We start from the raw sequence: 70333 nt of genomic DNA, 5'->3' as shown, positions 1-70333 counted from the left end.
ACCCTAACCCTAACCCTAACCCTAACCCTAACCCTAACCCTAACCCTAACCCTAACCCTAACCCTAACCCTAACCCTAACCCTAACCCTAACCCTAACCCTAACCCTAACCCTAACCCTAACCCTAACCCTAACCCTAACCCTAACCCTAACCCTAACCCTAACCCTAACCCTAACCCTAACCCTAACCCTAACCCTAACCCTAACCCTAACCCTAACCCTAACCCTAACCCTAACCCTAACCCTAACCCTAACCCTAACCCTAACCCTAACCCTAACCCTAACCCTAACCCTAACCCTAACCCTAACCCTAACCCTAACCCTAACCCTAACCCTAACCCTAACCCTAACCCTAACCCTAACCCTAACCCTAACCCTAACCCTAACCCTAACCCTAACCCTAACCCTAACCCTAACCCTAACCCTAACCCTAACCCTAACCCTAACCCTAACCCTAACCCTAACCCTAACCCTAACCCTAACCCTAACCCTAACCCTAACCCTAACCCTAACCCTAACCCTAACCCTAACCCTAACCCTAACCCTAACCCTAACCCTAACCCTAACCCTAACCCTAACCCTAACCCTAACCCTAACCCTAACCCTAACCCTAACCCTAACCCTAACCCTAACCCTAACCCTAACCCTAACCCTAACCCTAACCCTAACCCTAACCCTAACCCTAACCCTAACCCTAACCCTAACCCTAACCCTAACCCTAACCCTAACCCTAACCCTAACCCTAACCCTAACCCTAACCCTAACCCTAACCCTAACCCTAACCCTAACCCTAACCCTAACCCTAACCCTAACCCTAACCCTAACCCTAACCCTAACCCTAACCCTAACCCTAACCCTAACCCTAACCCTAACCCTAACCCTAACCCTAACCCTAACCCTAACCCTAACCCTAACCCTAACCCTAACCCTAACCCTAACCCTAACCCTAACCCTAACCCTAACCCTAACCCTAACCCTAACCCTAACCCTAACCCTAACCCTAACCCTAACCCTAACCCTAACCCTAACCCTAACCCTAACCCTAACCCTAACCCTAACCCTAACCCTAACCCTAACCCTAACCCTAACCCTAACCCTAACCCTAACCCTAACCCTAACCCTAACCCTAACCCTAACCCTAACCCTAACCCTAACCCTAACCCTAACCCTAACCCTAACCCTAACCCTAACCCTAACCCTAACCCTAACCCTAACCCTAACCCTAACCCTAACCCTAACCCTAACCCTAACCCTAACCCTAACCCTAACCCTAACCCTAACCCTAACCCTAACCCTAACCCTAACCCTAACCCTAACCCTAACCCTAACCCTAACCCTAACCCTAACCCTAACCCTAACCCTAACCCTAACCCTAACCCTAACCCTAACCCTAACCCTAACCCTAACCCTAACCCTAACCCTAACCCTAACCCTAACCCTAACCCTAACCCTAACCCTAACCCTAACCCTAACCCTAACCCTAACCCTAACCCTAACCCTAACCCTAACCCTAACCCTAACCCTAACCCTAACCCTAACCCTAACCCTAACCCTAACCCTAACCCTAACCCTAACCCTAACCCTAACCCTAACCCTAACCCTAACCCTAACCCTAACCCTAACCCTAACCCTAACCCTAACCCTAACCCTAACCCTAACCCTAACCCTAACCCTAACCCTAACCCTAACCCTAACCCTAACCCTAACCCTAACCCTAACCCTAACCCTAACCCTAACCCTAACCCTAACCCTAACCCTAACCCTAACCCTAACCCTAACCCTAACCCTAACCCTAACCCTAACCCTAACCCTAACCCTAACCCTAACCCTAACCCTAACCCTAACCCTAACCCTACCCTACCCTAACCCTAACCCTAACCCTAACCCTAACCCTACCCTAACCCTAACCCTAACCCTAACCCTAACCCTAACCCTAACCCTAACCCTAACCCTAACCCTAACCCTAACCCTAACCCTAACCCTAACCCTACCCTAACCCTAACCCTAACCCTAACCCTAACCCTAACCCTAACCCTAACCCTAACCCTAACCCTAACCCTAACCCTAACCCTAACCCTACCCTAACCCTAACCCTAACCCTAACCCTAACCCTAACCCTAACCCTAACCCTAACCCTAACCCTAACCCTAACCCTAACCCTAACCCTAACCCTAACCCTAACCCTAACCCTAACCCTAACCCTAACCCTAACCCTAACCCTAACCCTAACCCTAACCCTAACCCTAACCCTAACCCTAACCCTAACCCTAACCCTAACCCTAACCCTAACCCTAACCCTAACCCTAACCCTAACCCTAACCCTAACCCTAACCCTAACCCTAACCCTAACCCTAACCCTAACCCTAACCCTAACCCTAACCCTAACCCTAACCCTAACCCTAACCCTAACCCTAACCCTAACCCTAACCCTAACCCTAACCCTAACCCTAACCCTAACCCTAACCCTAACCCTAACCCTAACCCTAACCCTAACCCTAACCCTAACCCTAACCCTAACCCTAACCCTAACCCTAACCCTAACCCTAACCCTAACCCTAACCCTAACCCTAACCCTAACCCTAACCCTAACCCTAACCCTAACCCTAACCCTAACCCTAACCCTAACCCTAACCCTAACCCTAACCCTAACCCTAACCCTAACCCTAACCCTAACCCTAACCCTAACCCTAACCCTAACCCTAACCCTAACCCTAACCCTAACCCTAACCCTAACCCTAACCCTAACCCTAACCCTAACCCTAACCCTAACCCTAACCCTAACCCTAACCCTAACCCTAACCCTAACCCTAACCCTAACCCTAACCCTAACCCTAACCCTAACCCTAACCCTAACCCTAACCCTAACCCTAACCCTAACCCTAACCCTAACCCTAACCCTAACCCTAACCCTAACCCTAACCCTAACCCTAACCCTAACCCTAACCCTAACCCTAACCCTAACCCTAACCCTAACCCTAACCCTAACCCTAACCCTAACCCTAACCCTAACCCTAACCCTAACCCTAACCCTAACCCTAACCCTAACCCTAACCCTAACCCTAACCCTAACCCTAACCCTACCCTAACCCTAACCCTAACCCTAACCCTAACCCTAACCCTAACCCTAACCCTAACCCTAACCCTAACCCTAACCCTAACCCTAACCCTAACCCTAACCCTAACCCTAACCCTAACCCTAACCCTAACCCTAACCCTAACCCTAACCCTAACCCTAACCCTAACCCTAACCCTAACCCTAACCCTAACCCTAACCCTAACCCTAACCCTAACCCTAACCCTAACCCTAACCCTAACCCTAACCCTAACCCTAACCCTAACCCTAACCCTAACCCTAACCCTAACCCTAACCCTAACCCTAACCCTAACCCTAACCCTAACCCTAACCCTAACCCTAACCCTAACCCTAACCCTAACCCTAACCCTAACCCTAACCCTAACCCTAACCCTAACCCTAACCCTAACCCTAACCCTAACCCTAACCCTAACCCTAACCCTAACCCTAACCCTAACCCTAACCCTAACCCTAACCCTAACCCTAACCCTAACCCTAACCCTAACCCTAACCCTAACCCTAACCCTAACCCTAACCCTAACCCTAACCCTAACCCTAACCCTAACCCTAACCCTAACCCTAACCCTAACCCTAACCCTAACCCTAACCCTAACCCTAACCCTAACCCTAACCCTAACCCTAACCCTAACCCTAACCCTAACCCTAACCCTAACCCTAACCCTAACCCTAACCCTAACCCTAACCCTAACCCTAACCCTAACCCTAACCCTAACCCTAACCCTAACCCTAACCCTAACCCTAACCCTAACCCTAACCCTAACCCTAACCCTAACCCTAACCCTAACCCTAACCCTAACCCTAACCCTAACCCTAACCCTAACCCTAACCCTAACCCTAACCCTAACCCTAACCCTAACCCTAACCCTAACCCTAACCCTAACCCTAACCCTAACCCTAACCCTAACCCTAACCCTAACCCTAACCCTAACCCTAACCCTAACCCTAACCCTAACCCTAACCCTAACCCTAACCCTAACCCTAACCCTAACCCTAACCCTAACCCTAACCCTAACCCTAACCCTAACCCTAACCCTAACCCTAACCCTAACCCTAACCCTAACCCTAACCCTAACCCTAACCCTAACCCTAACCCTAACCCTAACCCTAACCCTAACCCTAACCCTAACCCTAACCCTAACCCTAACCCTAACCCTAACCCTAACCCTAACCCTAACCCTAACCCTAACCCTAACCCTAACCCTAACCCTAACCCTAACCCTAACCCTAACCCTAACCCTAACCCTAACCCTAACCCTAACCCTAACCCTAACCCTAACCCTAACCCTAACCCTAACCCTAACCCTAACCCTAACCCTAACCCTAACCCTAACCCTAACCCTAACCCTAACCCTAACCCTAACCCTAACCCTAACCCTAACCCTAACCCTAACCCTAACCCTACCCTACCCTAACCCTAACCCTAACCCTAACCCTAACCCTACCCTAACCCTAACCCTAACCCTAACCCTAACCCTAACCCTAACCCTAACCCTAACCCTAACCCTAACCCTAACCCTAACCCTAACCCTAACCCTACCCTAACCCTAACCCTAACCCTAACCCTAACCCTAACCCTAACCCTAACCCTAACCCTAACCCTAACCCTAACCCTAACCCTAACCCTACCCTAACCCTAACCCTAACCCTAACCCTAACCCTAACCCTAACCCTAACCCTAACCCTAACCCTAACCCTAACCCTAACCCTAACCCTAACCCTAACCCTAACCCTAACCCTAACCCTAACCCTAACCCTAACCCTACCCTAACCCTAACCCTAACCCTAACCCTAACCCTAACCCTAACCCTAACCCTAACCCTAACCCTAACCCTAACCCTAACCCTAACCCTAACCCTAACCCTAACCCTAACCCTAACCCTAACCCTAACCCTAACCCTAACCCTAACCCTAACCCTAACCCTAACCCTAACCCTAACCCTAACCCTAACCCTAACCCTAACCCTAACCCTAACCCTAACCCTAACCCTAACCCTAACCCTAACCCTAACCCTAACCCTAACCCTAACCCTAACCCTAACCCTAACCCTAACCCTAACCCTAACCCTAACCCTAACCCTACCCTAACCCTAACCCTAACCCTAACCCTAACCCTAACCCTACCCTAACCCTAACCCTAACCCTAACCCTAACCCTAACCCTAACCCTAACCCTAACCCTAACCCTAACCCTAACCCTAACCCTAACCCTAACCCTAACCCTAACCCTAACCCTAACCCTAACCCTAACCCTAACCCTAACCCTAACCCTAACCCTAACCCTAACCCTAACCCTAACCCTAACCCTAACCCTAACCCTAACCCTAACCCTAACCCTAACCCTAACCCTAACCCTAACCCTAACCCTAACCCTAACCCTAACCCTAACCCTAACCCTAACCCTAACCCTAACCCTAACCCTAACCCTAACCCTAACCCTAACCCTAACCCTAACCCTAACCCTAACCCTAACCCTAACCCTAACCCTAACCCTAACCCTAACCCTAACCCTAACCCTAACCCTAACCCTAACCCTAACCCTAACCCTAACCCTAACCCTAACCCTAACCCTAACCCTAACCCTAACCCTAACCCTAACCCTAACCCTAACCCTAACCCTACCCTACCCTAACCCTAACCCTAACCCTAACCCTAACCCTAACCCTAACCCTAACCCTAACCCTAACCCTAACCCTAACCCTAACCCTAACCCTAACCCTAACCCTAACCCTAACCCTAACCCTAACCCTAACCCTAACCCTAACCCTAACCCTAACCCTAACCCTAACCCTAACCCTAACCCTAACCCTAACCCTAACCCTAACCCTAACCCTAACCCTAACCCTAACCCTAACCCTAACCCTAACCCTAACCCTAACCCTAACCCTAACCCTAACCCTAACCCTAACCCTAACCCTAACCCTAACCCTAACCCTAACCCTAACCCTAACCCTAACCCTAACCCTAACCCTAACCCTAACCCTAACCCTAACCCTAACCCTAACCCTAACCCTAACCCTAACCCTAACCCTAACCCTAACCCTAACCCTAACCCTAACCCTAACCCTAACCCTAACCCTAACCCTAACCCTAACCCTAACCCTAACCCTAACCCTAACCCTAACCCTAACCCTAACCCTAACCCTAACCCTAACCCTAACCCTAACCCTAACCCTAACCCTAACCCTAACCCTAACCCTAACCCTAACCCTAACCCTAACCCTAACCCTAACCCTAACCCTAACCCTAACCCTAACCCTAACCCTAACCCTAACCCTAACCCTAACCCTAACCCTAACCCTACCCTAACCCTAACCCTAACCCTAACCCTAACCCTAACCCTAACCCTAACCCTAACCCTAACCCTAACCCTAACCCTAACCCTAACCCTAACCCTAACCCTAACCCTAACCCTAACCCTAACCCTAACCCTAACCCTAACCCTAACCCTAACCCTAACCCTAACCCTAACCCTAACCCTAACCCTAACCCTAACCCTAACCCTAACCCTAACCCTAACCCTAACCCTAACCCTAACCCTAACCCTAACCCTAACCCTAACCCTAACCCTAACCCTAACCCTAACCCTAACCCTAACCCTAACCCTAACCCTAACCCTAACCCTAACCCTAACCCTAACCCTAACCCTAACCCTAACCCTAACCCTAACCCTAACCCTAACCCTAACCCTAACCCTAACCCTAACCCTAACCCTAACCCTAACCCTAACCCTAACCCTAACCCTAACCCTAACCCTACCCTAACCCTAACCCTAACCCTAACCCTAACCCTAACCCTAACCCTAACCCTAACCCTAACCCTAACCCTAACCCTAACCCTAACCCTAACCCTAACCCTAACCCTAACCTAACCCTAACCCTAACCCTAACCCTAACCCTAACCCTAACCCTAACCCTAACCCTAACCCTAACCCTAACCCTAACCCTAACCCTAACCCTAACCCTAACCCTAACCCTAACCCTAACCCTAACCCTAACCCTAACCCTAACCCTAACCCTAACCCTAACCCTAACCCTAACCCTAACCCTAACCCTAACCCTAACCCTAACCCTAACCCTAACCCTAACCCTAACCCTAACCCTACCCTAACCCTAACCCTAACCCTAACCCTAACCCTAACCCTAACCCTAACCCTAACCCTAACCCTAACCCTAACCCTAACCCTAACCCTAACCCTAACCCTAACCCTAACCCTAACCCTAACCCTAACCCTAACCCTAACCCTAACCCTAACCCTAACCCTAACCCTAACCCTAACCCTAACCCTAACCCTAACCCTAACCCTAACCCTAACCCTAACCCTAACCCTAACCCTAACCCTAACCCTAACCCTAACCCTAACCCTAACCCTAACCCTAACCCTAACCCTAACCCTAACCCTAACCCTAACCCTAACCCTAACCCTAACCCTAACCCTAACCCTAACCCTAACCCTAACCCTAACCCTAACCCTAACCCTAACCCTAACCCTAACCCTAACCCTAACCCTAACCCTAACCCTAACCCTAACCCTAACCCTAACCCTAACCCTAACCCTAACCCTACCCTAACCCTAACCCTAACCCTAACCCTAACCCTAACCCTAACCCTAACCCTAACCCTAACCCTAACCCTAACCCTAACCCTAACCCTAACCCTAACCCTAACCCTACCCTAACCCTAACCCTAACCCTAACCCTAACCCTAACCCTAACCCTAACCCTAACCCTAACCCTAACCCTAACCCTAACCCTAACCCTAACCCTAACCCTAACCCTAACCCTAACCCTAACCCTAACCCTAACCCTAACCCTAACCCTAACCCTAACCCTAACCCTAACCCTAACCCTAACCCTAACCCTAACCCTAACCCTAACCCTAACCCTAACCCTAACCCTACCCTAACCCTAACCCTAACCCTAACCCTAACCCTAACCCTAACCCTAACCCTAACCCTAACCCTAACCCTAACCCTAACCCTAACCCTACCCTAACCCTAACCCTAACCCTAACCCTAACCCTAACCCTAACCCTAACCCTAACCCTAACCCTACCCTCACCCTCACCCACCCTCACCCTCACCCTCGCCCTCGCCCTCACCCTCACCCTCGCCCTCGCCCTCGCCCTCACCCTGCCCTCACCCTAACCCTAACCTCACCCTACCCTCACCCTCCCCTCACCCTAACCCTAACCTCACCCTCCCCTCACCCTCACCCTGCCCTAACCCTACCCTCACCCAACCCCAACCCCAACCCCCGCCTCCATACCTACCTCTCAGACCTACCTCCAAGTGTGATCCAATTCGTGATTGTGACAAAGCAAGACACTCCACAGCATTAAATGACTCAGCAATAATACTTGTTAAAGCACTATTTTCACAGAATCATATGCACAGAAAGTATACCAGCAATTATACCTTGGGAAGTACATCAGGGTTACCCATATTCATTACAATTCCCAAACTTAGTTTATAGCCACAGCATTCATATATTCTGTACATGGCACAATACAGTTTACAGGTGCAGCATGACACAGATTGAATATGTGGCACAATGCAGTTTAGAATTGCAATACACACTTCCTCCATACAGCTTAACACACGTGGTTTACATACGCCAGATTAACCAGAGAAAGGTCTCAGAGCCTCCATACCCCATTAGTGACATTACATTTTCAAAAACATTATGTATTGCAATCCACCTCAAAAGCAGTTTAGATCTCAGCCCATCCAAAACAGAATGCAAGTCGCAGACTGGCCGGAAAGGAAGGCAAATGACCTCCAACGGCCCTTGGGTGTTGCTTAAGGGGTTGGGTTAGCCCTGCGGTACAAACAAACAAAGCAAAGCTAACCCAACCCCATAAGCAAAGCAAAGCTAAAGCCAATTTGGTTGATGCAAAATGACTGCAAAGCTACAGCCAGTTTGATTGAGATTAATTGACTGTACATGCTGAAATCAGCACAACTCTCAAAATGGCCACAATGGGGCACGAGTCTCAGACTGGCCGGGAAGGAACACGGATTGCCTCCAACAGGCCTTGAGCATTGGTTATGGGGTTGGGTTAGCCCTGCGCTAGAAACGAACAAAGCAAAGCTAACCCAACCCCATAAGCAAGGCAAAGCTGAAGCCAATTTGGTTTACATTAATTGAATGCAAAACTAAAGCCAATTTCGTTGATGCAAAATGACTGCAAAGCTAACACCAATTTGGTTGAGATAAATTGATTGCACACGCTCAAGTCAGCGCAACTCTCAAAATGGCCACAAAGGGGCACGAGTCTCAGACTGGCCGGGAAGGAACACGGATTGCCTCCAACAGGCCTTGAGCGTTGCTTATGGGGTTGGGTTAGCCCTGCGCTAGAAACGAACAAAGCAAAGCTAACCCAACCCCATAAGCAAGGCAAAGCTGAAGCCAATTTGGTTTACATTAATTGAATGCAAAACTAAAGCCAATTTCGTTGATGCAAAATGACTGCAAAGCTAACACCAATTTGGTTGAGATAAATTGATTGCACACGCTCAAGTCAGCGCAACTCTCAAAATGGCCACAAAGGGGCACGAGTCTCAGACTGGCCGGGAAGGAACACGGATTGCCTCCAACAGGCCTTGAGCATTGGTTATGGGGTTGGGTTAGCCCTGCGCTAGAAACGAACAAAGCAAAGCTAACCCAACCCCATAAGCAAGGCAAAGCTGAAGCCAATTTGGTTTACATTAATTGAATGCAAAACTAAAGCCAATTTGGTTGAATTAAATTGAATGCAAAGCCAATTTTTGGTTGATGCAAAATGACTGCAAAGCTAACACCAATTTGGTTGAGATAAATTGATTGCACACGCTCAAGTCAGCGCAACTCTCAAAATGGCCACAAAGGGGCACGAGTCTCACAGTGGCTGGGAAGGAACACAAATCGCATCGGAAGGAAGCGTTGGTTGGCCTGGGAGTAGAAGGGGGCTAAGGAAGGGTGTGTTGGATCGCTGTGCTGAGGCCAATGGGATGAACTATAATGAGACTGAGTGCCACGTCCCCACATTGCCTGCGATGATCTTGGGCGGTGGTAGGGGCTTGTGGCAGAGCGAAAGGAAGACTATGGAAAGGGAACGGACCGGGGGATGTGGGTAATGGCTCGACCGAACCGAGCTGGCGGTCAGTGTGGAAAGCCTGGAAAGTGCGGCAAGTCATCGACTGGGAGTACCGAAGGATCTTCACCTGTAATACAGAGAGACACGCTTTAGAAAGAGGAAGGCCGAGACGCAAACGACGCTCACCGTAAGCCCGCCCCCACAAAACATGGGAGCCAAACACTACTCTGACAAATTGAGTAATATTAGGGTTAGGAGTGTTTAACAGGGAAGCTGTAAGTGTTTTTGTTAGTATTACACAGAAGGTTACAGATGGGTTTAGTGCCCAATTCAAGGGTAGGTTCAGGGTTAGTTTGGACAGTTACTGCAGTTATCTACACAGTCATGGTTACAATTAGCACTGCATTTGGGGTTCAGAGCTCATTAGGATCAGGGTGAAGGTATTAGGGTTAGGTATATTGGGATTATGCTCAGAGTGACCGTTAGGGAAGGCTAAGGCAAAACCGAAAGGCAAGGAGAACACCCGAGAGAACACCAAAACAGAGGAGAAAGGCAAAGATGAAACACAATGGAAGGCAACAGCAAAGGCAAAGGGACGGCAAAGGCGTGGTAACGCCAAAGAGAAGGCCTCGGCAGAGGTCAGGCCCGAAGAGAAGGCTGCAGAGAACGCCAAAACAGAGAGCAAAGAGAACAACGCAGAGAAGGCCAAAATGGAGGGCGAGGTCCATGAGAACATTGCATGGAAGGCCAATGCAGAAGGTCAAGGGCGATGGCCAAAGAGAACACGGCAAGAAGGCCAAAACTGAAGGCCAAAGAGAACGCCGTAAGGGATGCCAAAACAAGAGGCCAAAGGGAACGTGGCAAAGAAGGCCAGGAGCAACGGCCAAAGAGAACGCAGCCAGGAACGCCAAAAATGAAGCCAATGAGAACGTCGCACGGAATGCCAGAGCAAGGGGCCAAAGAGGACGCTGTAGGGAATGCAAAAACAAGAGGCCAAAGAGAACGTGGCAAAGAAGGCCAAGGGCAATGGCCAAAGAGAACGCAGACGGGAACGCCAAAACTGAAGACCGAAGAGAACGTCGCAGGGAACGCCAGAACAGGAGGCCAAAGGGAACGTGGCAAAGAAGGCCGAGGACAATGGCCAAGAGAATGCCAGGGGGAACAACAAAATGGAAGGGCAAGAGAACACAACGGGGAAAGCCAGGACAAAGGGAAGGAGAACACCGCAGTGAAAGGCCAGAGGCAAGGAGAATGCGGGAAGAATAAGACAGGCAGCATTCGGGGCACCGTGAAATGTAGAAATGAGCTCTGGAAACCCTACCTTGGTCTCGCTAAGTAATGGGTGAACGCTGGTGGGCGTGCATTGCCCTTACCTGCTGGGCAGACGATTACCAGACGGCAAAGTAAAGTTCCGGGGCATCCCAGGAAATGCAGATTCTGGTCCCTTGCTGTTCCCATGAAGACCCGCTCATCTCTCCGTGCAGTTGTTACGGCACTCGGGAGGACCGCGGCTCTGCTGCCACCTGCTGAACACAATACAGTAATGAAGGCGCTGCCCCACATATATAGGGCTGCACCCGCCGCATGTTGCTCTAATGATGACACAAGGGAGCGTTAGGGATATAATTAATGCTATTTATACGTTTGAAGTTACAGTTAGTTTAACAACAGTATTCTGCTCTACAATTACAATTAAGGTTACTTTGACAGAAAATATGGGGCATTATTTTTATGTCAGCATTTAGGGTAAGGGACGTTTTTAACTTTGGGTTAAGGGTTTGGTTTACAGATACACTGCAGGTTAACATAATTATTGTGAGAACTCCCATTCAGCTGTGGGTTCGGGTCAAGGTTAACATGAACGCTGCCTCCCAGCCATTCCCAGAGTGCCAAAGGCAAAGGGAAGCAGAACTCCCATGGAAAGCCAAGGTAAATGCAAAGCAAACAGCCAAGGTTAAGGCAAGGGCAAAAAGCCAAGAGAGCACCCAATGGAATGCCAAGGTGAGGGCAAGGAGAACGCAACAGGAATGGCCAAAATATACAGCCAAAGAGACCACAGCAGGAAAGGCCAAGGGCAAAGGACAAGAGAACAAAGCAAGAAATACCGAAACGGAAGGCCAAGGGAACATGGCATGGAATGCCCAGGCGAGGGCTAAGAGAAAATGTGGCAGAAAGTGCCAAAATTGGAGGCCAAAGAGAACACGACAAAGAAGGCCAATGCAGAATGCGGCTGGAACGCCAAAACAGGAGGTCAAAGAGAATGCCGCAGGGAATGCCCAGGCGAGGGCCAAGAGAACATGGCAGGAAATGCCAAAACAGGAGGGCAAGAGAATGCTGTTGGGAACGCCAAAACCAAATGCTGAAGAGAATGTGGCATGGAACACAAAAACAGAAGGGCGAGGAAATGCCGAGGATGATGGCCACGAGAACACGGAAGGAAATGCCAAAACAGGAGGGCGAGAGAATGTGGCAGGGAATGCCAAAACTGAATGCTGAAGTGAATGCAGCAAAGAAAGCCAAGGGCAATAGCCAAGAGAATGTGGCATGGAACACAAAAACAGGAGGGCAAGAGAATGTAATAGGAACAGCCAAGGCAAAGGGAAGGAGAACAACGCAGTGAAAGGCCAGAGACAAGGAGAACACAGAAAGAAAAGGACAGGCAGCCTTTTGAGCACCATTAAGTGCAATAAGAGCTCTGGGAGCACCATGTTGTGCCATGCTATGGAATGGGTGAACACTGGTGGGTGTGCATTGCCCTTACCTGTTCAGCAGACAATTACCAGTCAGCAAAGTGAGGTCCCGAGGCATCCCAGGAAACGCAGACTTCAGTTCCTGGCTGTTCTCATGAAGACCCACGCACCTCCATGCAGTCGTTACAGCGCTCTGGAGCAGCTGCCACTCAGCTCTCCGCTGCCACTGTTGGATGCAACACAGTAATGAAGGCACTGCCCTGCATATGCGCCTCTTTCACAAACATGCGCTGTAGTGCTCCTTTCTCAGAGCAACGTGGCTACGCTCTCTGCACAGTGCTGCTTACCAGCAGCACTGCAGCTGGGAACAACAGACAAGGAGAAGGCTCAGGTACCCAACGTTTTTGCATTCGTCTTCACAGCCCTCACCTTTGGTTTTGTAGGTGGAGATTGAGGAAGCAATTCCAGTCCCACCAACCCCCCTCCCCATTCCACACTGTGATGGAAGATCAGGCTCTAAATCACCTGAGGACCCAAACATCCAGGAGTCCCTGCGTCCCGACGAGGTGGGTCCCAGAGTTCTGAGGGAATTTACCCCTGCAGTCACCGAGCCACTCTCAATGGTATTTGAGAAGTCATGGCAGTCAGGTGAAGTCCTTGGTGAGTAGAAAAAAGGCAACAGCGCACCTGTTATTACGGGTGTAATAGACAGATAGAAAGGATGACCCTAGGAACTACTAATATGTCAGTCTTGCCTCTTGCTGGGAACAAATCGCAGAACAGATCCTCCTGGAAGTCACTCTAAAGCACATGTTCCAGTGCATCACCACCTTCTGTGTGAAAAGCTTCCTCTTCATATCCAACCTAAACCTCCCCGTCTCAGTTTAAAACCATTTCCCCTTGTCCTATCACTATCCACCCTCACAAACAGCCGTTCCCCGTCCTGCTTATGCCCTCCCTTTCAGTATTGGAAGGTTGTGATGAGGTCTCTCTGGAGCTCTCTCCTCCAACCTAAACAATCCCGGTTCCCTCAACTTTTCTTCATAGGAGAGGTGCTCCAGCCTTCTGATCATCTCAGTGCCCTCCTCTGGACCCCCTCCAAAAGCTCCACGTCCTTCCTGCACCGGGGGGCCCCAGGCCTGGACGCAGTGCTGTAGATGGGGCCTCACAAGAGCTGAGCAGAGGCGGACGATCACCTCCCTCTCCCTGCTGGCCACCCCTCTTTTAATGCATCCCAGGATACAGTTGGTCTTCTGAGCTGCAAGCATGCTCTGCTGGCTCATGTCCAGCTTCTCATCTACCAGGATCTCCATGTCCTCCACAGGGCTGCTCTCAAGGGGTTCTATGCCCGGTTTGTACAAACATCTGGGATTGCCCCTTCATCAGTGACATAAACAGTGGGGTTAAGTGCACCCTAATGATGCTGAGCTATGGGGTGCAGTGACACACCAGAGGGACAGGATGCCATCCAGAGGGACCTCAACAGGCTGAGTAGTGAGCACAAATCCAAGTGCAGGGTCAGCATCTGGAATGAAGGAACACCCACCACCAAAATGTGCTGGGGGATGAAAGGACTGAGCGTAGTCCTGCCCCATAAGGCCTGGGGTACTGGTGGGTGGGAGCTGGACACAAACCAGCAATGGGCCCTTCCAGCCCAGAAAGCCAACCGCATCCTGGGCTGCATCCAAAGATGTGCGGCCAGCGGGTGAAGGGAGGTGATCCCTGTTCCTCTGCTCTGCGCTGGTGAGGCCTCACCTGGAGAGCTGCGTCCAGATGCAGAGTCCTCAGTGCAGGGAGACATGGAGCTGTGGGAGCACATCCAGAGCACAGCCACAAATATGAACCGAGGGATGGAACAGCTCTCCTATAAGGAGAGAGAGCTGGGGCTGTTCAACCTGGAGAAGTGAAGGCTCCAAGGTAACCTGGTAACAGCCTTTCAATACCTAAAGGAAAGAAAAGGAAAATTGAGGTTAGATATAAGGAAAATGTCTTCCACAGTGAGGGTGGTGAGGCAGTGGAACAGGTTGCCAGAGACATGGTGGATGCACTGTCCCTTTCAAGGCAAGGCTGGGTCAGGCTCTGAGCAACCTGCTCCAGCTGTGGACATTCATTGTGGGGGAGTTAGACCACATGGCAAACCTACCTGCACACAAGCAGTGCACCAACATGGGGCTCATGATTTTCCATTACCTGCTGCACAGATCTCACACCACTGATAAGAAAAGCCCAGGAAATCCTTAAACTCCACCGAGCTGAGAAATGAAATCAGAAGAGACGCAGACCGTAATTTAATACACCATAATGATGCATAGAATGCCCTTAAACTCTGCATGGGTGAAATTAACACATAGCACTGTGAATTACAGCCATAAAGTGGGACGATGTGGGAGCAGGCAAACTACGTTTGGAGCCTCAGATTAGAGATTACAAGGTGAGAAGCGTTGAAGAGAAAGCAACGCACATAGCAGATACAGCTGCTCTAATCCAGTTTGAGATTCCCCCAGAACAGCAGAGCTCACAGCTCTGAAATAAAGCAGGAATCCCACACCCCAAAGGAAGCAGTCTCCAGGTTCAGATGCTGTCCTTACAGCTACCACCCTTAAATGACATTAGGATCCCCCAAAGAGGGGATCACAGCCCTGAAATAAAAACAGAGCCACTCACCCCATTCCAAGGACCAACACTCACCCACACACTAAAGGAAGCAGTTTCCATGTACAGATGGCTGCCAGCCCTCCAACGTAGTCAGGAGACCCTAGAAAAGGGAGAGATCACAGCCCTAAAATAGGGAAGGGATCACCCACCCCATTGAGTAAGACTCACCCCACACTCTAAAGGAAGCACTCCCCAGGTTCAGATGCTGCCCCTGTGCTTCCCAGCCCTTAAATGGAGTCAGGGAGGGGTGGAGACTGGTTCTGCCCCACCCCACAGCCAAACTGCCCCCAGCTGTGCTTGCAGGGCTGCACCCCTCCCCAGGCGCTCTATCACAGCTTCAGGCTGTGCTCTTAAAGTGCTGATACAGCCACAGAGCAAAGGAAATGAATAACGTGAATGTCTACCAAGGGAGGCTGATGGATGACCTGTGATAGTCCTCACACTTTGATCCCAGGCTGTCCTCGGTGCTGGTTGGTGACTCTTCTAACAGACTGGGGAGCACGGATCTCAGTGCTGACACAGCAGATGCTGAGATCTGTGTGAGCAGCCCAGACAGCGAAGGCTGAAATCACAGCTGGGTATGCAGAGTGCTGTTTGCACACCTACAACTCCCAGTGACACACATCTGTCATTTAATGGCCCTGTGAATGGGAACTGTTGAGTCATAGCTTGAACTGTTTATGCCACTTCTTCATATCTTCTCCATGGTCATGTAGGTAATGCCACAAGGCAAAATGTGACATAGTCTTACTGTTGTCACTTGCTCAAGCAGGAGGACGTCTTCTTTTGATAGAAGAGACATTGGATGACACCAGCTGGGAGGAAACCAAGTTGATCAGGCCCTCCAGTAGGCTGTTTTGGGAATTCTGGTTCCCATTCGATGCATCTGTTACCACCTTGGATCCATCAGCATTAGGCACAGTTGACAGTTTGTCTATTATATCTTCTTGTTTGCTTTCCATTCTGTTCAGCTTTTCAGCTACTTCTGCAATGGCTGAAACACAAACTTGTAGAGGGTGTAAATGTAACTCAAAGTCTTGAAGTTTATTAATCAGTTCACTTATAAGGGGTCTTCTTTCTCCTCTGCCATACATTGCTGCAAATGTACTGGCATACCTTTCTGGTGCAGTCTTTGTGAATGTACACCACATCTGGTGTACACCTGACTCTCTCAGGATCATGCTCTTGGTCTGGCTCATCAGGAATGAAATCGGGACTATGTAGCATTTCCACCACAGCATATTCTCTCAAATAACGGACGCCTTTTTCTATATCAGCCCATTTCTTTTTCTCAGGCATCAGATCGTCTTTGAAGGGGTATCTTTCTTTTACAGCTAACAGCATCCTCTTCCAGAGGGTGAAGGCCTGGTTCTGGCATGTACTAATGCCTCTATCAATGGCTGATTCCCTAGCAATGCCACCCAGTTGGCGAGCTTCTCTCTATCTTATCTAGCCACACACTGTTGGCCCCACTGTCCCAGCATTGAAGTAACCAGGTGGCAATAGGCTCATTTGGGTGACATGAAAAGTCTTTTCTCAGACTTCGAATTTCATTCATTTTCAGAGATCGATCAACAATGGTAACAATATCTTGCTACCTCTTACTCTTTCAGGACTTCTTGTTGCCCTCATAGGCGTTGATGACCGTGGTCTTACTGAGGGCCCCTCCCCTGGACTCAGGGGTGCTTCCCCTGGATCTCAGAGCCACTCCTCTGGACCTCTTTGCTCCTCTTTCTTCTCTTCTAACTGAGTTGAGATTCATCTTGTTTTCCGTCCTCTCACAGGGGCAACTGACATCAGTTGTGGTGCCTCCTGTGGTTGATCAGGTTGGTCAGTTCCAATGCTCTCACCCTCCAGCTCGGCTCGGAGTCTGTCTTGTTTAATTATGAGAGCATTTAGTTCAGATTGGAGGGTGTCTCGGTTAGGATTGGATGGTGTCCCGTTCAGACGGGAGGGTGTTGAGTTTGGATTGCAGGGAGTCTCTTTCGATTCGGAGGGCATCTCATTGAGATTGGAGACTCCTTCTCTCAGCTTGGAGATCTTCCCCTTCGGCTTGGAGACTTTCTTTCTCAGTGTGGAGACACTCTTGCCAGGTTTTGAGATTCTCTCTCCTGGCTAGGAGACTCTCTTTCTCAACCTGGAGATTCTCTCTTTGAGATTGCAGGGAGTCTCTCTCGATTCAGAGGGCATCCTGTTCAGACTTGAGAATATCCCTCTCAGACCGGAGGGCATCTCTCTCAGATTGGAGATTCTCCCTCTCTGCTCAGAGTGTCTCCTGGAAACTCTCCATTTCAGTTTGGAGACTCTCTTGCTCATTTTCTACTGTCTCCCTGAGACTGTCCCTTTCAGCTCTCAGACACTCATGCTGAGCTATCAGAAATAGAAGTAAACATCACAAGAAGCTAGTAGTAGAGACAATGGCAAGACTGAAATGTTCACCATTGCATGGAACTTCTGATAGCAACAGAAAACCAAGCCTTACAAATGTGCAGTTCCTGTGCCACTCTTAAATGGTGATATTTGAAAAGTTCTACCTTACTTTAAGATGTTCTGGGTATCATTAAGTGTATGGGAACTGCTGAATCATGGCCTGAACCTCTGATTGACCACCTGAGACAAGCAATGTGTCAGCCACGGGAGCACAGGTGAAGGTAATTCACCTGTACTACTGGAAGGGGTGGAGTCTGTCTGCACCTCTCCTAGATCCCATTTAAGTGCTGACTGCCACTGAGGAAGGATCTTTTCCTGGAGATCGTTCCTTGTGGAAAATAGTGTGAGCCTACAACATTGGTAAGCATTTTCCATTTATTATCCTCTTGTAGCAATGATCTTACTTAGCCTAACTTTCCTGGATATTTCTTAATTATAACATCTGTATATTCATTGATAGTCTTTCCTAATGCTGGAAGTGAGGCACAGATCTTATGTTTCTCAGGGAGAATAAGGAGTTACAGCTGTATCCAAACCTACAATTGACTTTGGCTAATATAGGAAATATCCAAATAATTTTCTAGGACAGAATCTCTGATAAAGCAGGTTTTATTTGCAATTGCAATGGCAGGCCTCCTGCAAGCAGGAGAGCACATAGAAAACAGAGTTACATCTTTAATTCCCTATTCCCTGGCTTATCTCCTTCTCCCTAGTTCCTTATTGGCTGAGGTCTTTAGGTTCGCAATCTTCTTGATGCTTCACTAAACATTGGAAATACTAAACAAACATAAATTTTTGCTGCGTGAGTGTGAATCTGTAGTTAATTATTTCACACCTGATCATTATTCTGCAGATATCTGCTTGTCCTTCTTTCTACAAAGATAAGCTTGAAAGAAAGACAGGGGAGTATCTTGATGCCTGCCTGTCACATCCCAACTTCTCACAGAGTGAGACAGTCCGGCCTTGTGTAGAGGCCCTGGCTTCTTTGGTGTTTGCTAAATCTGTTTTTCTCTTGCTGGGAGTTTCTTATCCTAACAAAACAACTCTACAATATGTTTTCTAATCTCTAACACGCTCTAAGTCTCATTGTTTAGAACATTTAACAACTATTCCAGTTTTGCAAGAAAGAATTAATCACATAATTCAGTAAAAAATGTTTCTAAAACGTGCTGCTAACATACATAATATTTTACTTCTAATTTTACTTCTTCTTATTTCTAAGGATAAGTTACAGAATACAACATTCCATTCCCACAGCTAGTAAAATTCCTCCTACAATGTATGTATGAATTAATTCATTTCAGAGAGAGATTTCAAAGAAAAACAGTATATTTTATGGAATGATATTACTTCAAAGCTACATCAGTTACTTTAGTCACCTGTTGTGTAACACCGTAAATAAAAACAATACCCCATCTGCAGGGCAAAATTGGGATTAGGTGAAAATTGGACAGGTTTTGGAGCCGTTTCAACATTTTTTCCTTGATTTTTTCCAGCTCCGGGAATGAGAAGAAGCTCTAAAGGAGCTAGAAGCCTCTCTGGATAAACTAAAAGAGGTGCAGTAATTTAAGGATGCTTATTTCCTTAAGTGCCATTTAACTTCGTGTTTGTTAACTGAAGCCATCATATGTTTGCCAGCTTTAATGCTTTTTTCTTTGAAGTACTTGAAATATGGAATTGGAAGTTTATCAGATTGCTTTAATACTGAAGCTGACAGGAGCTGTCAGTGCTTCTGGAGCCCAGTTCTATGTAGCTGTCTGTGATGGGTGCACCGAGCAGCTGTTCAGACAGACACACAGCCATAACCTAGCCTTCTGCCTTGCTTCCTCAGGTTTTCTGTGTTATTTCATCTAGAATCCTGCTAGTTTTCTTTTGTTGTTTTTCTTTCATCTATTGCTTTGCTTTGCTATGCTGTATAAGAAGTGTTGAATCCCAGCCTGAACCACTGATTGAGCACCTGAGGAAAGGACCCGGTCAGCCCTGGGAGCACAGGTGAACGCAATGCAGCTCCGTGGCTGGAAGGGGTGGAGCCTGGCTGCCCCTCTCAGAGCTCGTTTAAGGGCTGATTGCCACGGGGGAAGGGTTTCTTTCTGGAAGTTTCTCCACTCCGGAGTCAGTTCTGTGGGTGTAAATCCTTGGAGATGGTGAGCAGTCCTTTTCTTACCTTTGTAATATACTCCCATTCCACTGGTGTTTCTGCCGTTACTTATGTTATGGCTTTCTTTCTTATTTGCTTTTTTTTTGTGTGTGTGTTCTGTCACACACGGCCGGACCGGGCCGTGCTGCGCCGCTCCGGGGGGGGTGGGGGGGGCGCCGCGGCCGGGCGGCTCCGGGGGGGTGGGGGGGGCGCCGCGGCCGGGCTGGGCTTCTTTATGTACATTTCTTTATGTACTGATACGTTGCTGCAGCTGCCCTTCCGTATTGTCGTTGCTTTTTTTGTTAAAGAATATTAACACGTTATGGAGACGATAAGGGTCTGGAGCAGCTCCCCTACAAAGACAGGCTGAGGGAGTTGGGCTTGTTCAGCCTGGAGAAAAGAAGGCTGCGGGGTGAGCTCATTGCAGCCTTTCAGTACCTAAAGGGAGCCTACAAACAGGAGGGGAATCAACTCTTTGAAAGGGTAGATAACAGCAGCACAAGGGGAAATGGTTTGAAGTTGAGGGAGAGAAGATTCAGGTTGGATGTCAGGGGGAAGTTCTTTACAGAGAGAGCAGTGAGGTGCTGGAACAGCTGCCCAGAGAGGCTGTGGATGGCTGTCCATCCCTGGAAGTGTTGAAGGTCAGGTTGGATAGGGCCCTTGGCAACCTGGTCTGGTATTAAATGTGGAGGTTGGTGGCTCTGTATGTGACAGGGGGGTTGGAGCTCCATGATCCTTGAGGTCCCTTTCAACCCTGGCCATTCTGTGATTCTGTTATCTCTGTGTTTGTTGCCATCCCGTTTTCTTTTCTCTGTTTTGCAGGTCAGCTTGTGCTAGAAGTTGATGGTGTCACTGTATGAATGAAGGTCAATTTAGGAGTAGCTGCTGATGGAAAGAATGAAGTCCACGTTAGTAAACTGAAGCATCTCATGGTAAGGTGTCAGAGCCAGCAGTAGTGATGTCTGTCACTGAAAAAACCAGAGGGCTGGCTCCTCCAAGTGCTTGCTGGTTGATGTGTGAGAGCATCTGCCCTCTCCAACTGAATGATAAGAAAGCTAAATATGCTGAATCATTACAGCTTATGCAGAAGTTGTGAATATGCTCTCAAATGTTTCCTTTAGTGATAAATTGTGTTTTGGCACTGTGGTGGTCCTATCTCTGGCATGATCTGGAACACTTGCAGGCCTTGTGTGCCTGTTTCCATGAGCCTTCCTTTCTTTCTCTCTTCAGAATAAGTGCAGGGTGCTTTTGGGAGAATCATCCAGGAGACTGTCAGAAAGCCAACTGTGATTTTCATAACATGAAAGGACACATCAGCTTTCTACCTCACTCAGCAGTTTCTACCTGAGCAGAGGTTTGGTCACTTTCCAGTTCCTCTGTAGCACCCCCCTATGCCGTTAGTTCTCTTTTTCTATGTTGGTATCCTGTCTAATTGTCAGTTTGCCCCAGGATGCCAGGCCAGTTGAAAAGACTGTCATTACCATCAAGCAGAATTGAGCTTCTTATGTCATGAAAGATATAATTTTGATTGTTAATTATGAGCAGTTGCAGTGCAATAGGGCATCTCAAGTAACCATTTATTTGGGAGTTCAGGGAAGACTCATGAGAAGTGAAATGCTGGTTTCTGTTTTGGCTGTCAAAATGGTGGAGCTTTATTGGAAGTGAAAGGTGTGGGCTTTCTGTAGGTAGGCCCCAGGTTTACTTCTGTAAGCAGGCCCCCTCTCAGAGATTGGTCTTTGCTGCTTTGCTGTGCCTACCTGCCTGCTCCCTGTGCTTGCTGCATCTGATACCAGTGGTTGTGGAGCAGGCTCCCCAGGGCTGTGGGCCTGGTCCTGAGCTGCTGCAGCTTAAAGACCGTTTGTGTTTGGGTGGTCCTTCCTGGAGCACGAGGTTGGACTTGATGATCCTTGTGGATGCCGTACAACTTGGGACATTCTGTGATTCTATGATCTTGGTGTTTGCCTGGAAAATACCAGATTTTTTTTTTTTCCCTCATTTTTTCCTGGCATTTAAAGTTGTAGTTTCACTTCTAAATGTGAGAGAGGAGTTGGATAAGGGGAGGGTAAATTGCTTCTTTATTTTCTATTCTCCCAGGTGGGTCTGTATATTTTCTGCCCAAGTTGTGGTAGCTCTGTAACTGGGAATGTTCCTAATGGTCATAAGAAAAGTCTGCTGCCAGCACAAAATTTGGTCACAGGACTGCCTGCTGGATTAAATTCTGTAGATTGATTATATGTTATTTGAGATGGCGTGTTCTGTTTATTTTTTCCAAGACAATCAGGTTTTGAGGTTGCTGAGATTTATTGATTAATCAGTCACTTGCAGCTTGTTTGAGCTTGAAGCAGTTGAATCGTCCCACACAACAGCATTGTTAAATAAAACCTTATAATCACTTTGGAATTGTAGCTCTGTGTTAGGCTATGCCACGTTGTGAATGTCTGTGCTGCAGATATCATCCATCCTCATCCTCCCACTGTGCTCCTCATTGGCAGAAGGTATCACCATCAGCTTTCTGCCTTACACAGCAGTTTCTATCTGAGCAAAGATTTGGTCACTTTCCGGTTTCTCTGTGGCACCCCCCTATGCTGTTGGTTCTCTTTCTCTGTACTGGTGTCCTGTCTAGTCTTCAGTTTGTCCCAGGATGCCAGGTCAGTTGAAAAGAATTTTCAAATTATATCCATCCTGATTTTTTTAATGTATTATCTTTTTTCTTGATGAGGAACACACTAGAGTCTTCAGAAGAAATCACCATTTCAGGCGTGCGTACTGTTTATCTGTGTAACCAACTAGTCCTCTCAAGGCTCTTGTTGTCTAATGTGTTTGGTTCAGGATCAGTCCATGTCCTTCGTCCTCCTTGCTTTGCTGTCCTCTATGGATTTACCTGAGGTTTTTTCTTCAGCCTGCTTTGCTTTCAGTGCTGACAGTCATGAGGAACTCTATGTTGTATGCTGCTGTGTTCATTTTCCTCAGCACGTTCCTTCTTGATGTATAGCAGGTACTGGTGATAGCAGAGCCACTGTTCTGTGTGAGTGACTTGTGCCAAGCCAATGTTTATTGAGCTCTGATCTGCAAGATTAAACATAGCTTCAGGCTACCTGTGTGGAATTGTGGTTTGCGCTGCTTTGAATTTAGTCCTGCTGGCCAGAGATGGACAAGGCAGGGATGTTGGGATACTGAGGAAAGTGTTGGCACTTGATATTCTCGCTGGATTTTATTTTTTTAAGCAAGCATTGGGAACCACTGAAGTTTAGCAAAGGAGCCTTAGTGGTGTGGTTGTATCAGGTGTACCTGATTTCATGATGATATGTGGCCTTTTAGTAGAGTTTAGGCTCTGACCCCTCAAAGCAGTGAATGGAATGAGTTCCGGGTGATACCAAGGCTAATACAATAAGGTTCCGATGAAAGTCACAGAAGAGTTACCTATCTTTACCAGCCTGGCTGGTGTGTGATGTATGTTACTGAGATGCTCCTTCCTCTGTGTTTGATGAAGTAGATGCTGTTGCATAAGGGCATTAAGGCATTGGATCTTAGCTTCAAAGCACAGTGAAGGCAGTTGGAAAGCAGGAAGGTGACAAGTTGGAATCATATTGTGAGCCCAAATTCAGCAAGCCATTACTGCTAAACAGGGGCCTCAGGCATACGTTTTAAGTCGTTCTGATTCCTATAAGATTTAAACATCTGTTTATAGGTTTGCAGTGTAGATGCCTAGGAGCCATGTTTTTCCTAGGGAGAACGGTGTGCTTGCGTATCTTGTGTGCTCTTCAGCAAGGACATGGTAAAAACCAGTCCTGGATGTTTGGTGAGGGAGCAGAGTGAGAGAGGTGAGCCCAGTTAGTGATGGGAGTCCTGATCCAACGGGTTTCTGTGCCTCTCTCTAGAGCGAAGACGTTTGGAAATTTTCAGATTAGCTTTGGATAAGCCTCTGAGTTTCGGGATGCTTTTCATGACCAGTTCAGACCTCTCAAAAGCTTGAGGTTTGTCCATTACTAATTTCCAAAGGAATTGCATGGAAAAAATATATATGTTTCTTATTTTAAAAATAGAAGCAATAATGAATATGCTAGTAGTGTCACAGTCATGGAGGAGCACAAAGTAGTAGTGAAGTGATAGGAGAAAGGAGGAAGAACGTCCTTTGTTTTTTTTCTCTAGGATCTCCAAGAAATCTTGATAAATGTGAAAATATGTAATGTGCACATAAAAAAAAAAAAGGTAGTTCTAACAATTGGGTACCTCACATTTTTTTTTCCTAGTTTTACTCTGGGTCAGAAAGCTTTGGAACGCTCCCAGAGTAGAGAACAGTTTCTCTGATTTTTTTTTTTTTTAATTTTGCTGAGCAGTTGAAAGCATCTGTCATGGTTTTATGATTTTTGGTTATCTGTATTCCACATCATAACATCATGTAATGCACTGGAGGTTTGACTGTGGATGCTCAAGTTCCGGGTGCCTGTCTGGAGGAGAACAACAACTACATTCCCCAGGGGGCTTTGCGGTCAGTAAGGAGATGTAACTCCCGGCAAGGTCACTTGATGTTCTCTTCTTCGCCTGCACTTCTCCGTCTGCTCTTCTGTCTGCTTTTCTTCATCAGCTCAACTGGACTGCACTTCTCACCTCAGTGTTGTGGTGAGACCAATCCACCTTTCACACACACTCCCTCTCTCTCATTATATTTTGCTGATACTGTATTTAGTACATTAGTTTGTTTCTCCTGAGATCGTTGCTGCTGTTTTCAATTATTTTGGGTCCCCTGTTTCCCTTTTCCAAAGGTGCAGATCTGTGGATCCCTCCGCCCCGCTAGTCACAGAACCAGGCTGAACCAGCCCATAAACCGTTGACAGCATCCAAGAGGACTTGCTGGCCTCTGGATGAAGAGAGAGTATTGAGAGGAAGTGGAAACCAAGTTGTTAAGATCTGTGAAGAAGGAAGAAATTTATTACTGTTTGCATTGATATTTCATAGAATCATAGAATCGCAAGATTGGAAACGACCTACAAGATCATCTAGTCCAACCATCCTCCCATCACCATTGTCACCACAAGCACTAAATCTCATCTTGTAGCTCCTCATGCAGATGCCCCTTGAACACTGCCAGGGACGGCGACTCTACCACCTCCTTGGGCAGCCATTCCAGTGCCTGACCACTCTGAGAGAAAAACCTCAGAGAGGTCTAACCTAAACCTCCTCCAGTACAACTTGTGGCTGTTTCCTTGGGTCCTGTTTGTCACCTGGGAGAAGAGGCCAAACCCCTCCTCTTCATTACAACCTCCCTTCAGGAAATTGTAGAGTGCAGTAAGGTCTCCTCTGAGCTGCCTCTTCTCCAGACTAAACAATCCCAGCTCCCTGAGCCGCTCCACATAAGATTTGTGCTTCAGACCCCTCATCAGTTCTGTTGCCCTTCTTTGGACATTGGGGCCTCAGTGCCTTTTTTGTAGTGAAGAGCCCAAACCTGGACACAGTACTTGAGGTGTGGCCAGAGCTGAGTACAGGGGGATGATTCCCTCCCTGCTGCTGCTGGCCACACTATTTCTAATGCAGGCCAGGATGCTGTTGGCCCTCTTGGCCACCTGGGCACACTGTTGGCTCCTGTTCAGCCGAACATCAACCAGTACTCCCAGGTCCCTTCCTCTTCACAGTCATCCAGCTGCTCAGCCCCAAGCCTATAGCACTGCATGGGGTTGTTGTGGCCAAAGTGCAGGACCTGGCACTTGGCCTTGTTGAACCTCAGCCCAGCGATCCAGCTTTTCTAGATCCCTCTGAAGTGCCTCTCTGCCTTCAGGCAGGTCAGCACCACCTCCCAACTTGGAGTCATCTGCAAACATACTGAGAGTACACTCAATCCCTTCATCTAGGTCATCAGTAAAGATATCAAACAAGATGGGCCCCAGTACCGACCCCTGGGGTTGCCAGCTGGATTTAGCTCCATTAACCACTACCCTTTGGGTGCAGCCCTCTAGCAGTTCCTTAGCCAAAGAAGGCTATACCTGTCCAGGCCATGGGCAGCCAGTTTCCCCAGGAGAATACTGTGGGAGACCATGGAAAAGGCTTTGCTGAAGTCTAGGCAGATTACATCAATAAATAGCCCTTCCCTCATCTACCAGGCTGATCACCCAGTCATAGAAGGAGATGAGGTTTGACAAGTATGACCTGCCTTTCAGCCCGGTCCCTTGGGCTTGTGACAGTCCAGATGGAGGAGGAGCTCTCTGTCTCCACCTGAATCACCAGGGGTGTATTCTGTGTAGCATCCCAGACTTACAGATTGGGACACAAAGTGCCCTGATGATAACTGATCTGCCTTTTAAAGGCAGATGTAAAGAAGGCATTGAGGACCTCAGCCTTCTGCTTATCCTCAGTGGTTGCACTCCCCGCTGCGTCAAGTAAAGGATGGAAATTCTCCTTGGTCCTTCTCTTACCATTGATATATTTATAAGAGGATTTCTTACTCTCTTACTGCGGTGGCCAGTCTGAGTTCAAGTTGGACTTTTGCCTTCCTAACTTCCTCCCTGCATACCTTAGCAACTTCTTTGTAATCTCCCCAAGTAGCCTATCCCTTCAATTTTGTCACCTTACTGCCCTTCTTGTCTCCCTAGAGCCCATCTGACTTGCTGGGATTGCTGAATAGCTGTGTTTTGCTACCTCCTGCTTGTAACATCCAAAACCAGTGGTATAAAAATCAATGGGAATTTGTTGGAGTAAGTTTTTGAGTATTCTTTATTTTAGTAAAATGCACTGAATGTCTTTGGATGAAAGTCCAAATACCTACCCAAGTGTATTACAGTAATCATGGAATTTCTATTTCAAAGAGTTTTTCAAAGCCCTTCAAATGGAAAGACAAAAGGAAATGCAACTTCGGAGAAGTAAATGGTGCATATTAAGCAAACAAGCATCTAGGAATTTTAAAGAGGACTAACTTATGAAAACTGACTCCAGTAATGTTAGCATATAGCTTTCTTTATGAGGGTACTCAGGAATTCTTTTGGTAGTGAATGATACAATCCCAACTCCAGGTACACACTCAGCTTGGAAATGCGTGCACATTGTGTTTGGTTGGCCAGCTGCTTTGACTCCATCACATTGCATCATCTTGTCTTGATTTCTTTGCTCCCTCTGTTGAAAGCTTTGCTCAATCTAGACTCATTGCAGGTGCTGAATCTGTTATTTTGATCCACGTGAGATTGATACAGAGATTAAACAGAAAATAAGGTAGGGTTCTGCCACACTAATTTGAGTGTCTTAGGAGCACAATCTTGCTTAGGATAGGGTATCTGCCACAGTGCCAATTGTCATCGCCCCACAGCCTTTGTGGGAATCAGACTTGTAGAATTAGCTCCTTGAAGAGAGGGGCTCACAAGGTGTTAATCCATGTAAACTTCAGAGTGCCAGGTTGTGTGATGGCATTTATAGGGCAGAACCCATAGAGAATATGCCTCTGTCGCCACTCTGTCTTGTGATGACACAGCACCTGCTGTAGCATGGGGTTAGCGGGACTGCAGGCACAGCGGGATGGGAGCTGAGCCAGCCACAGCCTGGCATATGCCATGCAGGGTGCCCTGCCTGGTGCTGGGCTTAGGCTGCCCTGTGCTGGTGAGGCTGCTTGGGGTGGGTGTAGGGCAGCTTCCTGCCAAGCAGGACCACAACCAGCAGCAGGTTACTTGTGTGAGCAGGGGCGTGGGGGGAGAGCGTACTGCACTTGCTGTTACTGCCTCAGAGGAATGTTGTTATCTTTAAAATGTTTTTAACTGCTGTAGGACTCATGTCATTCTTACCTCCACTCTAGAGCACTCTGTCACTACATTTGAGAGTACAGGCTAAGAGCACAAGCTGTTGTTGGATTTCATTTTATTTTTACTATCCACAGGAAACAGTGGGTTGTTTCAAAAATAGAATCGTCTTTGCTAAGATGAAGTTTCACTCCATGTAACACAGAACCCTGAACTCTTGGTATTTTATAGCTGATACAACCAGTCTTTCCAATCTACTGAAGAAGTAGGCTTAGGAACACAGAGAATAAGTCCCAGCTGCAGTAGATGATTGTGTAGCTTGAGAAAGGCTGACCCTGGGGGCTCAGGTAGTTCAGATCTAACCTTTTGGTATTCTAAAGCGTGAATAATTCAGCTGATGTACTTTTCCTTGTATTGTTGCCTCTTCATTGTTGATGGATAATTTCAGTAGTTTTTGCTGGGCTGGTTGCTGGTTAGCAGATAGGCTTTTGTACTTACCTTCATAAGGCAGTGATTTTAGAAATCGTGAATGTTCTGCTTCCGAGTGATTTTCTCCCATTTTTTGATTCAAACAAGAACAACTTATGATTATTTTTATTTTTTTTTAATGCCAGGCATTGTGTTCAAGTTAAAAAATTAACACATCTGTATAATCAATGACAATTATATAAAGGAATATTATATAATCAAATAATATTAAGATGTTATAATAGCAAAATAAGCAAGAGAGTTAGGCACAGCGAGACAAAGAGAGTAAATAGGATGCTTACCCGTGTTGTGGGCTCGCTCAGGAAACTCCAGTGGAGTGGATCTTCAGAGCATGTTGGTAACTGCTGAGGCTTTGGCTGACAACAGCTTTCAGCTATGTCTGAACTATACTGGATTTGTCTCATGCTTTTAGTATGTCAGTATTTCTCTTCCAGACCTCTGAATCAATTATTCCTCTGCTATTTATCTTTTTTGGTTGCTAGAGAGAAGAGTTACTATGTTACATCCTGATTTGTAAAATCAAGCGTGGTGATTTTCAGTAATTTAGGATTATCTTGCTTTTCTTTATGTGAAATAAATGGTAACCTATCCTTTTCCTTTGTGTAATGCAGAGGGATGGGGTTGGAGGTCTGGCTGGTTCATGTGGCATCCCAGATTTTCCTACGCAGCTTAAGTTAATTCCTACATAACCTACATAACCAGAAATTCTCAAATATGGTAAAACTTGATTTCTAGTTTTTTGGTATGTATGTTAAAGTCACTTGTTTCCAGTTCAGACAGCATTGCCTCACATATGTTTGTTGTCTCATAGTAAAAAATTCTTTTAATAATTTGGCTACATACATACTCCACCCATAGTTTGCATATTGTCTTCTTATGATGAGGTTTGCCTGTTAAGTAGAAAGACAGTGAGCTTAGATTACAGAAGCAGAGGAGCAAAGACAGCTTAGAGGCTCAACACAGTATAGATGAGTTAGACTTTTACTTTAAAGTTGTAATGTTCTGGGTCTTATGTGGGATGAGATACAGGTGTGAGTGTTACAGACAAGTGTTTTTCCTGGGTACATTGTTTACCTGCTGCCATGCAAGCCAGCTCTTTTTTTCTCTGCCTCCGCTTTTATTGCCCATATCTATCTGCATCACAAAATCTCTAACAGATTTCGTTTCTAAAATTGTATGTCCAGAAGAAGGGCTTATCGCAGTCTTTATATCATCCTTGGATGGAAATTGGTAGTGTATGGGGGAGTTTGCATAAATTATTAGCATCTTACCAAAACCAAGGAACAGGAAAAAAAAAAAACCCAAAGAAATGATTATAGCTGAGCCAGGAGGAAACATTATCTTCAGTTTGTGGAGTCTACCCTTTGTCCCCATTCTGCTCAGCACTGACTGGATGGGGTTAACATTGACCACTAACAAAAGCGCTCTGCTACCTGTCTCACAGTGCTCCGGTCTTTGTTGCTGCATTATGAGTGTACTGCTCCTACTGACATGTTTTCTCACACCCTCGCTTGTTATCTGAGCAGTGTTATCCCTCACAAGCTGTACAGTACCTGCTTGCTCCAGGTGCTACATAAGCACAGCAGAAGGATGCCAGGGGGCTTGCAGTAGTGTCTGCACACTGTTGTTCTTTCAAAGAAGCCCCTATTCTGGCTAACTGTAGAAGAAACCATTTTTTTCCTTCATAAGATCCTTGCAAACACAGTCAAAGTGAATGGAAGTTTGTGTCTAAATGTCTTTTTGCAGTAGGGGCAATGAGGTTATCTATTTTTCAGGAAGATAAGTGAGACAGTAAGGAAAACTGCTGGCTCAGGCTTCACCTCCGTTGTTGTGTTACCCACTCACAGGTATCATGTCTTTGGTAACGGGGTATAACACAATGAATCCTGTACCAAGACTGCTGTCATAGGTCAACAAGGGCCTGTGATGCCAGGGTGAAGGCTGATATTGCAGATTACTTCCAGTCACTGGAATACATGGAGTTTACACAGTCTTGGACATGGGGCTGTGCTCCTTTATTTTTTTTGTTTGTTTGTTTGTTTCCTTCTTGTTGCAGGGAGACAGCTGTTCGTTCTGCCCCTGTGAGGTCACTATGTGGAATGAAAGGGTCTGCAGCTGTGGAAGGAGGATCACTGCGTCGGGGTGGCTGCACGTTCAGACACATGGAAATTGGTGTGTTTGCCTAAAGATGTGTTCTCAAACTCAATCCCCAAAACTACTGCATTGCTGTAGGAGGCTAAATGTGCTTTTACAGGCTAGATTCACTTGCTTTGAAATACCGGTTTTGATGACAGGGAAGACAATTGAATGCTGCCAAAGATCTGTGTTGATGAGACAGGAAATAGTGGGCGTTGGCCTCCTGTGAGATGGGCTTGATACTGATCCACCAGGACTCTTCTGTCCTGGATTTCTACAGAGAACGTTGTTCTAGCTGCTTGTAGTTTTGAAGTGTGGGGAAGGAAAGAATGGTAAGGAACTAAGAACCTGCAAGATAATTTTGGATAGATTTAACTGAGGCAGCTGAAGACAGTGTTTCCCTCTGAAGAATCCAACTGTTTTGCACTGTGCATTAGTTCAACAGGCATCTGGATTGGATGCAGGGCTTTTCTGTTCAGGTTTCTGTTTGTTCTTTCATGGGACTGTTCTCTATGCATGTTGATTCAGGTCGAAAACCCTGGGATTTACAGTTACAGTAAAAGATAGTTGTATTATTGCATTTCTACTATTTTACCACTAAGTAAAGCAAGTGTTTTGCCTTCCTGCAGAGAGATGCTTTGTTCTAACTGGCAGCCGCAGACTCCTTCTGGGCTGGCGACCCTGAAGGCTCATCTCTGGTGGAGGTAGCAGCATGCCCAGCAGCTACCCCTTCCTCCTCCCAGGCACGGATGCAAAGATTTTGGCCTCCTGCAGACTCGGTGGTCATCTCTGCTTTGCCATGACCATGTATTCATTTACTTTGCTTTTTCGTGTTGCTGCTGCTGCTTCTGGATGGGTTGATGTTGGTTTACTCTGTTTGTTTTCCTGGTTGTTCTTCTGTTGTTTCTGCCTTGGTGTCCTGCTCCTTCTGCACTGCAGTGCATTGGTTTCTTTTCAGTTTTGTTGATTTTCGTTCCCCGTCTGTTTCTGTTCTTTGAACTAACTTTTTCTGTCCTAAGCGTATTCCCCTGTGTTTGTGAGGGTTTCAAGGGATTTAGCTTTGCTTTCCTTGGCTTCCCAGTCCTTCGTCTTTCTTTTATTTTTCCTGGTTTTGCTTGGCTTTGGTTTGCTCTTTGTTTTTTTGTTAGTATCGTGGCCCTGCGTTGCTTTTCAGTTTTCATTCTTTCTTTCCATGGCTAAGCATTGGTGAGCTTTTTTATCTGTTTCCTTTGTTTGGATTGTTTGCTTCATCTTGGTTTGCTTTGGTTTGTTTTCCTTCTTTGTTTTGATTTGCCTTTTGCTTTTTCTGCGGTGAGCCTTTTTGCTTTTTCTGCAGTGAGCCTTTTTGCTGTGCTTTCCATTGTCTTTGTTTCATATCTGATGGTCCTTTGTCTTTCCTGCTCATTTCTTTGCATGATGTTGTTTTTTGCTGAAAGCATTCCTTTCCTTCTCAGAGTATGTTTCTTGGCTTTGCTTTGTTTGTTATTGTTATTCATTTTCTTAATTCTTTTCTTTCCTGTTCTTTTCTTTGGTTTATTTTCCTTTTTCCCAAGAGGATGTCTTGCCTCTAAACCAAATGTTGAGCCCTTTGGTCTTAACACTATCCCCTATGTGAAGCTCTTAACCCCAAACTTAAAGAAGAAAGGCTTAGCGTGTAATCGTGTCTAATAATGTTAACACTTTGCCCTCCTGCTTAATGGGTTTTCTTTAAGCCTGCTAGGAAAATGTAACCCTTAACCAGCAGGTTAACTGTCTGCCTGTTAACTGTCTTATGCCTACCACTTACTCTGTAGTGTAACTCATATCACTAACTCAAATGCATAAACCTGAAATCTTTCACTCTAAAGCAAACAGGTAATATGTAACCCTCACCAAATGGATAGCACGTAACCGTTTACTGTTAATGCAACTGGGAAAGCCTTAACCCGAATCAAAAAAGGGCAGCCCTTAATACTAACACAAGAGGGTAGCCCTTAACCATACCCCCATGTGGGAATCCTTTACTCTAATCCAATATCAGAAGCGTTAAACCACAAAAGGGAAGCCTTTCATCCTAATTTAATATGGTACCTCTTCATCCTAAACACTGGCCCCGAACACTCACCTGTAACCTAAAGGGTTTTCCTTAAACCTTAGCACTAGAAGAAATTGGTAACATTTCACCTTTAAACGTAATCCAAATAGTGACCCTAAAACCTAATGCAGAAGGGTAACCCTTCACAATTAGCAGTAATGCTGAACTTCACTATGCACTTCAGCATAATCCAGAGCGGGATGAGGCTGAGTTTGTCTGCTTCCAGGGCTGCTGTGAGGCGCGGGGCTGGTGAGCGGCTGCGGGGCCCGTCGTCATCATGGAAACGCACTGTGACAGCACACAGGTTGCGGGAGCCCGGGTGATGGCTGCTGTGACATCCTGTGGCGGCCTGGAGCTGCAGCCTCCAAGCTTTTTTGGCCTTGCGCCCTAAGGAGTTAAGCCTGCTGTCCTGCACATGGTCCCACTGCAGAAGCTCTTTGGACGTAAGAAGTTTCTGGCGAGAGGGTAGATGCCTGAAGGCATTATTTTCTTCCTTCCAGAGAGTTTTCTTTTTCTTTGTTCTTTCCAATTGGATTTTCTTTGCTTTTCCTTTTGCTATTTAATATTTTTTTCTTTCTTTCATGCTTATTTCTCTGTTGCTTTGCAATGCTTTTTCTTACTTTTTTTTTTCTTTTCCTTTTTTCCTTTTCTTCCTTTCAGGCAGAGCCCTGGGGGCTGCTTGGTCAATGCCCTTACTTGGAGCAGGAGGCTGGGTTTTCCTTCTGAGGGCTTCATGCACAAATAGCAAGGAGAACTGGGACACAGGGCAGTCCTCAGGAAAAGCACTACTTTCCTGAGACGCTGTCTCAAGCTGCCTGTGCTCACCCTCCTCTCTTTTCTTGGAAGGTAACTCCCCTGCTTTTTCCATCTCTTTGTCTGATTGCTTGCATTTTTGTACAGCTAGGGCTTAGGAGATGTGTCCCAGGAAGGAACAAAGAGAAAACCTAGGTAGAAAGACAGTGCATCAAGTCCAGGTGGCTGTTGTGTATCTGTACCTCTCGTCGGTGCCTTCTAAAGTTCTGTCTTCTTCCGCTGCCCTTCCGCATGGCTGAGCTTCAGGGGAAGGCCACTTGCATCAGCTGGTGTCAGAAACAAAGCAGTACTTGAGGAGCGCAAGCTTCCTATGTTCGATCATAGTTCCTTACGTTTGCCATTCCACTTCTACATGGTGTCCCGTTTCTACAGCTGACTCAGCTGTAGATGTCTCTCCTACATCAAACACATCCTTTCATTCAAAATGTGGGTTCTTACCCACAGAAGCTTTCCATTTCCCACTTTCTCAAAAAGATTGAATCGACTCCTAAGGCTGCTTCCCTAAAACAAAGTGTAATTTTTCTATTTCGCTGAAACCAGTCACCAATAGAAGTTGTCCTCTCCTTTATTACTGTCTCGTCTGTGTGTGCTCTTCCCCTGTTCTGCTCTTCTAGTGCTCTTGTCAGCATCCAATCTCTGCGCCGCAGCTCTATGTCGGACTTTATTTTGGGGTGGAGGAAGGTACGTAGGGCCTAGATTTGTACAAGAAAAGCTATTGTGCTGTGCCCAGAAGGTGATGAAGAAGAGCCCTGGGGAACCAGGAGCACAAAGGCAGCGTGTTTCTCCGAAGGCCACAGTGTGAGCACGTGTTCCCTTTGGCGGACTCCTTTGTACCTCTCCAGGAAGTGCTTTGGAATGGAGAATTTTCTGGAGTTGTTTCCAGTTGTTGCTTGGATGAGCTGAGGCTTTTCTCCTTGTATCTTGGCAGGAAAGCAGAGCGGAGGGAACGTCTGTGGTGAGATGCTCAGGTGAAGTTGCCTTCCGTGCACCAACAGCCTGTTTGTGTCCACGTGATGCACGGTGAAGGGAAGCCTGCTGTTCTGTCAGTAAGCCTGCCTAGTGGAATGATGTTTTTGGCCTTTTTGGCAAGTGTGTGAGGAGAGGTCCTTGGACAGGCTTTTCTTTTCTGGTTTTATTTTTGGTTGCTTTTTTTTTTTTGTTGTTTGTTTGTTTTTTTCCAGGGGACCAGGGCTGTTCAAATGTTAGTTACAATGGTTGATTGGTGCTTGTTTGAAAAATATTTGTCATCTCGAGAAACAGTGTTCTCGCACCAGAGAAGGAGAAAGTCTCCCCCGATGGAAAAAAGGGCTTGTTGAATGCCTTGGGTGAGATGTTGCAGAAGAGGAAATGAGTGAGGTTAGTTAAAATGTGCCACCTGGGTTCTGTTTGAGCCCCCTCCAACCCCACAAGTGCCGTCCAAAGCTCTCCGGTGCCCCCTGGTGCTCTTTGCAGTTCCCCACTAAGGTCCCATTGCCTCTCGGCGTTGTCTGGACTCTCCTTGTGCAAAGTCAGTGCCCCCCAGTGCTGCCTGGAGCCACCCCAGTGCTGTGTGCGGCCCTCACTAGCCTCCCAGTGCCCCGCAGTGGACCTCCCCGTGCCACCAGTACTGCCCAGTGCCCCCAGTTCAACACCCCGATTGCTCAGTACGTGACCATCTCCTTCCCCAGGAACAAAACAAGGCAGCAGAGATGATGACAGCAGCGATTGTGCTAGAGATGTTCAGTGTGGAGGAGCTGCAGCTCTTGGCTCCCTGCAGCCACCCCAACATCCCCAGAGGTGGGCACGGAGGCCTGGGGGGGCTTTGGTGCTGCATGAACGACTGCAGGCAGAGGTGTAGCAAAGCGAACGCAAACCATTTAATAGTTAAACGTACAAAAGAGTAAATAAATGACAATATTCCCAACCATTTCCCACCCTAACAATAGTTGCTGATCCCACCCCCTAAAATTCCCACCCTCTAATCAGTTTCCCACCCCCCGATCAAGTTCTCACCCCCCCGCTCCCTCCCACCAACAGTTTCCTCCCCGTCCAAAAAACTTCCCAGCCCCCCCAATTCCCACCCCAGTAATTCTTTCCTCCCAGTTCCAACGATTTTGGAGTATAACATTGTATCAGAGTACAATTTCTCACTCAGAATTGCCACCCCACAAAAGTCCCTCCCCCTCCCCACATCCCCAGTGCCAGCAGTTACGGAGTACAAGAACTTTTGATGCCAGCCATCTCCCACCGCAGCCAGTTCTCACCCCAGTCATTTCCCACCCCAACAATATCACAGTACAGCCATTTCATTTCCCACTCCAAAAAGATCCCACCGCCCCAAAATGCCCACCCACAGCCATTCCCCACCCCAAGAATTCCCACCCGCAATGCCCACCCGCAGCCATTCCCCACCCCAAGAATTCCCACCCGCAATGCCCACCCGCAGCCATTCCCCACCCCAAGAATTCCCAACCCGCAATTCCCACCCGCAGCCATTCCCTCCCCCCAGCCATTCCCACCCGCAATTCCCACCCGCAATCATCCCTCCCCCCCCCCCATTCCCACTCGCGATTCCCACCCCCAAGCTTCCCCACCCCAGCCATTCCCACCCCCCAACCATTTCCCACCCCCCAAGCAACATTTCCCAGCCCAAAGCTTTGACAGTCCAAGACTTTTGCAGTCCATCAGCTTCAGAGTCCCACATTGCCCCAGTCCAAGACGCCACTTGTGGACAGCGCAGTTTGGGAGGGGTAGGGCTGGCGCCGGTGCTGGTGCCCCTGGAACAGTGCCGCTGCTCTCTGGGTGTCGTGGGGGCCAGCGAGGAGCCCAGGGCTACAGGGAGCCATATTCATCGGCTACGGCCACGTCTCCTGCTACACCAAGAGGGCTGGTTTCTTGGTCTGCTCCCGCTCGGGCCAGAGTTGGGGTGTGATGGGCACCGAGCCCTCCTGCTGGCCGCCGTGCTGCCACAGCCAGCTTTGCCTAGCGCCGATGTTTGTGGCCTGGAACATCCTGGCAGCGCGGCAGCTTCCTCTTTGCGGCTGGGATGCTGCCAGCGTGCTGCTTGTGCCCGGTGCTCTTGCGTTTGGTGGTGGTGCAGGCGGGCGTTGGGCACCTGGGTGGCTCGGTGCTGTCCCCGTGGTGCTTGTCTGCCAGCCGGCAGGAGATGCATCTGGGTGGCAGTGCGAGGCGCGTGAGAACCACGCGGGGCTGTTTCTGCTGCGCCTCTTCCAGGAGCCGTCCAGTTTGCGGCAAAGGAGGCACGGGGCGCTTGGCTGTCTCAATGCTGTCCCCCTGGTGTTTGTCTGCCACCCGGCAGGAGATGCATCCGGGTGGCAGTGCCAGGCGGGTGAGAATCACCCGGGGCTGCCTCCGCAGCACCTCTGCCATCAGGTGTGCCGCGGTGGGCGACGGTGGTGCAGTGGCAGCCAGTGGGTTTGGCAGTGGCAGACGGGTGAGAATCACCCGGGGCTGCCTCCGCTGCACCTCTGCCATCAGGTGTGCAGTGAGGGGCGCCGGAGGTGCTGGGGCAGCCAGTGGGTTTGGCAGTGCCAGGTGGGTGAGAATCACCCGGGGCTGCCTCCGCTGCACCTCTGCCATCAGGTGTGCAGTGAGGGGCGCCAGAGGTGCTGGGGCAGCCAGGGGGGTCGGCACAGGCAACTCCGGGGATGCTGTCTTCTGCGGGAGCGAGTTGGTGCGGAGCCCAGATTCAGCATCTGTCTCGTTGCTGAGCTCCCTGCTGGCCCTGGGGGAGTCAGGCAGCTCTGCGATGGAAGAGCAGGAGTCGAAGCTGCTGGAGACATCTGGGCTCAGTCGCTCCGTGGCAGTGATGCACTGCATCAGGTCTTTGCTTTTGCAGCTGTCCGGAGCGCTGGCTGCTTCTGGAAAAGCGGAACATCCCCCAGAACAATGATGGCAGCCTTCCCACGCCAGCTCGGTGTGGACACGGACCCGCCATCTCTGCAGACCACAAACTCACCATCAATCCAGTTGAGGAAATGGTCAATTTCCGCATCGTCAGCAAGAGTGTTGGTGCTGGGTCTCTCTTCTGGAAAAGGGAAGAAATCCCCAGTGGGGCAATGCCAGCTTTCCCACGGCCACTCGGCGCAGACAGCCGCCCAGCAGCTGTGCTGCTCCCAGACTCACCGTTGTTGATCCACGTGAGCAGGTCATCCATGTCTGCGGTGTCGTCCAGGATGCCTGTGTTGGCCGTCACTTCTGGAAAAGGAAAAAATCCCCAGTGGGGCAATGCCAGCTTTCCCGCGCCCACTCGGTGCGAACACCCCCCCGCCAGTTGTGCTGCCCCCAAACTCACCCTCGTTGATCCACATGAGGAGCTCCTCGATGTCGTCCGCGATGTCCTCCGGGGTGTCTGCGCTCGTTGTCACTGCTGGAAAAGCAAGAACATCCCCGGTGGAGCAATGCCAGCTTTCCCACAGCCAGCCGGTGCGGACAGCGTGCCGCCCGCTCCGCAGCCCCTGAACTCACCGCCTGGTTCCAGCGTGGCAGCGCTGCAGGTGAGCGGAGCCGTGGCGGGATGGGGGCACACGTCGGTGGGCGCAGGGTGCCCCCGGTCCTCCGAGAGCACCACGGCGTCTTGGAAGGGCTCCATCGGCGCCTCCCAGGTGTCAGGCAGGGTGCAGGGCACAGGGAGCACCTGCTGCTGCAGGAAGGGTACCTGCAAAAGAACGGGGGGGGGGCCGGGGCGGGCGGGGGCCTGCGGCAGGCAGGTGCCTGCAGGCTGCGGGGGCTCCCCGTGGAGGAGCACGGCCCCAGGCCACAGCCCCATGGGCTGCTGGGGCAGCAGCGTCCCTGCCAGCAGGGGATGTCCCGAGCAGGGAGCAGGGGCGGTGGGGGAAGCCATAGCTGGGTGCAGCCCCCCTGGTAGGAGCAGCAGCACCGGTAAGTGCAGCCCCGCAGCTGGGGTCAGGCCCCCAGGTGGCAGCTGAGCCGGGGTTGGGGGCAGCCCCCCAGGTGGGAGCTGCGCTGCCTGTCCCCAGACACCTGGTCCCCCAGGCCAGACAGAGGCCTGAGGTGCCAGGTAGGTGGCAGTGGGGACAGGGGAGGGTTGGGGTGGTACCGGCATCGGTCCGCGGACGGTGGGCTGCATCCAGGCGGGGTCCGGTGGCGGCACAGTCGCATCAGCGAAAATGGCGTCGGGTGTCAGAGGCACCGTCAGCGCTCGTCGAGGGAATCTCTCTGTGGGGAAATGCCAGAAGGGGCGCTGGGCTGAGAGCCGGGGCACTGGGGTGAGATCCGGGTGAGAGGAGAGGGATCTGGGGCGCTGGGGTGCGATCTGTGGTCACAGGGATGAGATCAGGTGTGCTGGGGTGAGATCTTGGGCCCTGGGCTGAGATCTGGTGCGCGGGGCTGAGATCTGGGGTCACAGGGATGAGATCTGGGGCCCTGGGCTGAGATCTGGAGTCACAGGGGTGAGAGAGACCTGGTGCGCTGGGGTGCGATCGAGGGTCACAGGGGTGAGAGAGATCTGGTGTGCTGGGGTGAGATCTGGGGTCACAGGGGTGAGAGAGATCTGGTGTGCTGGGCTGAGATCTGGAGTCACAGGGGTGAGAGAGACCTGGTGCGCTGGGGTGCGATCGAGGGTCACAGGGGTGAGAGAGATCTGGTGCGCTGGGGTGAGATCTGGAGTCACAGGGGTGAGAGAGATCTGGTGTGCTGGGCTGAGATCTGGAGTCACAGGGGTGAGAGAGATCTGGTGCGCTGGGGTGAGATCTGGAGTCACAGGGGTGAGAGAGATCTGGTGCGCTGGGGTGAGATCTGGAGTCACAGGGGTGAGGTCTGGGGTGCTGGGGTGCGATCGAGGGACACAGGGGTGAGATCTGGTGCGCTGGGGTGAGATCTGGGGCACTGGGGTCAGCTGGAGCATCAGAGCAGGGGGAGCCCGCTGCCTTACCTGCCATGACAGCTGGAGAGTGGCAGTTGGGGGAGCCCCTCCCCCCAGGGGGGTTCCGTGACTGTTGGGGTCAGCCCCTTTCCCCCAGGCTTGCGATGGTTTGACTTTTTGTACCCAAACATCCTTCCCATGCCAGTTGTTTCCCATCCCGATGATCAGTGACCATCCCGATGGGCATTTGGCAGCCCAGTGCTCTTCCTTGCCAAGGGTCTGCCCGTCCCAGTGGGGATTTGCCATCCCTGCAGTGAGTTCTCACCCCAGGGATGGTTTCCCCTCCCGTCCAAGCGATTTCCAGTCGTCACCGCCCAAAATTGTGTTTATCCAGGCCATGGCTAAGAACTTAAAGTGCCAGCATTAGTTACGAGTTCTTGAAAGTGGTAGCGGCCGTGGTAGGCCAGTTAGACCTATGGTAACAATGAAAAGGAGGGATTTCTGTGGGACAGCCCTGGTTTAGCTGAGAACAGTGCAGGAATGAGTCAGTGCCCGTGCAGCGTATGCCGAGCTTGTTACTGTGAACTGGTCCTTTGTGCCTCGGAGAACATCACTAACTTTAAACCGTGGACTTTTTCTCCTGGCTTTGGCTGTCTCTTGGGGGCATTGCTAGCGAGGACAGAAGAGACAGCATTGTCTTTTCTGCTCTTCCCTCTTCCGTGCTTCCCCTTTCTGCTCTCTTCCTCATCTACTCTTCAGCTCTTCTCCCTGAGTGTTATCCTCTTTTTTTCTGCTCATCTGCTGTTCTTTCTTCCTTGTATCCTGAGTCCTCTCCTGCATCTGTACTCCTCTTCTGCTTTTCTTTTTTCTTACCCGTATCCTCTCTTCTCCTCTTGTTCTCCTCATCCACTCTTCTGACTTAACTGTATCCTCTTTGCACATCTTGCGCTCTACGGTTCTTCTGTTCTGACCACTCTCTGCTCTTCTACTTCACAGCTCTTTTCCTTCTCTGCTCTTCTGTGCTCTCTTCCTCCCTTCTGTTCTTTTTCGTTTCTGCGCTTCTCACAGACCCGTGTCCTGTCTTCCCATCTTCTGTACTTCTGCCATACCCGTATTCTCTCTTCTTCTCTTCAGCTCCTCTCCACTTCTGCTTTTCTGCCTTAGCTGTCTTGGCTCATCTCCCTTTCTGCTCTTCTCCCCGTCTGCACGTCTTTCTTACCTTCATCCTCTCTTTTATTCTCCTGCTCTCCTCCTCTTCTGCTCATCTCCTCATTGCTCTGCTGTCTTGCCTGGATCCAACCGTTTTCTCTCTTGCGCTTTTCATCTTCTGCCCTTCTTTCTTACCTGCATCCTTTCTTCTTTTTCTTCTCTGCTGCTCTTCTTTATTTCTGCCTTGTCTGTATGTGCTCTTCCCCTGTTCTGCTCTTCTAGTGCTCTTGTCAGCATCCAATCTCTGCGCCGCAGCTCTATGTCGGACTTTATTTTGGGGTGGAGGAAGGTACGTAGGGCCTAGATTTGTACAAGAAAAGCTATTGTGCTGTGCCCAGAAGGTGATGAAGAAGAGCCCTGGGGAACCAGGAGCACAAAGGCAGCGTGTTTCTCCGAAGGCCACAGCGTGAGCACGTGTTCCCTTTGGCGGACTCCTTTGTACCTCTCCAGGAAGTGCTTTGGAATGGAGAATTTTCTGGACTTGTTTCCAGTTGTTGCTTGGATGAGCTGTGGCTTTTCTCCTTGTATCTTGGCAGGAAAGCAGAGCGGAGGGAACGTCTGTGGTGAGATGCTCAGGTGAAGTTGCCTTCCCTGCACCAACAGCCTGTTTGTGTCCACGTGATGCACGGTGAAGGGAAGCCTGCTGTTCTGTCAGTAAGCCTGCCTAGTGGAATGATGTTTTTGGCCTTTTTGGCAAGTGTGTGAGGAGAGGTCCTTGGACAGGCTTTTTTTTTTTTTTTTTTTTTTTCAGGGGAAATGCTATTTCAGTTGTTAGTTACAATGGTTGATTGGTGCTTGTTTGAAAAATATTTCTCATCTCGAGAAGCAGTGTTCTTGCACCAGAGAAGTGAGAAATCTCCTGTACATCCTGTCTTCTCCGTGAGACCTTTGCACAATGTCTCTAGATGCCTGTAGAAATGGTGGGGGGATAAATGGGGAAGAGCTGAGGTGCAGTTTCTGTGCGTGCTCTGTACACGGAGCAGGCGTCGCCTAGTGAGAGCTAGGGGCCCTTTGCAGCGTGGTGGATTTGTTTTCCTTGCTTGTTGGAGCGTGATGCTTTTGTAGGTGCTGTGTGCATTGTAAGTAACTGTGAACTGTGCTGAGACAACAGGTGTGCTGGAGAGAGCCCCGCTGCAGCCTTTTTGTTTGGGCAGTTTTATTCCCTCTGGGGATTAAAGGGGTCTTGAAAAACTCACAAGTGCAACGTGCTACTGCTCCAGCCTGTCAAGTGGAGATGATGCCTTTCCTCCCATTGGGGCAGGGAGGAAAGTAGGTGAGAAATTCTTCTGCCAGTGTGAAGTGGCAGGTTCGGAAGATGGTAACAGGCACGGTAGGCCAGGTAGCAAGATCTCAGAATCCTAGTATCGCCAAGGTTGGAAGAGACCTACGAGATCAGCAGTCCAACCATCCACCTATCATCAATAGTTCTCACTCGTCCATGTCCCTCGACACAGCGTCTAACCGTTCCTCGAACACCTCCAGGGTCAGTGACTCCACCAACTCCCTGGGCAGCCCTTTGCAGCGCCCAGCCACTCTTTTGGAAAAGCAGTATTTCCTACCATCCAGCCTGAATCTCCCCCGGCTCAAATGGAGGCCGTTCCCTCCAGTCCTATTGCTAGTTAACAATGTGAGTTAACAGTGAGAGAGTGTTAACAGTGAAAGCGAATGTGTGTGGGGCATCCCTGACTTGGCTGACAGGAGTGGAACAGTGTTCACGTAGACGGCAGGGGGCTTGTTCCTGTGAAACGGTCCCTTGTGCTCCAGGAATCTCTCTGACTTTCTATCATGGCCTCTTCCTCCTGGTTTTCAGTGTGTACAGAGGCACTGGTAATGAAGAGAGAACAGACCTCTTCCTGGGCCACAGAATGGAATGTGCTTGAGAAGCAAAGGCAGGCAGGTGTGTGCAAAGCAAAGGCGTGTGTGTGCTTGCAGAGCAAAGGGAAGCATGTGCACGCATCGAAAGCAAAGGCGGGCAGGTGCTTGTGAGGCAAAGGCAGGTAGGGGTACGTTTGTGAGGCAAAGGCAGGTATGGGTGTGCTTGCTTGCTTAGCAAAGGCATGCAGGTGCATGCTTGCATAGCAAAGGCAGGCAGGTGCATATGAAGGAACGGCAGGTAGATGGATGCATGCTTGCTTCGAAAAGGCAGGCAGGTGCATGGCTGTGAAGCAAAGGCAGGGAGACGTGTGCTTGCTTAGCAAAGGCAGGCAGATGGGTTCTTGCAAAGCAGTGGCAGGCAGGCAGGTGATTGCTTGTGAAGCGAAGGCCGGGAGGTGGTTGCTTGGTTAGCAGTGGCAGGCAGGTGTGTGCTTGCAGAGCAGTCTCTAGCCAACTGAGGGGATGTTCTCAGGTTTTGTTGCTCTTTAATGACTTTTCTTTTTTTTTTTTTTTTTCCTTCTTTACTGCCTTCAGTGTCCCCGTCTCTTCCAGAAGCTGCTCTTTTGGCAGCCGCCGCGTGGGCTCGTTAGATGCCCTGAGTGTTTGGAAGAGAGCAGTTTTGTTGAGGGCTGTTGGTGGAATTTCTGTTGCCAGGAGCGCGCGGACAGAGAAAGAAGCGTTGTGCAGGCGGGGCAAAAGGAGTGCTGGGGGTCCTGGGAGCAGCAGCGAGGGAAGGTGTTTGAGCTAGTGCTGTTCCACTGGAACGTCCCTTTGGTTTTCTACTTCTGAGAGTACTGGAACTGGTTGAAAAAGATGTGACTTTAAGCGAGGGTGCAGAGCAGATTTAAGCTTTACAGGCGGCTGTGCCAGAGCGTGAAGCATCATCAGCAGGCATGGGTAGCACCAGCTTGAAACATCAGGGGAAGCAGAAGAAGAAGTAGAAGAGCTGAGGTGCAGTTTCTGTGCATGCTCTGTACACGGAGCGGGCGTCACCTAGTGAGAGCTACGAGCCCTTTGCAGCATGGTGGATTTGTTTTCCTTGCTTGTTGGAGCGTGATGCTTTTGTAGGTGCTGTGTGCATTGTAAGTAACTGTGAACTGTGCTGAGATAACAGGTGTCCTAGAGGGAGCCCCAAAGTCCTTAGTTGAGTGAGGGCCTTTTTTCTCCCTCTCTCAGTTTTTTTTTCTTCTTCTTTTCTTTCTGTTAGTGTGACATAGCTGGCCCATCAGATAATTCACTGGGAGTTGTGCCTTCTTGCGAAGCTGTGGCAGGTGGGTGCATGCACTTCACTGCTAGTATGACCAAGCTGAAGATGTCTGAGCTGTGTGAGAGCTTTGAGAATTGGATGGAGAGTTCTTGACCAAGGAAGAGCCCTGTGGTCCTAGCCCCCTGGGGAGAGGCTGGGATTGCTGAAGGGAGCGAGGATTCTTTGAGTGATCTGAATGGTCTAGGAAGGGAGGTGACAGGTTTAGGGTTCCTTTGCAGTGCTCTGCCCAGGCTGTGACACTGCCGGGGTTTGATTTTGAGTCACTCTGAATACAAAAGGAGACAAATGGTATTTTGTGCAGCCTGAAACCCTGCAACTCTGCTGTAGGGGCTCCAGCCCAGAGTAGGTGCCCTGTCTCCATGACTGCTGACCACGCTCTTCCCTTCTCCACAGTGACCACGGCCAGCCCCTGAAGCCCCAGTCATGAAGACCCTGTACGTCATGCCCAGTGGCCATCTGTCTGTGCTTCCCATGTCTGTGATGGGTGATGGAAAGAGGTTGGGAAAATTGTCATTTTTCTTTTTCAATGCTTTCTACGTTAAATGATGAAATGTTTAGTGTTCACTTTGCTACACCTCTGCCTGCAGTCATTCATGCAGCACCAATGCCCCTGTACAGTGCATTCCTTAAACCCAGAGTAGAAAATGTGTTATTTGTGGGCAAATTGTATGATGTACATTTTTTATTGCTAAATCTGTCTATGATGTACTTAAAAAATGATTATTTTTTTTATAGAATTGGCTTCTGTTTTTAATTTATTTTTCCAGTCGATCCTTTCTTTTGTGTCCTGACTTGATCTGTCTGGTAGCTGCTGTGATAGTCTCACCATTGCCCTTTGGACTAAGGGTCTGTGTCTGCTGTGGAATTGCCTAGCAGGGATAATGGTAACCTAGTTGCAACTGGAAAACTCCACCAAAGGTGTTTTTCAGTGACACTGTTTGTTTGTTACTGGTGGTGTTCTTGTTACAGAGGTAGACAGGGGCAGAGCAAATGAAGTGCTGAGTAGGCAAGTGAATGAATGTGAACTTCTCAGACAAAATTCCTTCGATCAGGCTTTGGGCAGGGGGAGGATGTGTTGAAAAATCCTGTTGCCAACAGAGTGAAGCGCTCTTGCCCTTGATGACATCTTTTTTCCCATAAGTCTCCATACTGAGTTAGACAAGTAGTCATAGTCCAGCTGCCTACATATAGCAGTAAGCAGCCGTAGGGGAAGAGGATCTGATTTTGGCATTCTTTCTTTTACTCTCTTCTGAATTCCAGCAGTTATCTGAGTGCTATAATCTAGTGGTGGCCTTTTCACAGTGAATTCAAAAAGTATTTACTGAGAGTTGTAGTTGGAATATCTGGGTCTGTTGAATGGCCATCATTTTCTTTCCTGTTTTATATGGATTGCAAGATCAAGTTACCAGTAGTATACAAATATAATACAAGTTACCAGTAACCTTTTTTTGTCTTGCTTGTGCATGGGGAAAACTAGTGTTCTGTGGATCTGAACCTAGTATAGAAAGATCTGGTGCTGAAGATTGTGGAGCTATTCTGCAATAAAGACATCAGTGATGGAAGAGCAAAATACTGGGTTGAGAAAGCTGCCAGGCTGCTCCCTGGGAATGCTGCTGCTCTCTTGAAGGTTGAAGGTAAATTCCAGCTTCTCATGTCATCTAGTCATCTCAATATTTCCTTGGCTAGATTATTTTAGAATCAGGAATCTTAAATCAATTACATATTAATTTCTTTGCTGCCTGCTGTTTTTTTCTAGCTTGCATGAAAATTACAGCTCTGGACTTTCACATGCATTTTAAGGTTTATCTGTTCAAAAATGTGAGGAAATTGTTAGTAATAATATCTAAGAAGTTGAGCTTAGATAGGCAATACCTGATGTGTCTCTTGTGACTAAACTCCTTTTTAGTTTTTTGAGTTTAAAAATGAAGTGTGTGGGAAGTGCTGTCATTCTCAACTACTGTGTAAATGCTTTCAGTTATACAGTGTCACTTTGGCACTTAGTTTTATGTAGCACAGCAGCAATGACATTGAGGTTCTTAGGGGCTTCTGTTGGTTTTCTTTTGTTTTACTTGGACTAGTGTATGGTCAATAAGTATACAGATGCTATGTAGTATATAGAAAAGTTAGGCTGGTAAGGTTATCACGTTGAGAAAGATAATCAGAGATAAATGAAAAAATGCTCACTGATGTTGTGGGCTCACAAGAAACTCCATGAGGAGCGATCTCCAGAGAGAGATCCTTCCTCAGTGGCAGTCAGCCCTTAAATGGGGTCTAGGAGAGGTGCAGCCAGGCTCCATCCCTTGTGGTCACACAACTGAATTGCCTTCACCTGCAGTCCCAGGGCTGACTCAGTGCTCACCTGCGGTGATCAATCAGAGGTTCAAACTGTGATTCAACAGTTCTCATACGGACTAGCTATTCTGTAACAAGGTGTGCTGTCTCTGAATCAAACTGTCTGACAGTCTTAACTTAGCATCTACAAGAGGCACATTCTGAAGTTTTTTTCCCTGTTATCTTGTTTCTAAGATGTTGGAGTAATTTCATCAAGTCTGTAGTCTGTGTAGTGGAGGTGAGCAAACAGTGGTGATGTGGTTGTTGAAAAGACTGATGCAGAAAAAAAAATTAATTATGTTGCCTTCATGTTTCATAGGAGAAGTTACAAGAATATAAAGTTGAAGATGGCTGAAATGAGCTCTTTTATGTGACTCAAGCTGAATTCCATGCAAGACCTGATGACGTCTCTCTTAACATCAAACTTGGTTGCACTGTACCACTCATTCAGTAAATTACGAGATGCTGTGCTCCATGTTCAGGAGGCAGAGAAGAAAATACCTCTGGAGACGAGCTTGGAATGGTGTTTCTGTGTCGTAAAGACACTTGAGGTATTTAATCATCTTTTGATTCTGTCATAATCTTCCATATCCTCAAAACTGGTCACAGTCTCTTAGTTTCGTTCCACTGACAGCTATTGCTCAAATAATGTAACTCCTCCAAATGAAAGTCAACTGAAGCCAATTGTTTAATGGGGATTTTCTTCCTAAAGTTAAACCTTGTATATTTTCTAACTTCAAGTCTAAGCTAGATATAGCAGCTTCATCAAGGAGAGAACTGTTTGAAGAGTTCCTGGAACTTCACTGCTGAAAGATACATTAATGCCTCACCTGTGAAAGTGAGTTAGGTAGCAGTGTGTCCTGGAGAAGTAATATCCTTGCCTTCACAGAAAGATGGTTATTCCTCTTCCTCTGATGAACTTTATTCTTTAGGAATACCTTGAATCAGCCCAGGACTTGGAATCTAATACAAAGAATTGGAGAGCTATCAAAAGCAGTCATCTACTGGCTCATTCTAGCTTTATTAAAATGAAATTTGCTTTGGGAGATGTCTGTCAGTGCAGAGAGGTGCTTGAAAGGTATTGTTTTATCATTTTTGTATTTAAAAGTCCAGAACGGAATACTTTTTTCTTAGTCAGAGAACATCTAGCAGGTATCAATTTCCCTGCGTAACCAGTTTGTGGACAGGAGAGGAGTTTCTCTGTACTAAGGTTCTTAGTAGGCTTGAAGCCCAAGCTATGTATTTGTCCAAGCTACAAGCCTTGGAGAAGACTTGGTGATATCCTGGGTCGGTTGCCTTCTGTCTCTTCAGTAAGAGAACTTTGTTCTATACTTCAGCATCTAATTCAGATTTCACAGATATTTGTGGACCAGTTTTGTCCTGGTCAGCTTAACACAACCCGCATATGATATGATATGATGAAGAATTGTAGATATAAATGGGAAGCAGAAGGCCACCCCCAGTAAGAGCATTCTTCTTCAGGGAAAACTGGTCAGGCCAGCTAAGCCAACTGACTTCAAGGTATATCACCTGCAGCACGGCCGGAATAGTGCAAAACAATGTTTGTAGCCCATTTCTTGGTGAAGTTCTGTGTTCCATTCTTCCTGTTATGTTTTCTTTCATACTGACTTCTACTGACTTCAGTTGATTTCACTTCCATAAGTGAAGGTCAGTGCTTTGGGAACTTGAGGCTGTTGTCTTGCTTTCTTGTGCAACTCAGGTTTAAACAACTGAGGTGGTAGTAGCAGTTGAATCACCGAGTTGCTCGGTCCACAGTTAAATAACACTGACCCAAAGCATGCGATGGCTTTTACCAGGACTTTGTTGAAAATGAGTCTTTTCTGCCTTCTAGCTTTGATCGTCTCCTTCACTCTGTGAAACAGTATGTGAGAGAAGCTGAGGAGCTGTCTCACACCGTCCTGGAAATGAAAGGACAGCTATACATGCATGCTGGGACGTTTCTGCTCAAACTGGCCCAGAACAGTGAGGTGCAGTGGAGCGATGCGTGTCAACTGGCAGCACTGTGTTATTTGAAAAGTTTCAACGTAAGTCACTTTTCACTTTCTGCCTGTAGTTAATGCAGTTCTTGACCACTCTTGCTGTACATGTGCGGAACACCCATATTCCAAAGATTAATTAGTGTTTGTAAGGCTCTCCCCTCACTAAGTCTTACTCTTCCACATGCCTTTAAAGGACGTGGACAGGAGCTAACTGAGTATCTCCCACATTCTTGTTCACAGACAGTCAGTAGAGCTTAGTCAGTCTTAATTCTTTGCCTTATGAAATACTACTAATTTTCCATTTTGTGCAACTGCTGGTGTTCAGAACTTTACTTTCTCTTGTGTGTGCTTACAGCTATTGGCAGTAGCCAAAATTACTCACTGTGTCTTCTTCATTGATATGTTGCAGAGTGCCTTCAGAATGAGTGTATATTTCTAAAGTTCTCTTGTGCTAGAAATAAGAATATGTTTCCTAATGTTCAAGACTAAACTAAGTGATCTGCTTTTTGTTGTAAAGAAGCTGTGACAAATCCTCTCCTTTCTTCTCCAGGTTCTTAAACCAAAGTCAAAACTAATAAAAGGGGATCCCGCTGGAGAAGACAAGCTGGAAATGTTGGCTTGTGATCGCAAAAGCCAGTCTGGTAATAAGAATTAATCCTTAAGAAAGTTCCATAGATCTCTTTTAATTTTATGAATAGTTACTTGAAGAGTTAAGCGGCTCGATTCCCAACCTTAAGTAGCAAGAGCAGCCCACTGTTGGGGTTGTCCTTCAGTGTTTTTATGTGAAATCCCATTTTTGTTTTCTAGGTCATATGTTGCTGAGCTTAAGCCGTGGCAAGGACAATTTCTTGAAAAAGACTGGAATCTTTTGCCAACACAAGGGGTTTACTGACGTTATTTGAAAGCCTCTTTGGGAGGGGGGCTTCTCTTTCCTTGGCATAGATGAGACAAGCAATGTCAGTACACGAGCACCAATGTAAGAAGAACTTAATAAATATGATAATGGTAAGAGGTGTTTCTTAAATTCAACTGAAGCACGACTGTTTCAGAGGAGCTTTTTTAGCTCCTTCCTTTTGCAACGAAAGAGGTGGGGCTGTGACAGCTGTTCAGTGTATCAATGCAAGGGGGTGATATGCACGAAGCTTCCATTGATGCTTGTTGCTGAGAGGTGGTACTGTCACGCCTGCTTCTGAAGAATTTCTCATGCACTTCCTGCTTCCACAGTGCTGTCTTCTTGTCTGCTTTGATTCATTTTCACTTCAGCTGTCTGCTTAGCCTTTTGTGTCTGAACACTAGGAAGTGTTAATAGGAAGGCACATCTTGTAATGCAAGAATGCAGTTTCCAAGCATAAAAATGAAGTAACTCTAGGATGAATTGCTGAGACTTGATGATGAAGTCTGGCTTTGAAATTGAGTGAGAGAAGATTAGAATACTGGTAGTTTTCTACCTAGCTGTTAGTTTTCAGAAATGTTTAGATTATTAAATCTAAAATGATCTAGCAGGATACAAAACAATAACTACAGCAACAACTATGGCCTTTTTTCTTGATAGACATAGCTAAAGAGAGATACGTGTAGGTATAAAGGAAAAAAGTTTATAGTTTTACAGTCTCTCCTAAGAGGTTTGTTTCTTTATATTATTTTGTAATGTGTATTTAAAAACAAACTAACAAAAATGAAAACAAAACAAAAAAAAAAAAACCCAAAACAACAGCACTCAAAGGCTTGTGCTTATTATACATGGGATAAAGATTTCCCCTATTAGAGGAAAAGCCATGTAAGCATATTTGCAGGAGTAAAAAACAAAACTGAATTCAAAACAGAAATTAAGCATTCAGGTTGTTTTCTTTGCTGAAAATGGTAGATCTCTTGAGCTTTACAGACTTAGAAAAACGGGAAGGATGTCTGTATAATACATCAGCTTAACCTGATACCTCAAAATGGAGAAGTTCATGTTTAAATTTTTTATGTGCTTCCTTGGAGATGTTCTCTCCATTTTTCGCCTTGACAGAAAGAGCAAATGTACCAATATGTTTGCCTTGTGCACTTCTGTGAAGTTGGTATTTCTCCTTTAAAAGTTACTTGTGTAATCAAAACAGATGGAGAAATCACTTGAAGAGTGTTACATCTGCTTTTCAAAATGCTTAGTTCCAGCTTGTTAGACAAAGGCAGACAGGTGGGAAGAGGTTGCTAGGAAGCTCCTAGGATGGGAGAAATCTTCAGAGCTCCTTACTTCTCTTGGAATGAAACCCAGCTTTGATCAGACGCTAGCCTTCCTCCCTAGGACGTAGATACTAACTTGCTACTGCTTTGTTTTTGCACAGGTGCTGTTCAAATGCACAATGTAGTGTGCTGGTAGTCTCCAGCACCCTGTGTGGCTTGGTTTGCAGTGGTGCTACCCCCAATGTGACAATTTTAAAAACAACTTTTTCACTTGCTGCAAGAAACATCAAGACTTGAGACAGATACTCCTGAATCCATTTGCCTGTTGGACCTTGAAGTCAGTGCACTTTCGTACATCTTAAATGCATTTAAGTGCTATTTTATCTTTTCTTATTTATTTTCTTCTCCTTTATTTTCCTTTATTTCTTTTGGTATCTAATTTTTTGGTTGTTGTTGTTTATTTATTTTCACAAAAACAGGTATTTCTACTCGGGATGGTATTCACTAGCAACTTAGAATTGCAAGAGAAATTTAATATTCGTAATGAAACACATCAGCCTCCTTTCTTACTGTTGCTGCTGTGCAAACAGTGCTATACTGAGAAGCAAACATCCTGGTGGGATGCTGTTCATATTCTTATGCAGAAAAAAAACAATGTAAGAATTCTTCAGTTCAGAAATATTTGAAACAAGCCTTTAGACAGCTTCTGAATTGATTCCCATAGTTTGTGTAAAACTAGTTTGCTTTGTTGGGCTGTTTTGGACGTGAATGTTTTGTTGCAGTAGGGGTTTGAGACCTACTGCATACGAGCTTTCTGTAAATGGGCTTAATGTTTCATGTACAGCATTTCTAAACTAGAGCTAGTTTAGAACCTACTAGCTATTTGTTTTCGTCAAACAAGTCACGTGAATAGAAGAAAAAGAGAAAATACTAATTGAGGACTGTTTCCTTTGATACTCAGACCAGAATCAGAGACAAAACTGAAGTTGCTTGCACAGCATGGATTAAGTACTCTGCAAACACTGGAGAAGCATGGCCTTCGGCCTGCCTTAGTTATACACTGGGCAAGAAGCCTGCAAAATATAGCAAGCTAAGATTATTTTTAAAGGTGTACAATCCGTTTTTTCTCTCCTTGTGTAAACTGAACACACAAAGTAAACAAAATCAGATGAGAAGGTACTATTGAGAACTGCTGTTAACTCTGTCGGGTAAGTTACTTTATCTAGTCAACCTATCAGGTACACTCTCCCTCACTACCTCTTCACATTACAGTGAACTGTAGTGTTGTTTTCTGTCTTTATGTTACTTCAGATAACTCTAGAGAGAGACCTCCTGAAATTTATCACAAGTGTCAGAGAACAATTCTTGAATTTTTCAAGAAAACAACTACACCAGGAAAGAATAAGTGTTAGTAAGACTTGATTTGAATTTGTTGAGGTAGTTTCTTTTCAACAGGGCACCAGCCTGAAAATTTTCTGTGATCAGAAGGAATACATTGGAAGAAGTGTCTACTACTGGAAGAAAATCCTGATTAGTTTGGAAACAATAAAAAGAACAAAAATATTCCTGAACCAACTGATCCTCTCTTCAAATGTTTCCATAATGTGGACATTCAGGTGCAGATTGACCAATCTAAGATTGGAGTAAGGTTATATGTCTTTATACAAGCTTATGGTTGTGATTTAACCTGGAAGATGGCTAAACATGATGTCATCCTGCACGGAACACCCCTTTGGCCAGTTTAAGTCAGCTGTCCTAATTCTGTTCCCTCCCAGCTGCTTGGATTATTTGCTGAGAATGGCTTGGTTCTGTACAACATGCTTAGCAGGAACTATAAGCATTGGTGTGTTCTCAACATTGCTTTTCTCCTAGAACCAAAACATCGCATCATACCAGACACGCTGAAGGAAACAGTTCCATCCCAGCTGCAAATAAGACACTTACATTTACATTGGAGCTTTTTTGTTTGTTTGTTACGTACTCGTTGTTGGTGGGTTTTTTTTGTTTTTTTTTTTTGCATTGTGCTAACGATGAGATTTGGTAGTATCAGAATGTATCTGATGAAGGGGGAAAAATATTTTCTGAGAACTTTTCTTAGATGTGAACCTGTATCTGCTTGGATGACACTGAACTCCCTTAGCACCAACTTTGTTGAAAAAGTATTTTCTTGTCTTAGAGGAAGATGAATAATACCTGATTACTTCCTGGATGTTGGCATGCACTAGCTGTTCCAAGTATTCACGCATATGTTAGGTATGACTTGTCTTTGGCTTTGGTTGTAGGTCTTTCAGGTTGCAGCCTATGAAGAAGAGGCACGAATAGCATTTGCAGTGCTGGATGCGGTTGAAGGCAAAACTGATGATGCCTTCCTAGCATTTGAAGCTATCAAGAATGTGATTTCATACTGGAATCTTGCCAAGGTTGGTCCCTAACCTGCATTACCCCAAATGCTCTTTCGTTACTTGCATTCCAACTGATTCTTATTAATCCAAATGCTGTTGCTTAGCTTTGCCAAAGAAAGGCAGAGGAGATTGTGAATGGTGATGTTTTGCCAGAAGAACAAGGAGAACACAAAACCTATCTTCTTAAAAGAAAGCACTACCTAACGAAGATCATTGATGAGTTCTCCTCAGCTCTGTCAGTAGCTGACAAAGTAAGTAATTCTTGCTCAACATCTTGTTTGGAGAGATGCAGTGGTGTCGCTTACAGTTTCAAATTGAAACCATTTGCAGCCTTTGCTTTAAGGCAAGTGAAAACTTACTTGTTCCCCCAGACAAATAACTTGCCTTACTCCAGTGGGTTGATATATTCTGGGAAACTTCTCTAACAACACGAGAACATGCAATGTTTTGACTCCTGCAAATGGCAATTTTTATGTAAACAAACAGCTTTTTCCCACTATCTTCTCAGTGTGGTTGATAGTTTCCAAGTAGAATTCAGGCTTGTGTGAATTGTCCTCTTACATTAATTTTAACAGAGGTTGGGCTTTGCTGGGAAGGAAAAACAAAACAAAACAATACAAAACCAAGGAACAAAACTTAACAACATTTCTGTCTTTTTGTAATGAAAGCCTTGTGAGCTGTTCTACCAGAGTTCAGAATGTAGCCTCTTGCTCTGAGGAAGGATTGCAATCATGACTTGCATTTCAATTAATTTTCCAGCTGCCAGTGTCTATTGAAACTGTAACAGAAATGCTGAACGCAGTGATCCAGGAGCTTGGAGAATTTGAAGAGAAGGAAGAGGGGAATCTTTCCTCCAGAAAGATCTCTCAAGCTGCAGGTTCAGGAGTAAAACATTCCATTCCATTTCCTAAGAAGTTATTGTTCTCACCAACTGACAGCTACAAGGTACATGAGCCATATGATTTCAGGGAAACGTTACGTTTGAATAACAACTCAAAGTTCAGTACATTCTTTTTTTTTTTCCAGTTTTCTCCTAAAACTCTCCCTCAGTGGGCAGAAGATGCCCAGTCTTTACTTCAGATGCTCTGTCAGCAAGTGGAGGCTTTAAAGGTAAATAACTTTGTCACTATATTCAATGCAGAACAGTTGATCTTTTTGTTACGGTAGGTACTTGGTGATCCAAGCATTGGACAGACATTCTTTCTGGACTAGTGCATGACTCATGAAAACATCTGCTCTGAACATCTGCTGAAATTGAGTGCGAGAGTAAAACTTGTTGCCTATAAACTCTGACTGGGGACTCAGAGATGCGGAGGGAGCCTTTCTAAGGACTGTGTGAACAAGAAAGAGTCCTGCTTTCATCAGCTTGGCTATCGTCCTCTTGGTTCTGGGCTTTTTCTAGCTTTGGAGAACAGTCTCAGAGTTCTGTACAGGACGGGCAGATCTTGAATTATTCCAGCAGTTAACTCTTGATTTTTTTCTCAGACCTTAAACATGCTTTTAAACAGCAAGAGAGTAGGGATTATTCCTTAGGTTTTCTTCAAATACCTATGGAATACCTTTACATTCTCTTAATTGAAACACTGTCTTTAACAGAATGAAATTCAGGAAATGAAATGTAATAACTCCAGTGTGAGTGTATCATCTCATTGGTGGTCTGCTAAAAGCTATGGAACAGATGCTATGTCAGATAGTTCTCAGAGAGCACAAAATCTTCGTGAAGCTCCCTTAACAGGTAAGTTGTTGCTCTTCCAAAGAAAACAACTGCAAAGAATTATGTTTCATGCCAGAGCCCAAATCCAGCTATGTGGGAAACACGTGGCTCCCCATTCACTGAATGTACTGCAAGTTTCAAAGCCAAACATAATACTGCACGAGGGAAATTTGGATCTGGCTTTACTAAAAAGGAAGGTCAGTGGGACTGTAACATCTGTTCGGTGAGAAACGAACCCACTGCCTCCTAGCATGTTGCCTTTCAGAATCCAAGCAAAACTAATACAAAAGCATCTCTACAATGATTTTCCTTTAAACTTGAAGAAGCGGATGCTCCAAGCGTCAGAATTACTTGAGAACTGCTTTTTCTTTAGCTGTTCTGTATGCCAAAACGAAGGAAGTGATGAAAACTGTTGCTCCTGTAAGAATCCTAACTCGCAAAGTCAACCTAGTGTGCTACTATCTGTTGTTCAGGATTATTATATACATAATAAATATATAATATTTATAATATTTATATAACTGTCTGTTAAATTTCAAAGACTGAGAGCAGTATTCCGGTGATCTCAGGAGCATGGAACTAAAAGATGACTTCTTGAACAGAAGTTGTTTCAGTAACAGCTACCATGGTAATAGGTTGAGATTAGTTAGTAAAAAGCACAGATCTCCCATGACTGACTTGAAACAAGTCCTCTTCAGTTGCTATTCAACGTCTTCTGTAATTTCAAACACTCAAAGTTATTCAGTAGTACGCGTTGCTGCAAACAGCTTTTTTTTTCTCAGTCCTGCCTGAATTTTACTTCTCCGCTTCTGTAGACAACACCTCTTTGGCTCTTCTCCGTAATCCCGTATTGTTTGATGTGAGGATATAGCTGACCCTTGTGACAGTATGAAGATGCAGGCTTGTTCCTGATCTGAGCCTTGAATTTCAAAGGCAATAGTATAAGACGTAACTGTGCATGGAGATTGGAGCTTGTTACATTGCAACACAGTCTATAATTTCTGCCCCGCCATTCTGTAACTTGGACTATTTTTTTTTCTGTGGGCAAGGAGAAAGTGCGTAGACTCCAAATCTGTTTCTAACTACCTGGGAATTAATTAGCTCAGTAATAAGGGCATTGTGGGGTTAATGTTGCTGTTGTTCTCGAGTAATTCAGTCTTCATGTTTTGCTCAATTTCTGTCCAAAGCTGTGACTGCGCCATCAGACGATCCACCATCTGATGATGTTATTATTGCTGATGAGCTAACAGCTATCCCAAAGCCTTTCTGGGTCTTCCAGAGGGCTTTCTGTAGGTAGGCCCCAGGTTTACTTCTGTAAGCAGGCCCCCTCTCAGAGATTGGTCTTTGCTTGCTGCTTTGCTGTGCCTACCTGCCTGCTCCCTGTGCTTGCTGCATCTGATACCAGTGGTTGTGGAGCAGGCTCCCCAGGGCTGTGGGCCTGGTCCTGAGCTGCTGCAGCTTAAAGACTGTTTGCGTTTGGGTGGTCCTTCTTGGAACATGAGGTTGGACTTGATGATCCTTGTGGATGCCGTACAACTTGGGACATTCTGTGATTCTATGATCTTGGTGTTTGCCTGGAAAATACCAGATGATTTTTTTTTCCCTCATTTTTTCCTGGCATTTAAAGTTGTAGTTTCACTTCTAAATGTGAGAGTGGAGTTGGATAAGGGGAGGGTAAATTGCTTCTTTATTTTCTATTCTCCCAGGTGGGTCTGTATATTTTCTGCCCAAGTTGTGGTAGCTCTGTAACTGGGAATGTTCCTAATGGTCATAAGAAGAGTCTGCTGCCAGCACAAAATTTGGCCACAGGACTGCCTGCTGGATTAAATTCTGTAGATTGATTATATGTTATTTGAGATGGCGTGTTCTGTTTATTTTTTCCAAGACAATCAGGTTTTGAGGTCACTGAGATGCATTGATTAATCAGTCACTTGCAGCTTGTTTGAGCTCATCCCACACAACAGCATTGTTAAATAAAACCTTACAATCACTTTGAAATTGTAGCTCTGCGCTACGCTATGCCACTGGTGTGAATGTCTGTGCTACAGATGGCATCCTTCCTCATCCTCATCCTCCCACTGTGCTCCTCATTGGCAAAAGCTGTCTACTTCACACAATGGTTTCTACCTGAGCAGAGATTTGGTCACTTTCCAGTTTCTCTGTGGCACCCCCCTATGCTGTTAGTTCTTTTTTTTTCTGTATTGGTGTCCTGTCTTGTCTTCAGTTTGCGCCAGGATGCCAGGTCAGTTGAAAAAAATTTTCAAATTATATCCATCCTGATTTTTTTAATGTATTATCTTTTTTCTTGATGAGGAACACACTAGAGTCTTCAGAAGAAATCACCATTTCAGGTGTGCGTATTGTTTATCTGTGTAACCAACTAGTCCTCTCAAGGCTCTTGTTGTCTAATGTGTTTGGTTCAGGATCAGTCCATGTCCTTCGTCCTCCTTGCTTTGCTGTCCTCTATGGATTTACCTGAGGTTTTTCTTCAGCCTGCTTTGCTTTCAGTGCTGACAGTCATGAGGAACTCTTAGTTGTATGCTGCTGTGTTCATTTTCCTCAGCACGTTCCTTCTTGATGTATAGCAGGTACTGGTGATAGCAGAGCCACTGTTCTGTGTGAGTGACTTGTGCCAAGCCAATGTTTATTGAGCTCTGATCTGCAAGATTAAACATAGCTTCAAGCTACCTGTGTGGAATTGTGGTTTGCGCTGCTTTGAATTTAGTCCTGCTGGCCAGAGATGGACAAGGCAGGGATGTTGGGATACTGAGGAAAGTGTTGGCGCTTGATATTCTCGCTGGATTTTATTTTTTAAGCAAGCATTGGGAACCACTGAAGTTTAGCAAAGGAGCCTTAGTGGTGTGGTTGTATCAGGTGTACCTGATTTCATGATGATTTCAGGTCTTCTAGTAGAGTTTAGGCTCTGACCCCTCAAAGCAGTGAATGGAATGAGTTCTGGGTGATACCAAGGCTAATACAATAAGGTTCCGATGAAGCTGTCACAGAAGAGTTACCTATCTTTACCAGCCTGGCTGGTGTGTGATGTATGTTACTGAGACGCTCCTTCCTCTGTGTTTGATGAAGTAGATGCTGTTACATAAGGGCATTAAGGCATTGGATCTTAGCTTCAAAGCACAGTGAAGGCAGTTGGAAAGCAGGAAGGTGACAAGTTGGAATCATATTGTGAGCCCAAATTCAGCAAGCCATTACTGCTAGACAGGGGCCTCAGGCATACGTTTTAAGTTGTTCTGATTCCTATAAGATTTAAACATCTGTTTATAGGTTTGCAGTGTAGATGCCTAGGAGCCATGTTTTTCCTAGGGAGAACGGTGTGCTTGCGTATCTTGTGTGCTCTTCAGCAAGGACATGGTAAAAACCAGTCCTGGATGTTTGGTGAGGGAGCAGAGTGAGAGAGGTGAGCCCAGTTAGTGATGGGAGTCCTGATCCAACGGGTTTCTGTGCCTCTCTCTAGAGCGAAGACGTTTGGAAATTTTCAGATTAGCTTTGGATAAGCCTCTGAGCTTCTGGATGCTTTTCATGACCAGTTCAGACCTCTCAAAAGCTTGAGGTTTGTCCGTTACTAATTTTCAAGGAATTGCATGGAAAAAAAAATGCATATTCCTTATTTTAAAAATAGAAGCAATAATGAATAAGCTAGTAGTGTCACTGTCATGGAGGAACACAAAGTAGTAGCCAAGCAATAGGAGAAATAAGGAAGAATGTCCTTTGGTTTTTTTCTCTAGGATCTCCAAGAACTGTTGATAAATGTGAAAATATGTAATGTGCACATAAAAAAAGATAGTTCCTACAGTTAGAAAAAAATAATGTGAGGTACTCAAGTTTTACCCCTGGTCAAAAAGCTTTGGAACTCTCCCAGAGTAGAGAACAATTTCCCTGATTTTTCATTTTGCTGAGCAGTTGAAAGCATCCAAGAGGACTTGCTAGGATCTGGATGAAGAAAGAGTGTTGAGAGGAAGAGGAAACCAAGTTGTTAAGATCTGTGAAGAAGGAAGGAATTAATTATTGTTTGAATTGGTAGATGCATAGAATTATAGATCACAAGGTTGGAAATGACCTACAAGATCATCTAGTCCAACCATCCTCCCATCACCATTGTCACCACAAGCACTAAATCTCATCTCGTAGCTCCTCATGCAGATGCCCCTTGAACACTGCCAGGGACGGCGACTCCACCACCTCCCTGGGCAGCCATTCCAGTGCCTGACCACTCTGAGAAAAACCTCAGAGAGGTCTAACCTAAACCTCCTCCAGTACAACTTGTGGCTGTTTCCTTGGGTCCTGTTTGTTACCTGGGAGAAGAGGCCAAACCCCTCCTCATCATCACAACCTCCCTTCAGGAAATTGTAGAGTGCAGTAAGGTCTCCTCTGAGCCGCCTCTTCTCCGGACTAAACAATCCCAGCTCCCTGAGCCGCTCCACATAAGATTTGTGCTCCAGACCCCTCATCAGTTCTGTTGCCCTTCTTTGGACATTGGGGCCTCAGTGCCTTTTTTGTAGTGAAGGGCCCAAAACTGGACACAGTACTTGAGGTGCAGCCTCACCAGAGCTGAGTACAGGGGGATGATTCCCTCCCTGCTGCTGCTGGCCACACTATTTCTAATGCAGGCCAGGATGCTGTTGGCCCTCTTGGCCACCTGGGCACACTGTTGGCTCCTGTTCAGCCGAACATCAACCAGTACTCCCAGGTCCCTTCCTCTTCACAGTCATCCAGCTGCTCAGCCCCAAGCCTATAGCACTGCATGGGGTTGTTGTGGCCAAAGTGCAGGACCTGGCACTTGGCCTTGTTGAACCTCAGCCCAGCGATCCAGCTTATCTAGATCCCTCTGAAGTGCCTCTCTGCCTTCAGGCAGGTCAGCACCACCTCCCAACTTGGAGTCATCTGCAAACATACTGAGAGTACACTCAATCCCTTCATCTAGGTCATCAGTAAAGATATCAAACAAGATGGGCCCCAGTACCGCCCCTTGGAGTTGCCAGCTGGATTTAGCTCCATTAACCACTACCCTTTGGGTGCAGCCCTCTAGCAGTTCCTTAGCCAAAGAAGGCTATACCTGTCCAGGCCATGGGCAGCCAGTTTCCCCAGGAGAATACTGTGGGAGACCATGGAAAAGGCTTTGCTGAAGTCTAGGCAGACTACATCAATAAATAGCCTTTCCCTCATCTACCAGGCTGATCACCCAGTCATAGAAGGAGATGAGGTTTGACAAGTATGACCTGCCTTTCATGAGCCTGTGCTGGTTGGGCCTGATCCCCTGGATGCCACGCACATACCATGAGATCTCACCCAAGATGATTTGCTCCATAACTTTCCCGTGACTGGGGACTGGCTTGTAGTTCCCCAGATCCTCCTTACAGCCCTTCTTGTAGATGGGAATCACAAGTAGTACTGGTACCTCTCCAGTTAACCAGGTGCGCTGGTAGATAGTGGAGAGTGGCTCAGCAATCACCCTCACCAGCTCCCTCAGCGCCCTAGGATGGAGCCCATCCGGTCCCTTGGGCTTGTGACAGTCCAGATGGAGGAGGAGCTCTCTGACTGTCTCCACCTGAATCACCAGGGGTGTATTCTGCGTAGCATCCCAGACTTACAGATTGGGACACAAAGTGCCCTGATGATAACTGATCTGCCTTTTAAAGGCAGATGTAAAGAAGGCATTGAGGACCTCAGCCTTCTGCTTATCCTCAGTGGTTGCACTCCCCGCTGCATCAAGTAAAGGATGGAAATTCTCCTTGGTCCTTCTCTTACCATTGATATATTTATAAGAGGATTTCTTACTCTCTTACTGCGGTGGCCAGTCTGAGTTCAAGTTGGACTTTTGCCGTCCTAACTTCCTCCCTGCATACCTTAGCAACTTCCTTGCAATCTCCCCAAGTAGCCTGTCCCTTCAACTTTGTCACCTTACTGCCCTTCTTGTCTCCCTAGAGCCCATCTGACAGAAAAACATTATTTGAAGACTCATTTCAACAGGTATTGTACTAAAACATATTAGTAGTGGGCATGAGAAGTTGAATTGAAGAAATCTGTTATCTGTATGTCATTCTTAATGCCCTGACACCTTAATAATGTTATTTGAACAGAGACTAACAAAAACTAACAGTTAGCACACAGGCATGCTTGTATATCTAAAGATCATGCAAAAATGTGAAATTCTGTCTCCAAGTGTCACTGTGTCCATGAAACAAATATAAATATATATATATACGTTTGGGGTTTTTTTGCACAAAGACGAGAACTGTGTTGGAAACATCATAAAAATACTACTTAGAAATAATTTTAAACAGCATTTAGTTTTAAAGCATTGTAGTTCGGTACTAATTTTGTAAGAGCAAGTTTCCAGGGTTGTTATGCACCATTTGTTCTAATAACAGTGGTGATTTTTTTTTTTTTTCCTGACACTTAAAAGCAGGAATTGGAGGCTGAGGAATAGAAGGGATAAATAGTTAAAACTTCTACTGCTATAATGATAAATAATAATTCTTTAAAAATCTGAAAACTTAGGCTGGTTTAAGGGTCTAGAGAGGTAAAACGTATTTCACTCAAGAATGATCAAGCATTTTTTAAAAAGCTTAGGAGATGAATGCATTTTTAAGAAGCAGAAATGTGAAAGACGAAAAGTAGTGCATCTCTGGTGATGAATCTTGGGATTGTTATTGTAAGCAAGGAAGAAAGGGTGAAAGAGCTTTTGAGATATTTACAAGTTGAAATAGGAGTTTTGGATCAGTTTTGAAAAGGTAGCATGTTCTGAGCTGGGTAATGTGCTGCTAGAAGGTGCAGTAAGTGAACATTTCATTAGGAAACTTCAGTAGTGGGCATTTGAGTAAAGATGCCGTGAAATTGAGACCTGAAAGGGAAAAAAAGATCGAAGGCTTGATTCTTGAGATTAAAGAATCTCAAGCAGGTGTGTATTTTTTTCTTTATCCTTGTTATCCTGTGACTTACTGGATTTTAGAAATCAAGCAAATACAACAGTGAGAGAAAGCTACAGGAAAGAAATTTACACTAATTGGTCTTTAATCGAGGGGCAAGGAATTTGTGAATAAATTCTAATAAGTACCATCTGTAACAAAATTTACCTTAAGAACAATGTCACTCCATTAACGTTCTGTGGAGAGTCTAAGAGTGAAAGAGCAGTATAACCTTTTGTAAACATAGTCACCTCTTTGCATTTGTCTATTAGTAAAGGTGAGCTAGACACTTGTTCAGCACTATCATTTGCACATTTCAAAACAGTGTTTTGGTTTTTTTAAATAACATCTGATAACCTGAAGGTCTTTTGGTGCAGAAGTGTGTTGTATTTATTCTCTGTATAGTTCTTTTGATGCATGTGTTGCTAAAATGGATCAAAAGAGAGCACAGAGCCTTCTGAATACCAGTACTAAGCTGCTTGTTAGTGGCATGGAAGAGAACTTGTAGACATTACAGATTACTTTTTCCTCCTCCTCACCTTTACTTCAAAGTGTGCAGCATTGCCAGACAGCATTCAGGTGATAGTTTGTGTGAGCTTTCCAAGTACAAAAAGTTTGAGTAGGTTTCCAAGTAGGACCAGCAGTCCTACCAGGAGAAGCTTACATAGGAAGTAGGGAAATAAAAAACTCAGAACTTGTCAAAAACAACTTTTGCATTTCACTCTAAGTGTTAGTTTCAAATTTATCCACTCTGCTGGCTACATACGCTTTTATTAATTTACACTTAGTATTTTGAGGGGGTTTTTTTTTGGCTAGTTTGGCTGTTCGAAGTTTTTTTTTAATTTCTAGCTTATTGCCTCAGAAAAAAAAGCAATGAGGAAACTTAGGGCTGTAGCAAGAACTTTTCTGAAAGCTGTCTCTAGAGAAAATACAAACTACATGTCAATTACAGCATCTGTACTGATACAGAAGTCTTCTAATCTGGAGTCCATGAAAGGCTTTGCCCCTTTTGAGTAAACACGGAAGTACCTGAGCATTTCAGAGAAGAACCTTCAGACCTCTAAGCAGTGTGCACTGAGCTCTAAATGCAGAGGTCAGTAGCTGGACCTGCTTACCAGCACTGCTGAAGGAAATCACTGTAAATGTGCGGTAAAAAAATCACACCTGGCAGGGAGGATACCTTTTTATTAATCACCAAAAAAGCAAATGATGCAAATTCCCAGGAAGCTTTGCAATAAACACTTTCTGGTCCCACTTTTTCAGAAAATCTGCAAAATTACTTTGTTTGGAAAGACCTGGAGAGTTCGTCTAGTGAGGCCCCTCTGCTCAAGCTGAGTCAGTTAGAGCAGGTGTCTCATTTGAAAGGAAGAAGTAATTTTATTTTGCCATCCATCAGCTCTCCTGAGGTTTTGTATTGTATTTTGGAGAGATCAAATTGAGAAGCACTGTTGCATCACAGCACTAAATACATCACGGTGATGTTTTCAGTAATGATGTTTCTATGTTTATAGTTAAGGGCATTTACATTTTATGTTGGGGAAATGTTCATCAAGTGGTGGTTTCACACCAGTTATCAACAGAACACCACCACACCATGCTGTTACTGCCCCTCAAAGGAAGAGGGGGGAGAGAAAATGTGGTTGGAAAATAAATGAACGAAATGCTCATAGGTTGAGATAAGGACAATTTAAAGGAAAAGGAGGAAAAAGAAAAACACCAAGCAAAGGCCATACAAGGAGAGAAAACAATTATCCTCTGCTCATCATAGAGTGGCCTGGGTTGGAAGGGACCTCAGAGTCCACCTGGTTCCAGCTCCACTGCTGCCAGCAGGGTTGCCAGCCACTAGATCAGCTTGCCCAGGTTGCCATCCAGCCTGGCCTTGGAGACCCCCAGGGATGGGAAATCTGCAGCTTCTCTCAGTAGTAAGCAGTGTTTGGCCACCCCTTGGAAAGCAAGGCCTCAGTACATGTTGTGGCCCTTCCCCAGCTCCTCATGCTGTGTGTGGCATCGTATGGTATGCGATATCCCTTCAATCAGTTTAGATCAGTGCCCTGCTGATGTCCTTCCCCCTCCTCTTGCCCACGCCCAGCCTGCTGGCTCAGGGGCTGCAGAGTTGATGCTGTGCCAGCACTGCTTGGCAGGAGCCAAAACATGGCTGTGATACCAGTGCTGCTCTGGCAGCAAGTGCAAAGCACAGCACCGTGTGGCTGCCGTGGGAACAGCAACCTTGTCCCTGCCTGCCCCAGTACAGCACCCCTGCATATGTGCATCACTGCTATAGAGAAGCACATACCAACATATAAATTGCAATGTTGCACCTGTTATTCTGGCTATTAAACCACATAAACAGAACAGAGATCTGAGCAATGTTTGTTGAATTAAGGTTCTTCTTATTTTGAAGTTTCTAATGAGAAAATTCCTCTTTCTCAGGAACATATTATTTTGTTAACTTAGGAGCTTGGAATATTTTGATTTACAAGATAGTCCCATAAATATACTGGAGTTGAAGATAATTCATTAAGCATTCTAAATCTTTTCCTTCTTATCTGCTATTACTTCACAAGGCAGCAGGTAATGAAACATACAACAATGTCATTACTTCAAAGGTTTTTGTATTCTATAGGCATTCCACTTAGAGGCGGTGGGTAATTTGTCAGCCCAGTGACAGATGAATTTAAGGATACAACTGTACCTAGTGCACAGTTTGCTTATGCACATCAGTGAGGTGTAGTCTGTAAATCTTACAAAACCACAGTTATTGTGTAACGTTTCCTTAACTTGATTCGTGAGCTCTAAAGAGTTAAGAAAAGTCCTTATATTCTTCGTACCCATCTCTTCTACTGCGTGCACAGTCTGGACCTGGTTATTAATAATTACATTTTCATCCTTGCAGAGAGAATGATATTTAAGAATGTTGCTTGGAAGTGTTTTTCTCAGTTGCTAAAGAAATTCTAGGTGAAATCCAAAGCCATGATTTGAAGCCAAATGGTAGCAACATTCTTGTGACGGAAGAAAACAAAGAAGAATATATTAAGTAAGATTAAATGAAGATTTTAAAATACTTTTATCTCTCCCATTTCTTTTAGCTCAATCAAGAAAATACTGTCACACTATGTAATCTGAAGCATTATTGAAATTCTGTCTATGAATAAGTACTGATGGCAAAATGTGGCAAAATGTGGCAATTGTTCAGATTCCACATTTGAAAGGAAAATATTGATGGAAGTATTTAAAATAGATACATATTACATTTCCAAAAGGTAATATATATATATTACTTTTCCCAAAAGATTCAGTTTAGTAGAAGCTCCACTTGTTGTGTTTTTTTCCCAGAGATAATTAAGTTTAGCAGAACATCGTGACAACAAATGTGAACGTCAGGTACTTCACCGTACCATTGCACACATTTATTATTCACATTTTGGCTTTGTAGACTGCTGATATTCTATCCAGCCATTTATGGTGTTGCTTGTTTTTAACCAAAGAACAGTTTTGGATGCTTTTGTGGTAAACTTGAGTTTTTAAAAATGCATAGTTTTGATACTAGTTTCCATGTGAACTGCCCTGATTGAGCTGTTATGTCTAGGCATTTGTAACAAGGCAGCATTACGAACAATGTAATGTGTTGTACTGTTGTAAATGAGGAATTATGATATAGCAGTAGCAGAATGTTTTAAAGCAAGGACAGGAGCCTATGAGTGATTACAGAAGAAAAACATGAGCGATGAGGTGCTTTGTCTCAAAATATCCCCTTCTTGTCTTGTAATATCCCCAGCGAGCAGCAGTATATAAGCTCTGCTTTAAGGTGTGAACTTCAACATCATCTTACATAGAGGATTTGCTCAGAACAAAAAGAAACAAATAGAAAACCACTACACACGTGGCAGGCATGAGATAAATTGAATGAGTAGAATTTTCCTCTTATGATATATTCTGTGAAGGCTTTTTTGTGGGAAAGGTTTGAGGGATGAGGGAGTAGGAATTGCTTTCATCATGAGTTGTCCAAAAACATTTCACAGAAATTGTAACATTTGCAGAAGGAACATATTGGCATTTTGCAGTTGTGCAAGATATTAATTGGGATGAAGAGTAAGGAGTATCTGCAGAAGACCATTCTCCTCTAGTTTTGAGGAACCCAGGCAGAGCTCAGATTGCAGCCTAAGTAATATTCTTTTGCCATAATAGGTCCTGTGTTACGCTCCCCAGAGTTTCATCTCTTCTTTAGATTCCAGTTCTCCTGACAGGTTAGGTTTGAATTCAGCATATCTGCTTCTCCCTGGGTTCAGGTTCTTTGGGTCTCCTGCCTGCTTTTCACCTTTTTATTAATGGAGAGTGGAGTTTCTACCACAAAGCAAAGTTTCATGATTAACAGAAACAAACATGGAACTTTCCAAATGGACATAATCGTTTCTTGATAAGCTAGCAGTCCTACTTATCTTCACTAGTACCGCCTGACCTAGATTTTACCTTGTTGTGGATAATGACTGAGATTTCTGGGGACAACATTAGATGAATCTAGCTCTGCCTTTTTTTTCCTTTTCCAAATACTTAGGGATTGCTGTGCTCTCATTAATATCATCAGCTGCCTCCTGTTTGAGCCTAAAATGCTTTCCATAGCGGAGTGGTTGGAAACATAGGGTTTTAACTTAAAACTGTTTGCACAGACTGAAGATTGAGTTATCTAGCCATAATTATTACATTCTCCTTTCTTTTATAAAACTTGTTGTCATCCATACACTCTTAGTATAGTTCTCCTTTCTGTCTTTTCCTACAAAGGAATCACTCAGATGGCCTTGAAAGCTCTGAAGATGCTGCTTCAAATAAAAACAAGACTGTTAATGGCAGTGATTCCCCACTACTCACCAATGGAAGCTGCAAACCTTCTCGACCTCGCAGGCCTTTTTGACCACCTCCACCCACACCCCGCAGACCCACATCAGTAGCTGGTGCGTATTCTAGGGCCAGACATCCACTTCAAAGCTGTGGATTCTCTGTACAGTCTTAAAATGAACGTAACGTTTTCCAATGCGTGTTTTTAACTACAGTTTTTTTCAGGGTAAATTCTTGGATATATAACTTCTATTTTAACAGCTTGCATTCAGCATCGTTGTTCCTCTTATAAGTAATTTCTGTTTCCACGACAGGTAAGTGATGATTGCAGCGATACTGCTAAATATGTTGGAGCTGGTGCCAAAAGAACATGAGTGAGTGCTACTGTTGCATTCAGTTAACTTTAATGAGACCCGTGAACAAATGTGCTGAAGGACTTACAGAACTGCCTCAAGTAGATAATACTGGAGCTTGAAAGACTAGTGATTTGTTTCTACAGTCCTGGTTAAATTATTTGAAACAGCAGCACTTCAAACACTGATTGCGTGAAAATAAATATGTTTTTTAGTACATCTTATAATTTAGAAACTACAAAGCTTTAAGACAGTGGTAGGTGTTTTCAGGTTAACTCCTCCACATGCATACACTACCATGTGTTTTGGTGATCTTATTGTCACAATTGATAAATACTGAGGCTGGACGGAAAACTGGGCTGCAGTAATTATTTTAAAAGATAAAGGCAGTGTAGTTTAGTAATAAGACTTGTGTATAGTTCTTAACACTGCCTACCAAATGGCCTGCATGGGAAAAAAAATCTGAAAGCGTTTAAAGAATGCATGTATTCTCCCTTCCACAGCCTTAATTTTTCTCTTCTTGAAAATGTTATGCACGCTGCCTCTTAAATTGTTGCAAATATTAAATGGGAAATCCATCAACGCAAGCAAGTAGCTTTTTCTTTATAATCATCTAATGTTTAGAAAATGCAGACAAGTTGCTTTAGTGAATAACTTTTCTTTGTCATATCAAAGCTGTGCAGCTGAATAGCTGATAGTTCTTGGATTGAAGCATTTTTACAGAGTGCAGCTAAAGTTGCCTTTTGTGTGTGTCTGTGTGTGTGTGTGAAATAGAAAATGTGGCTATATGTGCATACTACTTCAAACCACCACCTTTTGCACATCTACTTTTGTGACTTACAAATTCTGAAATAGATTACCAATACAGAGAGAAATGCAATGACATGTCTGGCGTCGTAGGAAGTGTAAATGGTTCTCCATCCACATCCACAGAGAATGATGGGGCCAGTGCAGGTTCACTGGCAGGTGCAGCTGCAAATACATCTTCAGAACCAAGCCCTGAGGGGGGAACAGAAGCAACTACAGCTCCTGCAACTGCTGCACTCACCACACCTCCAGTATCAAGACAAGTCCAGCCAGTAACTCCTGCAACTCAGGCACTAACTACAGTCAGTCAAAGTCCTCTTCCACCTGGGTATGAGTTTAGTGAATTTTTCTGCTGCCTTTTCTGTTTTCTTATTTTAAGCATACCAAAATACACATAACATCTGTCTTTTGCTGCATAACAAAAATTCACATAATCTGCTATATGGCTTTAAATTTCATAGTTCATACATTGCACCTCCTGAGAGCAATGTGGGCGCAGCGAGATACTTCATACCCATGTGGAATTTGTCAGATGATTGGTCTCTTGTCTCAGAGATATTATTTAGATTCTTAACTTTTTCTTAAAAAAATAGAAATGTTTCTGTACTCTGAGTAAGAAAGGGAAAGCAAAAGCTTCTTAATGCGAGTGGTATAATAGATAAGAGTGCTGGGCAGGTGGCAGCCATGTCCAGCATGAAGAGAGCTAGAGAAGAGGATAGCGTGGTTTTAAATGGGAAGAGGGAGCTGGGGGCCCCAGAACCGAAGAGGAGGAGGGGGCCCGCCGTGACCATCAAGTGGAGGAGGGAGAGGAGGAAGAGAGCCCGGTTCCATTGCACCCGGACCTCCGCTGTGACTGATCATGGGGAGCCCATGGAGGTGGATCCACCTGCAGAGGAGCCCATGGAGGTGGATCCACCTCCAGAGGAGCCCATGGAAGTGGATCCGCCTGCGGCACAGCTGGCCTGGCACCACACCACCGTGCCAGGCCCCGCATCGGCGCGGTCACAGCTCCGCCATCGCTGGTCCGGGCGCTGGGCTCCTTACCCGCCGCGCGGCCCCACCCCCAGCATTAGCTGGGTGGCATTGTTTAACATCTGCTCCTCCTCCACCTTGTTGCTCCTCCGCGGTTTGCAGGCCTCCAGTTCCATCTTCCCCTTTTAGCAGTTAGGTCCCCCTTCTGGGTTTTGTTGTTGATGTTAGTGTTAGCGTAGTTTTAGTGTTTAGTTTTAGCGTTAGGCATAGGTTACTGTTAGTAGTTTAGAGTTAGGCATAGATTGCTGCTAGCAATTGGCAGTACATGCCGCTCACTCAGTAAGCACTCCCCTGATTTACCATGCAGAGAAATGAGTGCGAGTGCACTGAGACGGGAGGTTTGATGACGTCTGCGATGAATTGAATTTCTGTCTTGTGACTTTTCTTCTGTTGCAGAACATTGAGGAAGGAGAGCGTGAGTGGCTGAGAAATGGAGTTGGGACTCAGGGGAGCAATAGGTGCCTGTGTGACCCTTGCCAGGTAGGTGTGCCTTACTGTAAGCGTGCGCTAAGGCAGTGCTGTTCAAACACAGCTTGTGGCACTGTCTGCAACAGATCTGCTTTCTGTTAAGCTTTTCCCTTATTTCATGTCCACCTATCCTCTTCAGCTCCTGCTCCCCTCACTTGCAAGTGGAGCAATGCTCAAGTTGGAGGAATCTTTTCCTCGGCAGGTGGTAAAAGATGATGCAACTGCGTTTCATGCCCTTCTTTGTTATTGGGTCAGTAGGCCAAGGATATCTTCAGAACAGCTAAGTCAGTCTGTAACACCAATGTGCATGAGAGAATGATGACTCTTTTTCCCCTCTTGTAGAAAGCAGCCTCCTTGAGAGTGGGAGAGCAGCAGGCTCCTGAAGGGCATTTCTCCCCAGCTGAGATCCCTGAGCCCACGCTGGTGGAGAATGTGCTGCACCACGATCTCTTCTGCGGAGCCACTTTGCAGCTCACAGAGAGTGCGTCAGTTGTAATCGTGCCAGTTTCCATGTGCCATAAGCCAGTAAGTCATGCTCTCTGAGGCTGATAGAAAGGCACAGACAATAGGCAGGGAGGGAACAATTTGTAGCTGTTGCCTACGGTAGTGTGTCCCGGCACTGCTGAAAGAGGCGTAGTTTGTTCTGTCCGTCCTTCGGTGTGTGTGCTGTACCTGATGCACGCAAGAAGCCTTGAGGTGCAGACTCATCTTACTGCTGTGCTCTGTGCACTGCCAGGCAGTGTCCAACCCTGTGCAGGCGCTGCCTTGCAGGAGATGGCTTTGGATTCTAGTTTGTGTGGGTCTTTTGGGATTAAGATAGAGGTGGAGTTTCTAGCGTGCCCTAATGTCGGAAAGGTGGTTTCTAGTACTGGCAGCCAAAGCTGCCCAGGAGGGTGACTTGAGCTCCCAAAGCGAGCTGTCAGCCAGTTGTTAGCTGTGAAGGTTCCCTGACCGTTTCTGAATTGATTCTTGTAGGACTCACACAGTCCTGGAACTAAGACTTGGGAGACAGTGAAGAAACCCAAGGCAAGTGCTGCTCAGCTGAGGAAGAAAGCCAAGAAGGAAAGCAAAAAGAACCAATAAGGGCTTGACCAAGAAGGCCCACAGGACACTAGAGTCATCTGGAATGGTTCCTCAGAGGTGGCACCAAAGGCAGCTGACTGAGTCGTCCGGTTTTCTGGCATGGCCGTGCTTTCCCTGTCACGGACAGTGCAGAGGAACTAAGGCAACTGGGAGGGAAGGGCTTGTGCTGCGTTCCAAGCAAAGAGGACTTGCCAGAGGCAGGACTTCATCTATGGCAAGAGATGGAGACACTGTCTTCCTTCAGGATGCATCTCTTCAGGGCCAGAGCCGGTCTAGTATGAGATTGAAATACAGCTAGCCGGGCCTGGAGAGAGAGAAGGTGATGTAGCCACAGGGTCAGGCTTCTCCTTGTGTCTGACGGGAGGCTGAATGACTCACTGCTAAGCAGAGATCCTGGACACTGGGGTTTCATTTTGGGCTGTGTTGATAAATACAACCCAAATCCTTTTGTATTGAATAAAAGCGAAATCAACTTTTTAAAAATGGTGCTGCCTGTTTCTGTAGCTGGTCAAAAGGTCCCTTGCTTGGGCTGGCAATTGCGGGGCGATGAACCGGTCGGCTCTCCCCTGAAATTCTGCTGGTTTTCCCTCATTTCCTTGTTGGTGTTCCCAATGGGTGGCTTTTCAGCCCAACTGTAACTGCTAGCAATAGGCTGTGAGCATCCCCTTGCTCTCCATGGACTGCTAACAAAAGCACAAAGGAGGGGAAGCAGCCCAGGAGGAAGAAAGGTGTCCCTGCACTCAGCCC

At 46.3% G+C, this 70333-nt stretch overlaps 2 protein-coding genes and 1 long non-coding RNA gene across 11 annotated transcripts; 2 read left to right on the top strand and 1 right to left on the bottom strand.

Annotated features, from left to right (window-relative positions):
• Positions 1–10001: 10001 nt before the first annotated feature.
• LOC149911613 (uncharacterized) lies at positions 10002–20236 on the bottom strand. 9 transcript variants are annotated; one of them, XR_016463127.1, is made up of 8 exons: positions 15680–19497; positions 15545–15611; positions 15000–15108; positions 14612–14799; positions 13382–13512; positions 12928–13082; positions 11540–11689; positions 10002–10293 (listed from the first exon to the last, which is right to left on the bottom strand). It is a non-coding gene; the product is annotated as an uncharacterized LOC149911613 (long non-coding RNA). The 9 variants fall into 9 exon arrangements; XR_016463128.1 differs by lacking the exon at positions 15680–19497 and adding an exon at positions 20106–20236 and having other exon boundaries at positions 13382–14799; XR_016463130.1 differs by having other exon boundaries at positions 13382–14799; positions 15521–15611.
• Positions 20237–30400: 10164 nt separating this feature from the next.
• LOC149911612 (ranBP2-like and GRIP domain-containing protein 3) lies at positions 30401–51421 on the top strand. Its single transcript, XM_090133603.1, has 11 exons — positions 30401–30454; positions 43874–43977; positions 44958–45114; positions 46131–46362; positions 46744–46889; positions 47664–47856; positions 48362–48452; positions 48619–48816; positions 50136–50311; positions 50454–50630; positions 50936–51421. The coding sequence occupies exons 4-8, from the start codon at positions 46201–46203 to the stop codon at positions 48711–48713; spliced, it is 687 nt and encodes a 228-aa protein (XP_089989729.1). The 5' UTR covers positions 30401–30454; positions 43874–43977; positions 44958–45114; positions 46131–46200; the 3' UTR covers positions 48714–48816; positions 50136–50311; positions 50454–50630; positions 50936–51421.
• LOC149911611 (RANBP2-like and GRIP domain-containing protein 8) lies at positions 48766–70069 on the top strand. The gene is made up of 12 exons (XM_090133576.1): positions 48766–48816; positions 51510–51617; positions 52257–52394; positions 52481–52627; positions 53136–53321; positions 53403–53486; positions 53973–54111; positions 65790–65959; positions 66158–67331; positions 68432–68515; positions 68846–69028; positions 69479–70069. Exons 1-8 carry the CDS (start codon positions 48766–48768, stop codon positions 65954–65956), a joined length of 1020 nt encoding a protein of 339 aa, XP_089989702.1. The 3' UTR covers positions 65957–65959; positions 66158–67331; positions 68432–68515; positions 68846–69028; positions 69479–70069.
• The last annotated feature ends 264 nt before the right edge of the window (positions 70070–70333 follow it).

The sequence above is a fragment of the Phasianus colchicus genome, unplaced genomic scaffold, assembly GCF_987193195.1.
Source record: "Phasianus colchicus unplaced genomic scaffold, bPhaCol1.hap1.1 HAP1_SCAFFOLD_78, whole genome shotgun sequence".
Classification (NCBI taxonomy): domain Eukaryota; kingdom Metazoa; phylum Chordata; class Aves; order Galliformes; family Phasianidae; genus Phasianus; species Phasianus colchicus.
The sequence above is the reverse complement of the archived record's forward strand: the minus strand, read 5'-3'. Positions and strand labels throughout refer to the sequence as shown.

Coding starts and splice junctions, on each gene's coding strand:
- LOC149911611 (XM_090133576.1), top strand. CDS start 48,766: ATGTCAGTACACGAGCACCAATGTAAGAAGAACTTAATAAATATGATA. Junction 52,395..52,480: donor CATACTGGAATCTTGCCAAG/GTTGGTCCCTAA, acceptor GCTGTTGCTTAG/CTTTGCCAAAGAAAGGCAGA. Junction 54,112..65,789: donor TCGTGAAGCTCCCTTAACAG/GTAAGTTGTTGC, acceptor TTTCCTACAAAG/GAATCACTCAGATGGCCTTG.
- LOC149911612 (XM_090133603.1), top strand. CDS start 46,201: ATGCAAGACCTGATGACGTCTCTCTTAACATCAAACTTGGTTGCACTG. Junction 46,363..46,743: donor GTGTCGTAAAGACACTTGAG/GTATTTAATCAT, acceptor TTTATTCTTTAG/GAATACCTTGAATCAGCCCA. Junction 46,890..47,663: donor TGCAGAGAGGTGCTTGAAAG/GTATTGTTTTAT, acceptor TCTGCCTTCTAG/CTTTGATCGTCTCCTTCACT.